Genomic DNA, 72,089 nt, shown 5'->3' with positions numbered 1-72,089 from the left:
GTCTGTGTTGAAACTTCCTGAATTAAAATGTTAGGAGGAAATGCCAAGGATCTGATTTTTCAGTGAGTCTGATTTTTCAGCGAATCTGATTTTTCAGCATATCTGCTTTCTGCGTTGTGTTTAGCCCTTTGCCCTCCCCATCTGTGAGATGCTGCAATGCTTTCTAAGGGGGCAGCTGTTTTACCTGCCACGCATCTGATATTGAAGGTCTTGTGTTGGCTCTGCAGTAGCCAGCAGGCTCTGTGGAGGGTCTTTGCTGTAGGACAACAGCCTTAAGTCTAGATTTTCTTGCTTTACAGGGAGTTTCAAATTTGTTTTTCTTGAAATAAGAAAATTATTTACTTTGTAACAGGTAGAATGGTTATGAAAAGAGGGAAGTAAAAAATAAAATCCATTAAAAATATGTAAAAGCTGTAACATCAGCCAGCCAAGGAAAGGAAGCTTCCTGAATCAGGCTATGTTTACTTTAAACAAAACTTACTGTGCCTTGCTATTTCAGTACATATTGTGTGTGGTATCCAGCTATTTTAAGGGTAAGATCAAATTCACAATTCAGATCAAAATGTCCCTCCCAACTGTGAACTTCTTAAGCATTCCTGAGAGTCACAATGGAAAACCGTGGTCTCTGTGGCATTGTATGTAATACCATGTCCAAGGGCAGTCTGAGTCCCCTAGAGGGCCCAAGAGAATTAATCTCTTCAGTTTGCCTGGCATCTTTTAGCTAGAAAACTTTTTCAGATGGACTGAATTTAATAAGCATTGGGGGATAAGCAGAGTAGGAAATAAGACTACTACAGCTCCTACCTGTATGAAGGGAAAGGAATCTTTTCAGGTATGTGCATGATAAGCCTCTCATATGCATGTACCACGCTGGTGCTATTGATATGGAGTGGAGATGGCAGAAGGGAAACCAAAGCCAACTTAACCTCCTTTCCTCTTCCACCCTTATTGCTGTTGCTGGCTGCTCTACTGAGAAAATGAGCTATAATGGCACTGGGAAACCCCTGCTCAGTAAGCTAGAGTCTTTAATATTCTTTGCAGGAGAAAGGTAGCTGTAAGTTTGTACTACACAGCAAACCAACTCAAAATGCGCACAGATTAACTATTTTGTTTTTAAAATGAAACAGATTCAATTTGAAGACATGTATATGTCAACAAGTACATGTTTGCAGTAAGTCCCATGAAAGTATTTTTTCAAAGACAAAACTGGATTTTCATCAGACCTGTTGCCCTGTGACAACTGCCATGAAGCAAGCCCCAGCACCAGCCCTGCTGGGCCAGCTGCTTACGGCATAGTAGCCCTACGAAGGTGCAGGTAAGATCTCGGGACTACCCATGTGTGCTACACTCTGGTGGACTTTCTAATGTGGTACCTGGCTGATGGTCTCTCTTGCACTTCCCAGCTATGGTGCTTCCTTCATCAGTGACAAGTGCAGACACTGATGCATGGCATTAGGTGCACCAGGGCAGAGAGGAAGTGTGAACTCCTGACCACCAGATATTTGGGTTAACATTAGCTTATTCACAGCAAACACATGTTCCCAGATGCTGACAGAAAGGTCTGGCTGTTTGATAGGTGGCCGTTGGAAGATTTTGCTTTTGGGGGCAAGTTGGGCATTTTGGGGGATTTTGGTTTTTGTTTTGATCAAAGGAAACAAACAAAACAACAACAAAACATAAAACTGAGACTGGGGAGGTTCCTCTCCTGGTTGTGTTCTCTAGGTGTCTGCCAGGTCTTTACTCTCTTGTGCATGAAATCTTGACTACATGTCTGGGATTTTATTTTATATATGTTTTTAGCTTACCTTGTGTTCACAAGTAAAGTGAGAGGCAGGCAGTATCTGCAGTCTGCTGTGGTGATGTTGCCAGGCTGGTAGTACAAGAAATGTCATGATGCACTACGGGCATGACATTAAGCACCTGTTCTTGCAGCTTGTTTGAGGAAGATGAGCTTTTTGTAGTTGTGTAATTACTGCTTACCCAGCCTCTTGTTGCAATGTGTTTGTATTCACATGGAGGGTTTTTACTGTAAAGCTTCACAATGCTGTTTCCAGGAAACACAGGTGTTTATGACTCAGGTGGGATGACACAAGCCTCAGGAGTCTGTGTATAAACTGCAGCATCAGTAGATGTCAATGTGCCATTGAATGAATGACATTAGCCATTGCACGTGAAGGGCAGTGCGGGTGGCAGGAGGGAATTGGATACCTGGAAACTTGGTGGAGCAGGGAGTCTGCCTAGATCTGTTCTATATGGTGTCAAGCTTACGACCAGTGCACAGGATGAGTAACTCCCGGAGTAGGTCTCCACACTGAGGGATTAAATAGGACCTGTACCTCCTATACCTGCCAAGCCCAGCACATCAGATATCAGGTAACTGAACTTTGATACCACAGACTTCTGTAAGTCTGGTCATTTTAGATTTTCTTCTCAATAATATAAAGATACCAACCAGCCACGGAGCAGACTGGTGATACCCACTGCACACACTGCAGTTACGCTTCCCTGAAACACACATGCTGTGATGTGCTGCTGACCACAAACGTGAGTGTGCGTGGCTGCCGGGGACCAGCTGTGAGGAAACAATGCAGAGTCAGATAAAAGGAGCACATTTTAACTTTGGCGCTTTATCTAGTCAGTGCAATTGTTATAATCACCTTAATAATTTATATAAATTTAGAAGTATTATGGAAGGGAAAAGGGAGATTGATACCCATTAACTTTGCTGTTCCTCTGAAACTTTTCTGTGCTTAACAGGGCTTGATGTTTCTGGCACTTGGGAAAGATGAAAAAAAGAAAAAGGCCACAAAAAGGGAAAACTGCAAGTTTTTTGGAGAGAGAAGGGCTATCCACAGAAAATGTTTGGCAGTCTTAAACGTGGGAACTGCAGTCACGACTGAGATGCCCAAGAGAAGTCACTCTTCCCACCAAAGGTGCCTGGGGAGCACGCCCTGCAGCTGGCAGCAGAGAGCAGGCAATGCCATCCAGGGTGGGTGGCAACAGCCATGTCGCTGCCGCTGCCTTAGTCTCAAAAGTCCTCCTGCAAATATGGGTCTTAGTGCCGCTTTGCAGGTATGTTTTAATACATCATGAATTGTGTTAAATTATGCAATGTCCTCTGTATACCATGACTGTATGCATTGTGCCAAACCACAGGGGTTTGTTGGAAAGAATCTCACACTTATATCCATGGAGCTGGTGACCACTTCCCATGGGGGTGATTAAATTGCCCAGTGGCACCATATTTCATTGCTTGTGTCTTTCAATATAGTGAGAATGGCAAAATTCATCCCTCTGCACTGCTAAGCAGCCAGCGAGTCCTGCTGTGGCTGTCATTGCAGCTGAGGTATTGCACTTTCCCTGTTAACTTCATTTAATTACACCCTACCAGTGCAACTTTTGTCTTATTTTCCCAGGCAGCAACTGGTGTGGAGCCAATTGCGATGCTCCCTCTGCAAAGAGGGTTCATTTATAAACCAACCTGAAAGAGAGATTGACAAGCTAAATGGTATATTGAAGCTTTGGAATCTTGAGACTGAGCTCCTGCCAGAGTACAATTTTCTTGTAAGATGAGGGAAATTATTTAATCCTCCTTGGATATCAATTCCCTGGCAATGAAATATAATACAGAACAGCCACGTTGCCAGGTTGATCTTTTTCAGTATAGAGCCACAGTCAAAATAGCATTCGAGATGTTAAGGTGCATGAAGTGGCCAATGTGAGAAGGTGTATGGTGCTTTCCTATAAAAGTACTGCTGCTGGGAGGAGTACTCAGATACTATTGCATGACTAACAGGACAGAAAACTGAGTGATCCTGCATCTGGATAAATGAATTTATGAAGGACAGAAAAATCATAGATAGCATCTACTCTTTACCATCTTGTAACACTGTATCAAGGAGACAGTCACTGGAATAGATCAAGGAGAATCAGAATTGGTACTTTTTAATACAGCATGATTAGACTGTGAAACACGCTGGTGCTGATGTTGATAATTTAGTGAGAAATAAAAGTTCATAGCTGGTAAGAACACCTATTATTCGTGAAAATGTGTCAGCAGGAGTTACTAAACATATTGTTCAGGAAGTAAACCAGTCTCTAATTATTAGAAATCCAGGGAGATATTTGGAAGGAGTGGGAGGATAATTAACATCTGTCTCCTGTGAAGTTCTTGCGTGTCTTTCTGAAACAGGAAATCCTGGCCGCTGACAGACAAGACAGACAACAGCTCTGATGCAGTCTGGGCATTTGTACTGCTCTGCATAGTACTGAGTGATGATCTGGGAAGCATTATAAGGTAGTTCATTACTATGGCTGGACTATGACTTGACAAAAAGAATTTATCAGAAAACAAGTTGTCTTTTGCCTTGACATTTTAACATATTCTCAAACAAATTATTTTCAATACCGCTTTAAAGCTGGGTTCATTCCACCTAACTTCGGGCACTGACCTAGGAAGATGTCAGCAGTGCACGAAAAGTATAAGCAGGTATGTTCATGCTTTCATTAGGGGACTGGAGTGCTTCCACTTCTTGTTGTGATCTTTCTCAGAAGTTTCCCTTTTTTTCATGTGACTTGATAAGATCCTAGTATCCTTCTCTTTCACTGAAAACATGATCTGTTTGGTGTTTGCTTACTGGAATATGCATCAACACCAGTGGCCAGCCCACTTGCAGAAATACTGTTTGAGATGTGCATAATATGACATCTGCAGTTTAGTAAGCTTTGAGCAGTCACCATTTCACAGTATGGGCCTTAAGAGTTCATCCACTTTTCCAGAAATCACACAGGACAGAATGAACTGTGCTGAAATGCATGTGGTTTATGAGACCACAATTTCTACTTGAACAGGTTCCCCACTTTGTATCACCAAGCTCTGTACAAAATCACACTGTTCTAGCCCAAGGGAAGCCTCAGAATTTCTAGAAAGGGAAAACCTTATATTTTTTGAAGGTTTTACATTAAAATGATCAGATGGTATTTACCAAAAGACAGCTAAAAATTCAGCCAAAGCAATTATAAGTGTCTAGACCACATGTGGCTACAGAAACAGTAGAATTCAAGTTATAGGTACATAGCAGGGTAGGTCAGTGAATTATAACCTTTGTATTGCTGTTGCAAAGTGGTTGCTCGTACCCAAACATACCAACTTAAAGGTAGTCTAGGAATCTGACCTCTACGCTGCAGCTATTTCTGGTACTGTCAGGCAAAGAGCAATCTAATCACAGGCTGAAAACTTTCCAGATAATTTGATGTGATCTGTGGAAATGACACCAAACAGCTGCAGTATTAATAGAAAATTAATAAACAACATCAGTCACAAAAGGCTAAAAACTGAAGAAATAGTATAGGTTCTGTAGATGGGCAGAACAAACAAAAGGCATTTGAACTATGCCAGCAGTGCTATTTTCACAATACAGAAACAGATTCCAATCTTAAAGCTATGTGGCTGACAATATGCACTCACGAAATCTGTGGATGTGGGCCAGCAGCAAGCATGCAAAAAACCCCTGCCCTATTTCAGGTATCTTTAATGCTGCTGTTCATCTGTATGTGTGTTTGTGTGGCTGTCCTGCACTGCAAAAATCCAACCTAGAAATGTGGAAGTTATTGTCAGGTTCCCATCAGGGTCGAAACTTCAGCCAAATATCCAAGTATGTTTCAACTCATTATTTTTCTAGATCCTTACATTGCTGTCAGAGAATCACCTTTATACTGAAATGACTCCAAATCTGAGGGCAAGATCCTGTTTATGGTTACATGGTTTATGCAGAGAAGGCATACCATTAAACAGGAAGATTTGGCCAACTGGGTTGTACTCATAAAGTGTTCTAGTTTTACTCATCTTCCAAGTGCAATTTTTGCCCACATTAGCCACTGTGCCTCACATAAGCCAAAGAAAGGAAAACAATGTTCTGTTGAGAAATCTGCTTCAACATTTTCTTCCTAAAGACAGGGACAGAACTGCTCAGCAGGAATACAATTCCAGAGGGCACTTCAACAGTTTTTGTCCAATGTTTAATTCTATAGGATGTTTTTGTCTAAGTATTTTATCTTTCTTGTTAATTTATGGAAATCCTAAATGTGTATGCAAATACAGGAGAACCCCAAAATTCATGGAGACTCCATAACTCCAGTCATATGAGAAGTGGGAAATGTACCAAAATTTCTCCTTAAGAGCTTGCTAGCCTGTCTGCTGTCAGAATATTTTGGTGTATTTTTCATTCTAATGCTAAAGCAAAAGTACACTGTGTGTCGTTAGACAGCGGATTGAAGATTTCCAGAGTGTTTCTTACTCCCTCAAATGGTTTACTCAAATAAATCAAACTAGAAAATGAACAACCATCAGATGTTTTCATGTATCCAGTGCATGCTATTAATGTATTAATATATTATAGTCTCCGTGCAACATCTGTAGAGATTACTGGGGATTTTGCTATTGATTTTAGGGGGAGGAGGATTTGACCTCGTGTTACTATATTAATCATCTGGTAAATATTTCTCTAAACGGTAGGAATATGGAAATTTCCAGGGGCAGAGTGATGGTCTAACATCCTGTTTTCAACAGTAGCAAATTCCCAGGGCCCCATAGGAAGGCAAATCCCCTCCTTTCTTTCCCCCCACAGCTAGTATCAGTTGTGTCACAGGAGCGACTCCTGTCAGTCCCTCTGATTGTTGCTGGTCATGGGGTAAACCTCACTGATAGCTCTGGCTGATGTCATGTTAGCTACCTCACCATTTTATCTGACCCAAACCTGATCCTGTATACATATCTGTATGTATGTCTTCTTTCAATGCTATAACTTCTTTGTTCAGTGACCTGCGGCAGCAATGGATCTCTAGGTTAATTACAAAAACCAATAGGATATTTCCTATGTACTACTTTAATTCTATTAACCCACATTAATATCCAGAGCACCTCCGTTTACTTCTCGGTTATTATCAGACAGACGCTAGAAAAATGAGAGCAGAAGTAGGGCAATTGTCTTTTAGTGATTTTTGTGTGTGTGTGTGTGTATGTGTGTGCGTGTCTTTCATTTCTTGTTCTGCACAAGAGAGTAGGTGTTCCAGACAGGTCTGTTCTAGGCATTCATTACTATCTGTACCAGACTTTCTCTGCTTACATTAGAACACTGCAGTTCTGAAATCAGAAAGATTAAGTTGTACTAACTAAAAGACATTGTTAATCAACTGTCATGTATGTGACTGTGTATGCATGCATTTAAAAAAAAGCTTTGAGAGTTATGCTAGACAAAACTAGTGGGAAAAGAACACTCCTTGCGGAAGCTGCATTTTGGAATAAATACAGTAGCCCTATAGTGCTCGCTTTCCATGCTGAAATACTTCTGCAAAAAAACAAACCTGCAACAGGGGAGAATTTAAATCTGTCTCTTGAGATATGTTATTTCTGTTTCCCCTGCCAGGTGAAGACGAGATTCGGCCCAAGCAAGCTGTAGGATATGTGACCTATTAAGCCAACTCAGAGAAGTCTAATGGAATCCCATGTGTTACTCAGTCCAGCCATTCCCATAGCTTTTCAAGCTTTTAGGTAACTCCTCTCAAAGATTTCCAGAGGTGGGAATGATGCTCTAATAACCTATAATAAATAAACTTCTCAAAGAAGTAGCATGGATAGGCTAGAAGAGCAGCAAAATGCCTAAGCATCGTGAAGTTTTGAGAAAGAATAGCAGTTAATTGTTCAGGGAAATTAGCTTTTCATGTTAATGCTAATGACACCTTTTAGAAACCTATATCTACAAAATTAAATATGTATTATTAAAATTAATATGGGCAACTAAAGACTTCGTCAACAGATGTGGCTTGAAATCTTTTTACAATGGCATGTCAGAAGCACTACAGACAAGGCCAGGCATCTGAATAGAAAGAGTAAGATACAATGGAGTAAGGAGCGGTACAAAAGAGAACCAGCCTTCCCCAGAGCCTGCAAAGAGCTTGTCATAATATAGTCACTGCGCATGGCTTTCTGTGTATTTTTTTCTGCATTTGACTTAGATTAAAGTAGTTATGTCAGGCACAGTAATTTTTAGGCACATTCTGAAATGCAGAGAAAGCAAAAGAATTTTATGGAGACTTCTGCCATCTAAATCTCATGATTGGAATAAATTTATGGGATAAGTCAAAACCCAACAGAAGTGAATGGGTCTTTCAAGTAATTTCAAAGGTCTTCTGATCAAGTACTCTCTACTTTTTGTTGTGGTTTTCTCTGGAGAGAGAAACCTGATGGCAATAGTTCCACTGCAGAAATAATTTAATTTCATAATAGAAACTTTAATTTATTAATTATGTGTGATCTTGCAAACTGCTTTATTTCCTTCTGTAGACTAGCCTTTGTCACCCAAAAATCACAGGTTTATTTGGATTTCACATTATCATCCAGCAGGCAGAATGCCAGGAAATCCTGCTCTACTGATCCAAGTCACTGATACCAGTTTGATCTGTTTCAAAGTCTAATTCTTTAAAATGCCGTCCTGGAATAACTCAAATCTCTTGCTCTGTGATCAGGAACCAGAACCATGTGACTCTCAGCTGCATTCTTGCTAACTGGATGATGCAGCATATGCAAGTGAAGGAAAAACATACTTCTCCTCCTGGGCTGAAGCAGCCTGAAGGATGACACACTGGAAATCTGGGGAGTGGCCAGCCAGACTCATAGATACAGCGTGTGACCCAATCTATAAGTAGTCAGGTGTGTGAATCCATTTCCTTCCTAGGACTGGGTATATTGTTAGAGGGCCATTTCCCTAAGTGATATTTAGTCATTGTGGTTGAGCTATTAGTAAGTACCCTTAACTATTTAGCCCTCCCTACAATCCCTCCTAATAACTTTAATTCAGTTAGGCCCAACAAAATCATCTGTATTTATTGTAACTTTACTTCTTTTTCTATTATTGTAATGACTTACACACAGAGAAAACTAGACAATTCTTGGTGACAGGATAATAAAATTTCATTATACTGTAGATACAGATAGGTCCACTAGAATGTTTTTTGGAGCTGGAGGGACCACAGCTTTCCTGATGAAAGTCCCTGATAAAGAGTCAGTATTATTTGATCGTTAAAATATCTCCCCTTCCACCTTATTTGCTTTTTATGTGACTTCTAATAAACTTCTTTTTAGTATGTAGAAAGAAAACAAATAATAGAACCAGATCTTCCACTTGTACTTCACAACTTTTATGCACAGTTCCCTGTCCTAGCGATGTGTGTGAAGAGGCAATGGGCTAGGAGAGTCACTGAGAACTGGTAAATTCCCATGTGTATCCTGAGGTGGGGAACGTGGAGGCCCTGAACTGGATCTAAAACAAGGGGGAAGCCAGACAATCAAGAACTTCTGTAGCATCTGTGCAGATGTTCTAGACAAAGGCCTGGTCATGTTATTGGTGAGAAAAATATTCCATCATCATCTGCCCTGAAGCAGGGCTGAAGTCCAACAAGACTTGCTATTCTGGCCTTCTATCATAAAATAGAGATGAAGCAGAATATAGTTTTTCCCCTTCTTCTGTGTTTCCATTCCTGTGGAGAAATAAAAGTGAAATGTGCTTCCTCTTTCCCTTTGTAAGTTAAAAGAAGTCAGTCAAATACTTCTAGTGTAGATTTCCTGTCCTTAATGCTCCTACTCCCTGAAATAAGTACATTCCTTATACTTCTAGAACAATTTGCATTACAGAATTTATTTCTGCCTCTAAAATTTCCTTATTTCCTGCCACAATGACAATACTGAAATCAGTCTTTTGGAAGAGATCTATCCTTTGATATTATCTCCAGGGAGTGGAATTTGATTTTAAATGCATCTACAGTATAACTGTAGTACTAATGGTGGGGCGTGCCTGTTTTCTACTCTCCTACCTACCTTAACCAGTTCAATTATGTGACCCAGCCAAGTCACACCCCAATGTGAACAATGCTACTGCTCCTGTGCTGCATTATTTTTACATGAGATTTATGCTGAACTGTCCTGCTTGTGTGGACTGACTAAACTAAAACCTACTGCTGAAGAATGAATGACAAGCTGCAAGCATTGCACGTGTGTCTTGCGCCACATTGCTATGGGCTGTGACCCACTTGTTGACTGAATGGGAGACCTACATGACAGAGGAAATGGTGAAGATGAATCAAGGGGTGGTACTTTTTCTGCTGAATCAGAACTGGATTGATGCCCTATATGCTTCAGCAAATTCTGAAGTGATGCTATCTAAATCTTTAAGAATTAGTGACTGAAAAAATGAGAGTGCTATTTTTTCATTCATGTGGCCGTGCATTCATGATAAATGAAACTGTCCTATATTTGTCTTGATACATTTCTTATCTGTTAAGTGATTTTAGTAAAGTCCAAGCTTTTATTTTTTACTTCATAAAATAGAAGCCATTACTATAGCTGTGTAAATATTATGACTCACAGACATGCTCAATCAACTGCTCCCCCCAAAAAAAAGCTAAAAATAATCTCTTTTTCCTGAAAAACATGCCCTTTTAGGACTTTCCAGCCTTCTTTAAAATCTTAGCAGTCATTTTTATTTCATTGTAAGTTGCTTTTTAACAGTCTGAGCCTGCAAATCATAGCTACCAGGTGTAAGCCTCATTTTTCTAACTGCCAAGTGCACAAATACACTGAAATACACTGACATGCATATATATGCATAAAGGTACATGGCAGAATCTTGTTACTATTATCATTACCTGATTGGCTTCGATGGACTTGGCCTATGTTCTTGCCCAGATACAGCTTTGAGTGACTAACCCATTCCCTTTTGTCCTTTCTGTCTCTTCCAGAGGAAATTATAGTGCACATTGCATTTTATTATTTGTTGAGCTATCTTGCATTTTGTGACTTTATTGATATATACTTTAAAAGTACTTTGAGAACCTCAACAGGAAGATGGACTTTAAGTAGGAAGTACGACAACAATTAAAAGCAGAAAACATTGAAAGAAGAATTTATTGTAATTATAGTATGTGACTCTACATTATCACTAAAGATGGAATCAAGCTGTTATTGCAGGTAACTCCAGGAATTTCTGTTTTTATCCAGTGCAACCATAACTGAAATAATCACATAAAATGAGTACTGAGGGCTTTGCAAAATAAAATGTATATTCTGCATTTCAAAATCCTGGTGTGGGAATTCCTAATCATAGATTTGTGAGATCAGCAAGGGAGGCTCTGAGTTTCTGTAGTAATCCTGTATTAGCCATGTACCAAGAGTGTTAGGTGACAGCAAACAGTTATATTGATAGGTTTGAGATGCTTGTAGCTAAAGCAAGCTGTAAAGATTGCTGTATGTGTTATGTCACTTCAAAAGGGTAGCTCTAAAGCACAGTAGCTCCAAATGTAGCAAAGATGTATTTGCCAGTAAAGATGAAATATTGCTCAAGACAAGAACTGTACAAATTATATATTGGTTTGTATATTGCATAGAAGGGGACCTATGACTACTGAATTTGGGGGCTCAGTTTCTGATATGCATGCCCTAACAAGCTGGTTTATGACTGTTAGCAGACTAAAATTTTCATAGTAGCTGTGATGCCTAAAAAAGAGAGCTTGAGAATTACATGATGCTGAGGTAAGTGTGTGTCTCTAGAATACAAGAGTGAGAGCTAGCAGAAAAAATAAACAGCTCTGAGGAAAAATAGGTAATCAAGCCCACAGGCCTTACTGAGTCTGGTTCTGAAGTATTTTACATGCATCTGTCCATTTGATAATCTCTGCTGTAAATGGGTTTTATGCCTTAGGGATGATGAAGGCAGAATAGATTTTAATCCCTCTGGAAAGTGAAGGCTATTAGAAGTTAATTATAACACCTCGTTTTTGTAACAATACAAATGGGACTTTATAACCTTCATGACCATAGGTGTGAGTTCGTGCTCAATTTCTAACTCTGCAATTATTCCCAAATCTCACAGGATTAATATTCCAGTTGATCAAGTGTTATTGGAACTTTCCTTCTTCCTCTGGATTCTGTCAGCAGTTAGCCTGAAGATGGAGAGGAGATTTTGATGAAAAAAATCAGCCTTTTATCATGCCCACATTTAGGCAATTTGTTAAGGTAAGACTAGGCTTCCCACTCCTGCAGGAATTCTTTTACGATCTGCTATTCTGTGAGGGCAGATCTACTTTCTGCTTAAGGTATTCTGTGCTCTCTTGCCCATCTTGTGACCAAGGGCTTATCATATAAAGGCCTGTTGATTCTGTGACATCCTGTTTCATTTTTCTCACAGCACAAAGATCTTTGGGCCTTCTGTGGGAAAAAACATTTCAGTAATGCTGGTGGTGCGGAACAAGGTAGTCTGCAAAAAAATGAAGGTGCCTACGCTTTAAATTTATTGTAGTTCCTGTGTAATTATATTAGCTGTTTCACAACTATAGCTCCAGATATTCATACTATAGTGTCATCCTGTAATTAACCTTTGGATCATTGCATTCACAAAGCGCCATCAGGTTTTGAACTGAAAGCTCAGTATCCTGGTCAGATTACCTTCTGCCACCACCTTGTATATTGTCTACGTGCCGTCTATATGACTGTATATACCTTTTGTGTAGTCTGACTGCAAAAATCAGTAGAATACTGTTGTCTTACTCAAACTAATTCCCAAGTAGTGATTTACTTTCCATTCCCCCATCCTGTTTCTGTAAGCTAGTGCCATGTTCAAACCACAGACAGCATGAAATGTTCAACACAGCATCCTATGACCCTTGCAGGTAAAAAGAACTGTAAAGTGTGGCAAATCTACTTCAGACCGTATCAGAACCAAGGAGGTAAAGTCCCTGACAAACAGGGACAAACTGAAACCAAGCAGACATTTCTCCCTGATCTCTCAGGGAGTGAAAGAGGGAGGGACTCTGTGGATTGTCTTCTTGGCTTAAGTCTCCATTGGGGGTGAGAGCAAATGGCAGATGTAGACTAATGAGCTGCAGCCAGAAATACGTGCAGAGCTTGCTCTAGACAAGGACAGATGCTGGGCAGAGAGCTCCTTTCAGAGCAGAGGAGAACGGTTGCTTGCTAGAAGCTTGTCACCTCTACCATTATTGGTGGGGAGTCTGTCATGTCAAGGCTGAAAAGATAGTGGTCAGAGGTCATGTCACAGGAGAGCTATCAAGAAAGCAAATCCACAATTCATAGACCTCCTGAATCAGAAGTTGTAGATGTATCTTTATGTTTTATAGCCCTCATAGCTTGTCTTCCATGAGTTTATCCAGCTGCTTTTTGAGAGCATTTATACTTTCCATAATCAGAGTATCCTCTGCTATAATTTAATTTCACACATAAATGTGGTGCCTGGTTTACTTCAATCCCTTGTTCCCAAGGGCAGGAAATAATTAATTACCCTTACCAATTCAATTTTGCATAGCAGTTATGGTTTTCTACACCTCTGTTGCCCATTCTCCACCACTGTCTTTTGTCCAAGATTACGATCCCAAATCTGTTTATCCTGTCTTCATCCAAAAATAATTTTATAATTGAGCTTTTTTGCAGCCCTTCTGTGTACATCTCATATTGCTGCAACATCTTCTCTTGAGCTTCCTTTTTCCTACCTGGGGGTACCAGGTGTTCACTCAATACTAGTGGCTGGCTCCATAATCCCTGTAATGCATCAGAGCTTTGGTGATGGAAAAGAAGTTACTTCAAGTGTTGCTTTCATACAAAGAGAGGTGTTTGTTGATTTGAGTCTCACTTATACACATTCATCTCAGCCTTGGCAGAGCTAAGAGATTATAAGGTATTTTTAAGTGTTTACTATGCACATAGGACCACACAGCCTAGACAAAGGCTGAAGAGGCTGCAGGTGGGTGTGTGGGACACACAGCCACTTAGTAAGGCAGAAAAAAAATTAAACTCCTTACTACACTTGTGCAGCTTGCTGACCAGGCGGAAGGCAAGGAGATGATTCATAAAGTGTCCAAAAAAACCAGACTACCAACTGTACTGGCCTGCTGCTGTTTTCCAGTCAATGGGAAGAGATGCTAGTAAAGTAGACAAAACAGAGAAAACTGTATTTGTGTTATCCGTCTTTGTATTATCCACGGACAAATCTTTTCCTCATCTGCACCAGTAAGATTTCCATCAAAATTATCAATATTCTCAAAGTTGATGCAGACCTTAAAAATTCTCCCAGAGATCTGATTATTGTGCCTTATTCTCTCACGCTCTAGTGTAGAGGAAGGGAGGTTCTTTTCCACAGTGTGGCACAAGTTTAGTCTCTGTGCTTGTTCTTAGAAAAGCAGTTCTCCTGTTTGTGCCTGGAAGTGACTAGACGGCTCTGCATACACACCTTTTCCCAGAGGGGAATGAAGTCCAGAAGGCATAACTTCTCACTAACCAGGAGAATCTCACAGGTATATGAACTCTTTCCCAGCTGAAATCACAACGGCCACTAGCTGTCTGCATACCAGCACTTAAATGGAGACTTTTCTGCTCACCAGAATGACCAGGAACAAGTAATGCCCACTGCTAAAGGGACAGCCCAGCAGGTAGGCAACATACTTGTGAAGGAATGTGTTCCTGTTGTTGAAGATAAACCTCTCCATCTGCTAACCCACTCTGAATGCAGCATTACAACCAGGAGTTAAGACAGTGGATGATTCATAAGGAAATGCAATTGTGCGATCGTTGTAGGCACAAGCCACCTTTGCACAGAAGTCGTGTAGCTGATCTTGCATTGAAAGAAACCCAAATACAAGTGGTGGTTCTATCTCATTTGCCTTGGGCTATATTACCTTCCTCAGGTGGGGAAGAGAATTGTAGCTGGAAAAACAACACAAAAGATGCTGAATACTAAGTGCAGACCTTTCATTCTTTCTGCTGGGCCTGGGGAATGTTTCTTCCTCTCTTCCTCAGATCGTTGTATGTTGATAGCTCAGTATCTTGTCCTGGGGACAGGGAACTGAGAGGCAGAAGAGAACAGATATATTGTTTGCAGAGGGTGAGGCACTGGTAGTACAGTGCAGTTTCCATTTTTCCAGTGCAAATTACTTCCCTCCCTTCAGCATTCTCCAAATCAGGAACAAGCATATAGCCACAGCAGTATGATCGTAACGTCATAACAGGCAAGGACATCGCATAGCCATAACTGTGTTCTCTCATGGTTTTAATTATTTCAAGGTAATGATGTGGAGACAGGGGATAATGTATTTCAAAAATGTTGTTATAGGTATTTATTCTGCAACTTCTTTCAAACAAAAGCATCTCATTTGGTTTTAAGTCCTTTGATTACCAAGGAATGTACTGCTCATGACAGATGCACAAGGTTGCAGATGAAGGTGTGTGTGCGCCTAGGCCTGTCTACCGCAGTGTAGGGTTACGGTGTTCCCTTGCCCAAGTCCCGGAAGAGCTGAGCATCTGAAATGCTGAAGTCCACACCTGCAGTCTGGCTCAGGGCCAACTGACTTCAGCGCACCAGACTAACCTCCTCCTTGGACCTTTGGCACCAAGGCTGACGGTGTCACTCATGCACTGAGCTGCACTGGGTTTGTGCCTCTCACTCAAGGCAGTTTGGGTGCTTTCGGATCATTCTGGTAGTTGTTCGCAGAGCACGGCTGACAAACTGACAAGCCTGGGTAGCTCTGGAATTGCAGCTATAGGAAGGAGGAGAGGACAGCGTCTAGTTTTCATGTAGAACTCTGGCTGGAGCACTCAGAGGTGGGTACTGGAAGATGGGATGGAGTAGCCTCCAGTGGCTTCTGTGATCTCTAACTCCCATTTTCCACTGTCTGGGACGTGGCTGAATGAAACATGGACCTGTCTGGGTCTCCTCTCAAAGCCCCCCCCTCCCCATGCTGCACCCCCCAACAACCAAAATTCCCAGGAGCAGAGGGAATGCCACCCTGCATCGGGACCCCAGCGTCCCAAGGACAAATTTCCCTGGGATGGTGTTCCACAGCGACCTTCCCCGGTTTCACCCCACGCGAAGAAATCGGGCACTTTCGTGGCACAAGATCCAGTGCGGAGACGTAAGTTCCGCGGCGGGGGGAAGCGGAGCCGCGCAAGCCCCTTCCGCGGAGCCGCGCAAGCCCCTTCCGCGGAGCCGCGCAAGCCCCTTCCGCGGAGCCGCGCTTCCCTCCTCGGCCCGCCCCGCTGGGGCGGCCCGGCCCCTGCGGCCGCCCGCGGCCATGTGCGCGGGGGCGGAGCGGCGCCGCCGGCCAAAGGCAGCCGCAGTCCGCGCCAGCGCGGCGGCCGCGGAGATGCTGCGCTACAGCTCGGGGCTGACGGTCACCGCCACCACCCCTCGGAGGCCGCCCGGCGACGGCGGCCGTGCCCGGCGGAAGGTGCGCGGGGCAGCGCGGGGGGGGGGCGGCGGGGAGGGAGGTCCCGCGGGCGGTGTCGTGGGGCGAAGCGGCAGTTTGACAGCCCCCCCGTAGTTTACCTGTGGGGCTTTTTCTTTTTCTTTTTATTTTTTTTTTCCCTTTTCTTGCATATTTTCGGTGCTTTCAGGTGAAGCTTGCAGAGTGTGAGAACAGTTTCGTGCGCGTTCGTAGTAGGTGCTGGGAAATGAAGAGCTGCTGGAGTGTCCCGCAAGGCTTTTTGTAGTGCTAGTCCCGGGCCATCCTTCTGGAAACCTGTGAGGAAGGTGTGCTTGTGCTGGAGACTTTCCTCTCCACCTTGAAATGTACCTTGATATTTACAACTGAGAACTTTTCTATCGAGGCACAATCTATCATGAGGAAGCTCACTGTAGTTATTTCGATGGCAATAGTAATTTATTTTTATAAACAGTTCCTCCAATACAGAAATATGACTTACTGATGTGGTTTTTTGTAATTTTCATAAATGCGATAAATAATAAAGACATATTAATCTGTTAGTAAATGCTTCTAAAAAGTCGTTAAAATGCTGGCAGATATGACAGGAGCGTCTCTACAGCCACCCTGCTTTGAACAGCCCTTTTTTGCTGCTGTAACCACACTGCTGCCGTTGTGAGTGCACATTCCATGTGTGAAGAATTAAATCAAAATAAGCGATAAGCAAGTCCTTAAAAAGAAAGACAACTATGTGATCGTGATACTTCTTGAATTACTTAGTGATTGTTTGCACACTCTAAAAACATGAGCTTATAATTGAAACAATGAAGAATATCATGTTGCTGTGTTCTACGTGATAAGGTGAGGGTTGGGCTCTTCCACAGAAAAGATCCCTATCCTTCATAAAAATCAAATTGCTCACGTATGTGGAAAAATTAAGATGGGTTGGAAATCATAGTTCTGTTCCCTACATGTCTTTTACATTCTAATTGAGTTTTCCTGGTTTAGTATTTCTTAAAGAAGGTAGAGCTAAGAGAGTTTGTGTTTAAGTGATTATTTTCTTATTTTCAGGCCCATGATATACTTGCCAGGGATGATGTAAAATGAACTGTATTTGATACAGTCTCTTAAGGAAATGGGTAAAAACCTAATTTGCAAATAAAACCAACTGGGAAGCTGCTGGTTTTTTGTTGGTTTTGGGGTTTTGTTTTGTTTTGTGAAAAGTGACTCTCTTACTATGAGTTGTCAGAAGAGAAGAAGACAGTTAGAATGACTGCTGAATAAATGAAAGATGTGTGTTACATTCCTGTGTGCCTGTGGTCACAGGAAAAGTGCCCTTTAATTGTGTGGGGAATCTCACAGCAGAGATTTCATAAATGGAGCAGGCTAATCAACAGATAAATGACCAAAGTACTTTCTTCTTTGCTTTTTAGGACCAAATGAAATTAAACAGCCACTTCTTTTCTACTTTCACCTTCAAATGTCTAAAACTAGCATTGGGGCTTAGGCAATGGGGGTTATTTTTGACCATTGAGTTGGTAGGTTAGCAGATAGTTACTCAACAAATGTGTTATCCCCAAACCATTTTATTATCAGACATTAGAAAGATCAACAATGTTAAATTCTGGTGATGTTAACTCTAAAGTTGATTTGAAGCTAGATCAATATTGAACCACACCTTCCCTGTGGGATACTGTAAAAATCTTAGAACGGGGCTGGTTGTTAGAACAGCTTGTATTTTTCTGTTGCTGTACTAGTAGCTTTGGTTGTTCTATGAAATCATTGTTTGCTCTTTTAATGATAGCTCTGCAATTATTTCAGTACATAGTTAACTTTCATCAATGCCTTTCGGGGTGCTTTGTTATTTAGAAGAGAGGAAGAAGAGGCTGAAGAACATCACTCAAACTGAATCTGTCATCTGTATTTGTTTTAAGTTGCACCCTAGTGATTTGAGTAGGATGGTAAACATGAATGTGGATTGTGGATCTGGGCCATGAATTCTTAACATTTATAACTAACCTAGATTGTTTTTTTTCTTAACTGCCATATTGCAGTAGCCGTCATCTATGCTGTCCCACTAACCTCTTAGAAATTTGATAAAAGAGGCTGTCTTCATCTATTAATTTCCATTGCACTCAGCAAACTTTTGCTGTCCAGTGTTGTGCTGGGCTGAACCTGTCCGTCTTTGTTTTCCTGTCTGCATATGTGTTTCACAAATGATGTCAGATGAGCTTTGGAAATACTGCTCATGGGTTGTTGGTGTCAAAAAGCCAGGAGCAAACATAAAATGTTGGCACTTACATTGTTGGCTTACCAAAGCTACAGATGCTGCAAATCAGACTGAAATAGTCTAGAAAACCTGATACCTGGTTCTTCTACCCAGTTTTTTTTGGTAAAAATTATGCTCACAAAGTTACAGTGTCAATGACAAAGGTAGGGTGGAAGACATGTCCGTCCCTGTTTCTCCTCACTTGTTCTTACTGTCAGTCAGCAGTTGAAGGAAATTGAATCACAGCATTTTCCCTGCAAGGGGAGTTCTCTTTCATTCTCCTCCCCGCTTTCTCTCTGCATAACCTTCTTTGTTTCTGGAAATTACTCCTTCACCCTCAATTGCACGTTATTCTGCCGCAGTTTGGCACTAAGTTGAGGCTTTTCCTGTCATGATTTCATTTCCATTTTAAGGCATCACTACAGCAGTGGTTTGCCATTGGAGGAGGGCTTGCCGCGACTCCCATGTGAGCCTGCCCATTCATTTGGTCAAGTAAACTTGCCGACAAATGTACAGTGTGTCGTTTTTTCAGGAAGCATTGCACAGCAAGAACAGTATAGGTACAGCGCCCGTAATTGCTTCTGGAGGTTAGATGAAAAAGCAGCGCCTGTTATTTTTCCCTTCCAATCTTGATAGTTTCTTGAATTTTAACAAATCAGTCTCTAGTTCTGTCCTTAAGTGGAGTGCATCATCTGTGGAGGAGCCGGAGTGAATGTCTACTTTATACATTTACGGCTGTTTCCCCTGGGTGCCAAGGAAGTCCTGTTGTTGTAAACAATAGCAAGAGTACAGCCTAAGTTTGTCCCAGTGAGGAATTGGGTGGTGCCTTGCCGCTGCCGTACAAGCCTCACTGGGCATGACTTCAAGGCTGGAATCCTTAGATGATTGCCAATGCCACCCTCTGTTTGGCATTTACATGCAACAGGCTGCAAAGTAAAGCATTAAAACTTATTTTATATCAGAAATACTGCCAAAAATATGATACTGATTTGAGGTGTTATTAAAGTAAGGAACTACTGTGGAAATAAGGAAGTGGGGAAAAAAAAGTGATTTTGGGAGTAACAGAGAAGGCAATGTGAAAAGGGCAAGAAAAACAGCTTAAACAATAGTAGTCCTTTGATTGTGTAGTGGGTTTAGGCTCAATGAATTCTTGTTATTGATTTATATTTCCAGTCTAGTAATTAGGATTTGACTGCCATCTGTACTGGACTTCTGTGACTTCCTTCATAGGAACCCTGTAACATATCAGTTGCTGTAATGTGACAGGCAGTCATGACTCACTAACTGGTGTACAGGTACAGAGATAAGTACTTGTTTACAATCACCGCACTGTAAATCTATAAGTATGTTGGCTATAATTAGTCCCATACTGACTAACAGGGAAGCCATTTGCCAGCTTCAGAGAATCATACACAACTTCTTTTTCTCCTAACTTTGAGTTGCCAGTCATTATCTGTTTCTGTTTATTTGAGCTATTTTTCATGTTGTCTCCTAACAATCCTTTCATTCCTTTTAGTCCAGTTTTCCTTCATTTGAAATCACTATAAGAAAAATTTTGCCTATCACTTCCCACACAGCACAAATTCAGTTCTATTTCCTATTTATGGGCCTGGTCTTTCATTGTTTGTCTACATGGAGGAGCGCCAGACTCCATTTCCCTTCTTGTTTTAAAAGGGCATGTTTTAAGACGAAAGAGCCTTGCTAAGTTAATGGGAAGAAAGAGCAGAAGGAAATGGAAATTAAATAGGTGAGAAAAGGTGATAGTAATTACCTTAAAAATCAACGAGCTCCAAAGTTGACGTTATTATTAATATATCTTGATAACTAACTTGTAAGCAGGAAGCACCTCCAGCTTCTGCAGTGTGTGAGAAGGGTCTGGTGTTCTCAGAACAAACATAGCTGGCATGCAGTGTCAAAAGCCAATGTGCAAGGATTCATCATTTTTAAATGCATTTAATTGTTTCAGAATACTTAGCAAATACTGCTTTTATACTAAGTTTGGGGGGTTTTATTTCATGTCCTCTGTGGCTTCTTGTTCTAGATTTGCTAGTATATGGCTGAGTGAGGAATTGATGGTGAGAAGCCCACTGCACAAAAAGTAGCCTCCACAGATGTGTCTTAAGAGTAGGTTATATTTCACCTTGATCTTACTATAGACAGCTGCTTTTTTTTCTTTATAATACAGACACAGCTCACATATTTTATGGGAACTTTATCTCAGGACATGTTCCTTATTGGTAGAAGGCCTTACAGACCTTAAAGACCAAACTGAGAGAGGAAGACGGAAGGCAATATAAAGTAGCATTTTTTAATATAGTTGACAGCATACTAGTAGTCTAAACACTGTTGATTTGTTATCTCAACAGATTTAAAGCAAGGCTGGAAGAAAAGTAGGGAAGTTGCTGCAGATACTTGCAGATAGTTCTTTCAATTGCTTTTGTTTGAGAAGAAGAAGGACTTGAGGCTTATTTGAAAAGTTGAAAAAGGTCCATTGTTTGGAAACAGGGAAAATGGGAATCCTTGTCATGATGCTGAATAGTGGCGCTCTGAGGAGGTTGTACTGTAAAGAGCCTTGAAAGTGAAGTCAAGTTAGCTTAACTGGTATGGGAGACAGTTGGAAGAAGTGAATTATAAAATGATAACATTTGAGGTTATGAAAAAGACTTTGCTGCTGTGCTCTGAATGCCTGTGAGCAGAACGTGATTGCCATTTTCAAGGCAAAAGGACATGCTGTAGTGACCAAGACATGAACTGTGAACCTGGGCAGGTGTAATGGAAAGGTGGATTTCAGAGAGAAGGTACACATCCAGCATGGCTGGAGTAAAGTACAATAGTTAGGAGAAACTAGAGAGATCTAGATCAGATGAGATGCTGGGCTATAGAACCATGGTGATGGCCCACAATAATCATGAAAGAAATATTTTAGACATTTTGAGGAAGAGCTTTAAGAGCCCTGTTTGTTGTAAATAGCTGGGATTTCATGGGAAGGTATTGTGCAGTTTCAAATTTGGACACACAGGCTTCTCATTTCATTATTTGTGATGCTCTGTTTAGGGCTTACAGCTGTTTTCTACAAAATTGTTGCTTTAAAAATATAATTTCACCAAAGATCTCTCAGCCAAAAACTAGGCAAGCAACAATTTGGAATAGAAAGGTGTCAACCCTATTGGCCTGTTTCCTCAGCAAGAGAATGGTTATTCTGAAATCAGATAGGAAACAATATCTCTTAAATTTTCTCTGAAGCACTTTGAAGCTTACTTTTTAAGAACAACTTGTATGTATCAGATTTCAATAATATTCCTGTTCACATTCAGTGGAACTGCAGTACTTGGGTATCCTTGGATCAAATACTTGAATATATACTGAACAGATAAGAGGCCTTCACTCCAGAATACATTTTGTTTCTAAATAATCTCTTTTGAAGATTAAAAGTATGCCAAATCTGCAAACAAAACTGAGTTCTGTTCACTGTTCTGTTATCTTAGCTCTCAATGTCATCTATGAGTACACAAAAACATGTTGTTGATTGAAATGGATTTTTGCTATTTCAGGTATGTAATTATGGGGATGCCCTTGAATTATTTCATGCCAGTTAAAAACCCCTCCAACCTTTAAAAAATTATCTTCTGTCAGCTATGTGGCAGAAGGCAGAAAAGGGTAAATTAAAACTCGAGTATATGAACTAGTATAGTTCATTCCATACAGCAAGTCATTAAAGTATTTTTTTGTAACACTTAAATCTAAAAGCAAACCTTTGTTTTTCTTTCAGATGAATGTCTGTAGGTTACGCTTAACAGTACCACCTGATGAAGGCTCACAGCCTGAACAGGGAGCAAAGGAACTGGAAAGAAAGAAAAATGTAAGTTTTAAGAAACAAAGCTAAGTTCTATGTAAACATGGAGTAAATGTTGCTGTCCACAGAAGCTGATATTAGTTGTTTTGGGAGTCCAAAGCCCAGTCATCTGAGAAGAACAAATTAGGAACCTGAGCAAATCAGCTGTGAGCTTTGAGCCTGAGCCTTAGAGTCGGGATAGCGAAACTGCATGTAAAAAAGGGCAGTAGTAGAGGAACAGCACAGAGATTGTAGGTGATTTGTGACTAGAGTTACCTCTAAGACTTGATTATTTAACATTTATGCATTAAGGAGTAGGAAACTGCTGTCAAGAGCAGGGTCTTGCATTAAACAGGATCTCGATCCTCACCTGAAGGGGATTTGAGCATTCATGTGTGTGGGAGCTGGCTTGCCTGAGACTTAGATGTTTCACTGTGTCGGCTAATTTTGGGAAAGGGGGATGTACTAATAAGAAATAGAAAACAAAGAATTCGAGGTTGTTCTGGAGTGAAAGTGATTTGAAGGTCATGTGTGTGAAGGGTACAGAAAGGCAATTTTTTGGTAGAACCAAGTAGTGTGCACACCAAAAAATCTTAAAGCTGCTTTGGTGGAGAACTTGTTCTTTAAGAGCTGTTTCAGAGTGATAGATGATGTTTATTTGTCTTAAGGATGGAGACTAAAAAGGGAAGCTGGACAACTTTACCACATTTACACTTTGATAAACCAAAATTAAACAAGAAGCTGGCTCAGTTTACCAGACCAAATGGCTGAATAGCAATAGGACATACATACTCAGCTTTTCATACTCTGCTCTGGCAGAGTAATAGGTCCTTGAGGATCCATAAATGTTACTTACAGAATGGATTAAAGAGGCATTAATGCAAACTAAATTTGGGCCACCATTCCATAGTAATAATTCACTTTGTACAGAGGTGTTCAGCTGTAGCACTTAGAGTAGCATCCCCCACCACTGACTCTGTCAGTCTCTGTCAGTTTGTATCTGCCTGCAGAAACCCTCAGACTGGCCTAAGCGTTGCCCGAAGAGTAACATCAGTTTGTTTCTGAGGAGGATAGATATTGACTCATGTCTTACTCACTTTGCTGAGCAGTATAATAATAAGAATGAAGTGTGAATGATTAGGGCTTGGGCAATTTGTAGTGACTTTCTTATGTGACCAGTTTTTTTCTCTGTGAGACCTTATATTTAATGAGAGCTGTATTTCCCCCATAATACAAGCAAAGGCATGTGGGTTTTATATCAGAGAACATTAAGCAGAGGATATGGAAGATAATAAATATATTATTGGGCTCACCGTCTATTCCAGTATATTGCACAGTGATTTTTAAGAGATGGGTCCTGTTTAGTTGAGACCAAAAAAAAGTATGTTATCTAATTATTTTGTATTCTAAGTACTTTTCTAAAGTTCAGCACTTTTACACAATGTAAGGAGTTTTAGAAAGCATACATGTGGCCTTCAGAGCTAGATGGGATCTAATTAGTCAGTTTTATAGCAATTAAAAACATTGAGTAATCATGCCATCTACTTGCGTTTTATGGTCTTTGTGTAATTTAAAAAATATCTCTACAGATTGTATAGTCAGTGTACGGAAGCGGCTACAAAAAAATCGCTGATTATGAACTTTTTTTTCCTCATGTCTCTAAAACAATGTATTACCTGTACATTTTTATTGTCTGTGGAATGTATTGCTTTCTGTATTTGACTTAGTTACACAGTAACTTACAGTGCACACAGGGCTCTTGACTATTAATGCTGTGATACTTGTATCTAACTGCAAAATTTAATTTTAAAAAAAAGGGCATATCCTAAAAGCAGTGATCAGATATCTCTGCTGAATCACCCATATTCAACTGACTTAATGAAATTGCTTAAAGCAAATATTAGATAATCCACACACAGTCCTATGAGAACTGTGCCCTCTTCTTGGGAATAGGGATAACAGACAGAAATTAGGGAACTGCTCAGTTTTCTGCCTTGCACTTTACAATTTAAGGTCAAAAAATACAGCTTCACCAAGAACGAAATTTGACAGTAGGTCTCTTGTTGGAATCTAGAGTTCTGTGTTGTCTTTAAATGCTGAGAAAATGGGAACATGGAAAATGTTTTTGGTATTTAATATGTATTAGTGTGACTTACAGAAACTAGCTGCAGGGGTGATTTGTGGGACTGTACATTTTTTGCTGGCGTGCTCAGGCAGATGGGCAGTGTGAGCCTGGCTGCCAGGCACTCTCTTGTTTGGGCAGGACAAGTGCTGAAGAGAGACAGACGTCCCTGCGCTGCCTGCTGCTGCTGAGAGTGCTGAGACCTTGCTGTGTCAAAGGCAATGCCAGAAAACTAAAAATACACCATGGCGTGACATTTGGTTGTAATCTCCTCTTTCAAATCTTTCATTAGAAGGCGGTGCTTTTGAGCTGCCCTAATGTGACACAGTGGTGGCTTACTGACTATTTGTTACTTTTCTGTGTCTTTCTGGGGCTCAGTACTGTTAAGAAATGTTTCAATTGTAAAATCAGCCAGTGAACTGCACAGAAGCTCTTGCTAACACTGATCCTCCCAATAACTTCTTTTGGAGCTTGATGTCTGATCAGAACTGATTCTTTGTTGATTATATTAGTAGCTGCTAGCGTAGCCTTTTCCATTGTAGTCCAAGTTCATCAGGAAATGTACACTGTATTTTATTAAGTCTGTATCAGTGCATTAAGTTTCTAGATTGACTTTTTTATTGATATACATCCATGAAAGAAAAATGAGCCAGTGTAAGAGATTAAAACAAAGCGATGGATCTGGGCAGTTTTGTTGCAACAAAAATGCTGCAGGCATTACTATACTAGGATGGCCTCTCTCCATTTTTTGTGAAAGGCTGGCAGATGGTACACAGTTAGAAGTTGATCTCAAAACTGAAGAGGGACTGAGCTTTTGCTCCAGTGTGTTAGGCTGGATTTTTATATTCATATATAGGCTATGATACCTTTAAAGAAGTAATTGAGACCTGAAGTCACAAGCAGAGGCTGGCTGATTTGATTGTTTGCTTTCTACAGGCTAAAATCCTACTGCTAAATGTCTTGAATTGTTAGCATGTTAGGTAGAGAGAATCTGAAACTACCCAGATTTTGTTCCATTACTTCTGTTAATGATAGACAATGGATGACAGTAGTGTGAGGCTGTTTACTTCGCCATGAAGTACAAAGGAATATTGTGCTTGTCAGATTGTATGCAAAATCTGCATGTCCTGAAGCCTGCCTTGTCTTGCATAATAAAGGGCTACCAGACAATTGTATTGTCCCTATTTGGGACTGGGCTTATTTTTATCTATTGGTCTCTTTCTTCACTGTCATGGCTAAATTTGGAAGTGTCATTGGAATCTGCAGCTAGGCATTTGAGGGCAGAATATGGAGATATGTATAGACAGATTTTTGTTTTTCGTTTGGTCACATGGACGAGAATGAAAATGAGATAACACTAGAAATTTGTGTCATGTTCCTGTCTTTGTGGCTTTCAACAGATTTTGAGCAGTGTTTAGTCTTAAACTCTAATTGGTACTTTGGTTGTGTATATCCTCAAACTCTTTAATTTTGTTGTGTTTTTAAAGCAACACAGCCAAAAGTTTAAATGCGTTTTTGCTTCCTAAGCAGGAATACAGAAGAAAACTTTTTTCCTCAGCAAAAAAGTAGGCTGTAAGGAAGCCAGAAGGGGAATTTGCTCCTGTATGTGATCGAGAGAATCAAGCAGAATCTTGCGTCAGGGCTGGATCAAAGAATAGGAGTGCAACAATCATGGGGCTGTTGTGCACGCTGAATCTAGGACAGTGCCTGTTTTCTCTGCTGACCTGCTGCTGCTAGCCCACTCCCATCAGCATAGCAGAAGTTGTGTCATTACGAATGTGGTTCACATGCTACAGATGGCTGATGTTACTGTTTCTCAGCCTCTCCAGCACTGATTACTTGATTTTTTTGATGTATACTAATTAAGCAACACCTTCATTTGAAACAGCACTACATCAAAACCACAGAAAGGATCCCATTGACTTCTGTAGTTACTGCTGCATTCGTTATGTCTTATTTTCTTAGTGTATAAATATTGGTATTCTGTGTACGGATTTCATTGATTAGATATGACGTTGTATAATGCCTGTCATTTCTATTTTTTGAGATAGGCACCTAAATTCTAGAGTTCAAGGAGCTTAAAAGATGGAATGTGTTAAACGATGCTTCTTATTTAGCGTCATGAATTTAAGAGCACTCATGTCTATGTTTTGGCATATTTTCCCTATTTTAATACTATTTGTGTATGAAGCATCCCTAAATGTAACATGAGTTTAATGGGCTGTGGAAGAATATGAAAAAACAAAAAACCATAGATACCTGTTGTCAGAGCACAGTAGCTGTCCTTGGTGAGCTCAATATTATAAATTTGTCATTTCACTGAACAAAAAATATGTAACCTAAGTAGCAATATGAATGTTCTTGTTCTTTGTATAACTAGTGAACAAGCAAAAGATAACTGGATATTTCAGAAACCTCTGGAATGTGGCAGTTGAGGAATAGATAAAGCCTTGGTTAACTGGTACAGTTTTGGTTAAAAGAAGAGCTTGTAGATGGTGTAGGTGAACACAAGATCATGATTTAGCAAAATTTTATGGCCATATGAGTACTAAACACAGAATTGTGTTAATCGTTACATTAGATGGTTTTTTTCCCTCAAAATGAGATACCTCTTTTGTTCTTGTGCTTCCAGTTTTGGGGCAGGGAGAAAGTATAAAGTATGGGGGTATCTGACTTTCAAAAACTGATGGAGATAGATTAGGAGGCAAATGATCTCACGTAATGCCAATAAAACCATGGGCAATACTAGAAGCATCCAACAACTCATATTTAGGCGTTGTTTTCATAGTGTCTTTGCTTCACCTGTTTCATACTAATTGTGCTACTTCCTTGGACAGAGACATAAACAGGATGCATGGCAATTATCAAGACTTTTGCAACCTTGGGGTGTAGGCTTCTGTTCTAAATGTTTATTAATTAAGTAAACACAGTCTGTGTTTCTTTAGTACATGCTGTGTGATCACACCAAGTGCAACATGACTGTTGCTGCAACTTAGACAAAGCATGTTCCTGGAGGCTGATGTTGTATTTGTGTGCATCACCATAATACTTTCTTGCTGTTACCTTGCACTGTCATATAACTGGCTGTAGGTACAAATAAACATTCTCAAATTGCTTAAGCTAATTCTGCTTTTTCAGATCAGCAGCTCACATTAGAAAGGATTTTGAGGTCAATTTGGGCAACAACTGCACTGGTTCCAGTGCAGCAAGTGCATAGGCAGGTAGGGAGCTGGCTGATATTTTGACCTTCGACAGCAATGCTTAACTAATCTAACTAAACCATCCATCTTCAAGCGCTTTTCTGGTTAGATTTAAAGTATTTATTTCCTCCTAAATACTTGCATGTATTTACTTATTCTGTTATTGTCACTGACTTAACCTCACTGCAGATCAGAGTGGAGACAGGCAAGGACCTTCTCAGAAATCTGAGTTCTGACAATAGATACATATGAGACATAGAGGAAAACAATGAGAAGTATGTGACTTTAAAAACATTCTGTAGTCCTTGGGGATGTGGAAAATCCAACATTTGTGGAAGAGGAAACATGGGAGAGAGGGGATGTGATAGAGGAAGAACAGAGTACAAGGCTGAAGGAAAAAAACACTGAAGGGAGAAAAATAAACAAGGGTGGGTGGAAGTAGCTTAAGAGAGGAGACGAACTGGCAGAAAGTCTACTCAATGCATACTTAGCAATGCAGTTCTGTGGAGCAGTTTGAGAACTGAGCCATTCAGCAAGGCCTCCTTTGGAGGTAAAAGTGTATTAAAAAAAGTCAACAAGCAAAGTAACCCATCCACCTCTCAGCCCTGCACTGAACAAATTTTTCTTATTGTAACCCTTCCCTTAAAGGGAGGCTGCATCAGGTTTAGCCCTTTTTTGTCAGGGCGTATGCTGAACCCTGAAACAAGTGGTCATTGAGTAGAAATTAAGATTTACCAACCAGAGAAAAGGGAGAGTAGGAGGTAAGCATAACTGGAACAGAACAGCAAGGTAAAAGACTAAAGAGATATGAGAGCAGTTGTTTGTATAGCTGTTGTTCACACAGGTTTAAATAAAGCAAGAACCATACTGAAATTTTAACAGGTGCTTGCCTGAGGATTGTGATGCGAAGGAAGAATAAGGAGGGGGTAAAAGCAACATCCTGCATTTTAAGTAGAACACAGTAGACCTGTAGCACTCAACAGATGATGGAGATTCTTTTAATCTTCTGAAAGAGAAGTGACAAAGGCATCTTGGGAGGCTTGTGCAAATGTAGACAACAAGCAAGTTTGGCATTGTTGCAGGAGACATGTATCCAGTCTGGCTGTGTGCATACTTAATCTTTTATGTACTCTCCATTACGATGTAAATTTAAGTCTGTTCACCTGTGAAATATGTAAGTGCCATGGGTGATTCTCCAGCTGCAAAACCATTGGTCTGAATTTATAGGCCTTTCTTAGAGGGGAAAAAAATATCCTTCAAAACATTCCTTAGGAATGTGTTTATAATATTGTAAAAATAAGGAACTTGGTCATAATTTTCGTACAGAACTCCGAAAACAGCACTTTAAACAATTCAGCTAATGTTGTGGAGGCACAAAGTATCTGGCAGTTGCTCGTATTCAGCTGTTTGCCTCATAAAAAAGGAGTGATCAAGGGTAAAGGGTTTGGATTTATGAATTCAGTGTCTGGCGCCTTAGTAACCTTTAAACAATCAAAATGATGATTCATTTGGTTGTCAGGAAGATGGAAACTTGTATGTAATCCCTTTATCCAGATGCAGGGGAGAAGCTGCAATGAAACTGTCAAAGGAACTTAACAACCCTGGAAGCAAACAAACACAAAAAAGCTTTGAGTCCTGTCCCCATCCAGTTTCTGTATTTACTCAAAAAAATCACGTGTGGGATTTTGTTTGTACACATCCAAAGAGCGAAACAAACAACCCAATAATATATAATTATGAAACTTCTTATTATCAGGATATGAAGCTTTGCATATAATGTTTTCATAGTGCAAAATAATTTCATGTGTAGGTAGAGCTGGTTGCCTGATGTTTTTCCATTAAGGGGTTTTAAGGCTTTCTTTTGAATGACTGCCTATACCTTTGTTGTTTGTTGCCTCAAATATTGTTTATCAGGTGTCTGCTCTGTGATGTTCCCCTTCCGGCCCTGCACATGCACACCCAGAGTTTCAGCAAAATAGTTAAGCCATGAATGATACGGTAAAGGAAAATGTGTAGGATTTACAATGTTGAGAAAATGTGTCAGTGCCATGAGGGAGGGACACAATGTAAAACAAATGTCTATCTTTACCTATTCTTCTTAATGCACGTAGATTATCCTGTTCTTTTTTCCCTTACCCAAGGAAGTATTTATTCTTACATTGCCACCACAGTTGTGTTAGTTTGGCTGCTGAAAACTGGAAGTGGTACTGCTTTAGAGTGCAGATGCTGTCGTCACTGTCTGTCATGGTGAGGACTGGCAACTCTCTAGGATGCAGCTGCAGATGGATATAAGATGCTGAGCATCTCTTCCAGCCTCTATTTGGTGTCAAAGAGAATATTTAGACTCTGCTTTGACTCTTAATTTAGTAAAGAATCTCAAAGTTTGTCGGTTTTCATACAGCATCATTACTGAAGAACAAAACAAAACCAGACAAGTTCTAAGGTCAACGTAGTAAATATTCTCAAATTTACCCATAACCTGGTATATTTAGCATGAGAAGGTTCAGTAAAATTATCTCTAACTGATTTGTCCCCAGCACTGAGCTTTCAAAGACAACGTGCAAAGCTAAGCAGTAACAGCTGTGTTTCCAAGGTTGTGTTTAACTTTGAATTCAGAAATGATCACTAACTTTAGGTTCCTAGTTTGCAAATATTCAAAGTTAGGTATATTTTCCCCTTCTTTTTAAAAAGCCATATTGTGGATATCTTCATCTAAGCTAGTTGTTTAGATTCTTTGTAATCAAGAAGATAAATTATTAATAGTACTTCTGAAGACTGACTCGTTTCAGATGATTGCTATGGAAGGCTGTTTCTCTGGGTTGATGAGAAGGGAAGCTAGGTGAGTAGCCAGGTCAAATGGTTACATCTGACGTTGCAGATATTTATTTACATACTGAGGGAAATGATTTCTACTGTTTGCATTAATATTTTTCTTACTGAGATGAATAGGAGGAGTCTTGCAAATAATGCCTTAAAGTAAGACATACAATTATTACTTTCTAAAATTCTTGATTAAACTTGTGAATTTTTATATTTCCCACAGCAGGGAGTTTGGGGAATGAAAGGTGATTCTGTGGTTGCAAGAGTTTAAAGGGAACTGTGAGAACTGACATGCTCTGGAAGAATGCAGAAAAGTAGCGTATGTTGGTGAATGAAAACAAGGCAGAATAACTTTTTCTCTCACATGCCTCTACCTCTCCTTGCACAAATCTCATCTATTGTCTCTAGTTGCACCTATATCACTTCCACTAAAGCCAGTGGAAATTAGACATCTCTATCATCTCTATCAGTTATAAGCTGGTCATTGGTCTTCCCAAAAATATGAAGGATGACAGTTTGGCCCCAAAACATTTGGGAGCTAGTGTTCTTAGGTACTGTTGTGCTTTCCCTGTGGTTGGCTCTCTCTCCTGACCCTATGTTACTGTATTTTTGTTTGCTATTTTTTTAAATTCTAGTACTGATTTTAAAATAACTTTTTCCCTTTTTACTTTTAAGGAGCTCTACCATGTACCAAACGGCATGCCTCCAGGGAAGCTCTCTCATGGGATGGTGTATGGCGTCGTACATCGAACTGACAACAACCATAAGAGAGAAATGGTGGTTTATGGCTGGTCAGCTGATCAGCTGAAAGAGGAGATGAATTACATTAAAGAAGTGAGTTATGCTTTCAGCTTCAAAATTTGTCAAATATCCTTTCTATATATTTGTGTAGAGCTGTGAGTTTGTATGGGATGGCTGATGTCTAACCCAGCACCTTAATTTGAAGTGAGAACCTACTCTGAAGTTAAAGGCTTGTCGTGTTAGTATTAAAGCTGGAAAAAAACATGCTGTGTACCTGGGAACTGTGCAGTCCAGACTCAAGGCCTCTGTGCCAATTGATGCTTGTTAATACTTGCTGACTAGGCTACGGCTGGGCAAGCAAACTACCACAGATCTTGGGGTTCCTGTCCTGAAGCCTTCATAACTTAAAATCTGATACAGAAGAAACTATGTAAGCAGACACCCGAAAGGATAAACTCTCCTTTCTTCCTCTGCTTCCCTGTCCCCAAACCCCCAGTTTTGAAAAGCCTCCTAAATTAGGTGACATAGTAAAATCACTTGGGTATATTTTGGGGCAGCCTTAAAATAGCCACACTAATAAGGATGACTTTGTACTACTTTCTCTGTGCGTGCTCATTTATCATAATTGGCAGAAGCTGTCCTAAAAGAAAAAAAAAAAGCATTTCTGCTGCTGCTGGTTTCTGTGCTTGAAACTCAGCATCTCTTTGCCTGTCAGCCCTTGGCTCTCTGGCTTTGGCAATAACCCCCTAATTAGCCCAGGGCAAATAATTTGACCTTCTCTTCCCATCCACCTTCGCCACCCAGGGAGCTATTGGTCAACGGTTATTGTGTTATACTGATTCAAGTGCAAACTGAGTTGATATAAAAGGGAGGAACACTGAGTCAAGCCAGCAGTGCAAAAGACTGTAATTATGTGTGGTTTTAGCATCTGCCTGGTCTCTAGCTATCAGCACTTGCTTCTCTCCCGCATCACTCCCAGTTAGTTAGCTCCCAGCATTCACCACTGTCACCTGTGCTCGCAGTCAGGGTTTGTCAGTGCTGCAGCAGGCAAGGCACAGGAGCTGCCCTGGCTGCCAATTTCCCGCCTGGGTGGTGTATCTGACCTCCTGAGGAGTGTCCAGGGATAAGTGAGCTGCCACACAGCAGGTCCAGCTCCCCTGGCTGCGCCGTTCTGGTGCCTGGTGCAGATTGCTGGGACTGAGACCATCTCCCTGCCCTTTCCAGCTCACAGCTGGCTTGTGGCATGGAGGGATGTGTCAGGTGAACTGCATGTCTTGCGTGTGTGTTCAGGATACTGAACCTTTCAGTAAAAAGTGGGAAGGACATGGGAAGAGATGTGCTGGCCCTTGCTCTCCTGACTTCTGGAAGCTGTGTTCAGTTATACAAATTTGTGAACTTTGATTTGCCAGATAAGTTTTGTCTTTAACAGTAGAGTCCCGAAGGGAGCAGGTAGTTTGGAGTGGGTTCATGCCTACTCCTTGCATAGATTTGGTGGCCAACGCCCCTCTTTCTGGGAGGGAGTGGGTATTCTGCAGAGCTGCTGGAAACATCCTCTCTTGTATAAGGTCCTACTAATGTTTTCCCCTCGCTCCTGCCCCAAGCCCATGCGGAGATGAGGTAAACTCACTGCCCTAGATTATCTGCAGTCAGTTGGTCTTTGATAGAGGTGAAGGGGGGAGGCAGGAAAGGAGGTCGAATGTGTGTAGCTGGGAGGTGGACTGTAGGCAAACATTTAACTAGTGTTTACAATATGTGCTCTTGGTTCTGTGCATGATCGCAATGGCATTTAAACCCAAGCTGACTTCCAGCATGCTTTCTTTTTCTTTGCAAGGTATGATTCACATCCATAGTTCTTAAATAAAATCAAGTTGAGTACTCTGTTCTTCAGATTTGAAATTACATTAGTAAATTTATGCTAGTATATTGTTTAGCTAGCCTAAAATTCTGAAATTAAAGGGTTTATCTTCAAAGGACACTCAGGGAAAACTAATTAAGCACTTTAAAAAGTATGCAAGTGTATTAAATCCATGTGGGGATGCTTTTTTTGAGAAGGAAAACATTATATGCTCAAATTAGTTTTAATTCCTTCGGTAATCAGGTTAGAAGGAGTTATGGATAATTAAATCGAAATCATGATCTAAATTATTAATTTACAAGTGTTAAAGGTGTACAGAGAAGTTTAGAATTACTTGGAGACATTTATTCATATTATCCTTATGTAGATAAGTCTTGAGATGTAAGTTTTTGTCTTGTTCTTAAGAGTAAATTGTTATTGATGGAAAGTAACAATGAAGGATGTAGAAAAAAACCAATTATGTCCTAGTATAAACAGTATAATCAATAAGTTTGATAAAGGCATTTGATTTTTCTGACACCAGGTGAGAGCAACTCTGGAAAAAGTAAGAAAGAAAATGTATGGTGAATATGATGAAATGAAACGAAAAATACAGCAGCTTACAAATGAACTGAAAGTGAGTATATGTTCATTTGTAGGGAAAGCATATGAGAGTAACTGCCCCAGTGTTATCCAGAAACTTTTTTTTTCTTCAGCAGAACAGAAATAATTTCTCAAACCACTCCATTGTTTTATGTGATATCTATACTTCTCTTTATTCATTTATTTTTCCCTCCAGGAAGGTAAAGTAAAACAGTAATGCTTTTGTGTATGGAATTACTAATTGCCTGCTTCTTGGAAATAAAAGAATAGCGTTGTCTGTGTATATTGTTACTTAGTGGAGATGTTTGTACCAGTAAGCTGCCAGGTGAATTGAATGAATACCTTATATAATTAGGAGTAACATGCAACTTGGTGTCATTTCAACAGACTTTGCTCTGTTTTACTGACTGTATTGTTTAAACATTGTAGTAAAAGAAGTAGAAATATTCTTTAGTATTAAAGTACATGACAGTTCTAAAAGGTACTTACTTTTTGGTTCTTAACTGAACCTTTCAATGGTCATTTGATGACCTCTTTCTTCTGACATGCTGCTTTAGCAATAAAAGTTGCTGCAGTCTGTAGAAGTATCCTTCATACTAAACTGCTGAGGTCTTTGGTCCACAAAATCTCCCTGAAAACTTGCTGTGGATTTTAGATTCAACATTGATTTTCGCAGCCCTGGTTCAGATGAATCTTTGGCAATTAAACGTATGCTGACTTGAAGGGACTGGGCCCCTGGTTTGTGCCCTTCTGCCATCCTCATTTGGAGACTGTCCTCTGCATGCTGTGTTATGTATAAAGATCAGAACTTGATGTTAAACTGCTATTTTTACCCTCCAGCAATTAGTCTCAAAAAAAAAAAATCACCCTGACTTAAGAGGAGGAGGAAGAGAAAACTGAATTTCTGTAAACTGTGTTAAAATAGTCTTAATGATGCCAACAAGGTGAGTCCCCCACCCAGTATGCATGTAGGCACGTGCTGATTCAGATGCAGTTTTGTTGTCTTCGCTGCTGATACCGAATAGTAGTGGTGATACTCTGTACTTCCAGACCTTCAGCAGAAATCCTGCATGAGTCTGAACATCTCAATTAAGGATTTCTGACTGGCTCTGACAGAATCTCTAGTTCTGAAGCAAATTAGCAGTTTATGAAGCACTCCTGACATAAATGGCACATTATGTGACACCCTCCCCTCTTTTTCAGTAGATAGCCTGAAGGAAAGCACAAATGTTGTTCTACCTAATAATATATGCTTGGTTGGTTGGTTTTGGTTTTACGTGACTGCATCTTTCATGCTATTTGGGGATCCTGTTTAAAATCCTTTATATACTCTTTGCTTCAGCTTTGAATCACTATACTTCTTCCCCATCAATTTCCAGGACTACTTTTTGTTTATGAAGTTTGTTTGAAGTTTGTACTTCCGATATCCTGCCCTGGGCAGTGTGCTTCTTCACATGAGTTCTTATCTTGTAACTTAATCTTTCCAAAGCATTTCTGCTTTTGTTCGTTTCTTTCTTTGTTTTCACATGAGCACACCTTTATACAGGGTTCACAATAACTACTTGGCTTCTGCTCACTGTGCTGACCTAATCTGTGTATGACTCTGTTACTAAACACTAACTGTTCACTGTATCAGTCCCTAGTGTTCTCATGTTTTTATAAAGAAACAAATCTGGTCTATGTAAGAATCTGAGTTGGGCTGGCCTCCCTTTGTAACATTTTTTTTTTTCTCTTTATTATTGGATGGTTCGTCATCATTTACGCTGTTTGTGTTTTGGTCTCTTCTTAACTAATGTCATTTTGTGCCTTTTTTTTTCCATCCAGTTTTTAGGCATGTGTGTGTCCATAACAGAAGATGACAAATTTTTGTACTACAAAGCTCTCTGCCGACTTCGCCTACCTGCTTTGTGTTGTTTCATCCTTAAATCTTCTTGATGTTGCTTCTTTACATACCTGATTAGTCAGTTCCTTCCTAAGTAAGGCTATTCCAGAGTTCATCCATACCTTTCTAGATTTCCTCATTTCTTGCATTCTTCTGCTTTTCACTCTGACTTTTTATAATCTGCCTGCTCTGTGTATATAAACTTTATGAATAGACATCTGCCAAGGGTCCTCTTGTCCTTTCAGAAAGAACAGCTTTTACAGTGATTACAGACTAGCAATAAATGTAGGTACTTGTGCCTTATTTCTGTTAGCATATTTGGATTCTAAGTTCTGTTTGTTTGTCTCTGAGGTGCAAGAGTATGGTTTGAGGCCTGTATATTTTAAGCATCCTAGCACTGTGAAAATTGAACATGGGGTCTTTTTCTTCTGTAGCTCCCTTTGAAAGAACAGCTAAACTTGATCATTATTCTATATAAAACTTTTTTTTTTTTTTTTTCCTGCTCAGGTGACAAATGCTCATCAGGAATCCTTAGAGAATCATGTGCGAGTGCAGGCTGCAGCCTTAGATAGCTTTAGTGAAATGAACAGCTCCTTGACATCAGCATCAATAGACTTGCAGGTACATTTTAATAGATGTTTCACGGCTCACAATTGCCTTTTCTGACATGGATTTGAAAGCATACATAGGACATGGATGACAAATATAGATTCTAACACTAAACAAGCCCGTAAAATACTGTCTTGGATATCTAAAGCAGCTAATGTAGGAAACTAATTAAAAAAATTCTCCAACACCTCTGTTTTCTAAAAACCTGTTAAAAATAGTGTACAATAAAGAGGAACTGATGTGCAGCAGACTAATGCCACTAATCATGTCTCTATGAAATACCTAAGCTGAAATGTGATTTGTTTTGTATTGTGCAAAACAGTACATCTCCTGGCTTATTCCTGCCTTCGCTGGTCAACGGAAGTGGAAGTGGCATGTTTGGATGCTAAACACTTGTGGGAATTTACATACCCGTGAAATGTAGGGGGAGGGAGAAGGTGGGAATGAATTTTCTGTTTTAATAACTTCCCACATATCTGAGCTGAACAACTTACCTTCCTGCTTTCTTGTATGTCACAGTTTTTCTCAGTCTAGTACATTTAATATGTATAGCATGGCCTTTGGAGAGAAGCAAGGAAGATTGTTGGGAGTAGCATTCATATTGAAATGTATCCATCTTCCTTTGTTTTTTTCGTAGTGTTCCAGGACTTGATTTCACTGAGCATGTTCCTCATGGAAATACTGGCTAGCGAACTAAGTACAACAAAAGCAATAATTTTAAGTGTTACATCTTGCAAAACTGTTCGCACTGCATTGACACATCAGGAAACTCTTAAATTTTGTGTCTGTTCCATAATCTGTTGATCATATTAGTTCACGAAATTATTTGTGCTTTTAAAATGTGATTTGCCTCTTTCTTCTAGAAAACTCTAGTGGATGTTACATTGGAGAACACTGATATAAGGGAACAAATAAGGAATTTAAAACATACACATGAGCAATCTATGGAAAAGCTGAGAGAGAAGCAAAAGCAACTGGAAACAGCACAAATTGAAAATCAGTTACTGAAATTAAAGGTGTGGTATATAAACTCTCCTAAAAATATAGCCCAGTAAGAGCATTAGGAGTATGTTAAATTAATTCCTTGGTCTTATTTGTGAAGGGTTCTTCATTCTTCATGCCTTCATCATTCCCTAGAGCTGAAATATTCCTGTGAATCAATACTGTTTTAATAACAAAGAATCTCAGCCGGCACCAGTCAGTCTTTCTGTAACATGGGATTACCATTCGGGAATGTTGGCAGGTGAAAATTCAAACCATAAAATGGTGTCCATTGCTGTAAGTAAAGGAATATTATAGCTCTACACTGTGCCGTAAGGGGTTTTTATGTTGAATTTGTTTATTTGGTATTGCACAATTTTTTAATAGGTAGTCTGTTAAGTCTTATAAGCATATGGTGAGCAGATATATACTGTAACAGCAGGTATCTTGGAAAGAGAATTAAGCTATTTCTTACAGAGAAATGCAAGGGAATAAAATGTGGACTGGAAGGTTTTATACACCAGAAAGCTTGACCGTTTTCTCCCTTCCTCTGCCAAATGTATTCCTTTAATTTAAAACCACAGAACACTACTGTCCTCTGGAAACGTTTGTCTTTCTTAAAATTGCTCAAAATAGACTAATTTGTGTAGAGTACTGTATCAGAATTTGTGAAATTAAGGTGACTGCTGGTTTATTCATGTTGATTTTTGTCAGATCATGTTTCTTTTTGGCTCTCTAGTGACTTGCGTTCGTGCTTAATGATGAATAGTTACAAAAGAAAACATTAGCATAAGTGCATTTCTACTTAGAACTCATGTTCTAGTTTCCTCTCATGGTGAAACTTGACAGGCTATAAAAGTATCTGTATTTTGTACCTGCTGTTGTCAGCAGGAAATAAAAAAAGGGGAAAAAATTAAGAAAGCAAAGCTGATGCAATTAAGATTTCAGAACAGAAATTTGGACTTTAATCTTAAGGACATATACCAACAAGCCCAGGAAAGGTGCAGAGAATCCCAGGTTAAGTCCCAGTTCAACAGGACGCTTAAGGATTTGTTTATCTTGAACCTTGTCAAGGTCTGCAGAATACACACTCTGACTTAACTAGGAAACAGTACAAATTTTGCCCTAAAAGTTGCAGCTTTGTTACAAAGCTAATGGATAAAATACCTCATTGCTGTCTTTGATAGTTAAACATAAAATTGTGTATCAAAGAAGCAAAGCCATCTGGGATTTAATTCGAGGGGTGAATGTAAGAGCATGGTGTGGAATCTGGGAGGTAATCGGTTGAAAAGCAGTAACTGCAGTATGCCGTGGTTATCTTCTGGCTAGGGGAACACACCCATGTAGCTTATTAAGTAGTTTGGGTTTATTTATACAGTCATAACAATAACTGAGGTTGGAGACCTTGCTTAAGAGTACCGTAACAGATGCCCTGATGAGTCTACCTTTTTGTGCTTGTTTTTACTTTCCTCATTGCTCAAGCCATAAGCAAAGGAATGATGGAGAGATAGTGCCAGAGATCGTATTCCTAGTTCAGTGTATCTTTAGGACCCTGGGTTTTGATTATTGTTTTTTTCTGAATGATACGATTCTTTCAGGCTTCCTGAAATGTGCAAGGTTTTGTGTTGTACTGAAACTGAATTTTACTCCAGTGCATCTCACAAAGTGCAGGTTACTGCTTCTGCCTCAGTATTGGTCTACGTGAGATGCCAAAGGGGGCAATTGCAGTACAAGTGAAGTCCTTCAAAGCTCAGTCCCCTTTCAAAGGATGAAGTACGTTGTTATCCTACAGGGTAGTAAAACAGCTTGTTCCCACCATGCAAGACAAACACAAGGGTTTAATAAATCCTTCAGTCCTTGGGGGGTGTGGGGAGGAAACAACAACAACAAAAACCAAACCCACACACAAACATCTTAATCATCTGAACTGGGGATTTTGTAGCTGTGTAAACTGTAGTGATCAGCAGGGAACACTCTATTCTTCTCCCAGATGACAGTATGTTCCTCTTCTTCCTGACGTTTTTGTGGCACCCACAGCATTTCATTATAACTTTATAGCATCTCTAGTAAGAGAACCAAGTCCTGGACTACCTATTTTACTTTGCTTGTATTGTGGTTTTTTTACAGGGTAGGTGGGTTTAAGCTGTGTATATCCTATCTGGTGTGTAATCACTAAGGGTGTGGTTCAGTCAGTGTTTTTAGCCAACATAAGGGGGAAATCCTGTCTTTGAATTACTATTCCTGCCCTCTTCCCTGTAGCAGTAGCAAAGTTTCTGGTCCTGCGGTTAAAAATTAACCCTTCCATGCCCTGAGTATATTAATTTGAAGTCTGATTGTTCCATGATCTGCTTTGCTCCATGGTCGCCCCAGTTCTTGTGCCTACACAAAGAGCAAGAGAGAGGAAGGAGAGTACAGCTGTGTCTTCTAGTTAATAACACGGAGCTACAGCTTAAAGTAATTATTGCTTTCAGTGCTCATGGTCATTTAGGAGCAGGAGATCAATCTAGACCATCTCTATGCTTCTGTAAAATGGGGGGAGACAATATCTTTTCAATGGAGAAACAAACCAAGTGACTCGGAGGCTGTTATGGCAGGGCTCACTGAAGACGCATAGCCTGGTCTTGGATAAGCAATGACTGGTTAAATTCAGACAACACAAAACTTGCTGAATTAGTAGCTTCTACAAGTTCGAATGACTTGTATACTGGCAGAGTGTTGTAACTGTTCTTGATACAAATGACAATCTGCTTCAGCAGCGTCAAATTTATAACAAGGTAGAGATGAAGTTCAAAGTGTTATTCTCGCATCATGTGAACTCCATTTCTCCTGCTGCCAGCAGTGTTATAGTGACTGATGGGTCAACTTTCCCCTCTCACAGGTGGAATCGTCGCAGGAAGCCAATGCTGAAGTCATGAGGGAAATGACAAGAAAACTCTATAGTCAATATGAGGAAAAAATGCGAGAAGAGGAGCAGAAACATAAAGCTGAGAAAGAAATCCTCCTAGTATGTATAGCCAGTCTGTAAGAGCATTGCTCAACTTGGGAGTCATTTCTCAATCACTTAATACCCCAGGGTCAACACGTGTTCCTTCAGTCTTGCCTCTGTGACTAATCATGCCACAGTTACTAAGTTTTCCAAGCTTTTGGAGTTGTAGGGCTGAGAAAAGAATGTGTTCAAACACAGTAACAGTAGTGATAATGTAGATTTCAAAATTTGAAATAGACTAAGTTGTTCTTTTTAACTTCCGATTCTCTAAAAAAAAGAAAATTTTAATGTCCAAATTTAGTGACAGTTTAAGAAGGGGAGGGAGAAGAACTTCACCAGACGCCCTGGTTTCCCTCCATCCCCAAGTAAAACCTTTCTATGAGCAGTTTGTCGTTGCATTTTTCTAACTGATAAAAATAAATAATGCCTGAGATTGAAGGTAGATTCCCCAGTCTGTTTATATTAATATTTTTTTATATACGAGGAAAGTACAAAGTTGAACATGGCAAGCTTTGCTGTTTAAATTTCTATCTTCTGCAACCACATTTTTTTCTTATGCTGTTACTTCATGGCTTCCTCAGAAGGGAAAACAAGTATCTAAGAAATGGGTAAAAGGTTTTCTCAGATTTTCATAATGATGCTTTATAAATACCTATGCAGTTCGAAGTGCCACAAATCTTTTGTTCTATACAATTCATGTTTAGGCTCACAAGTCTTCCTGACTTCACGGCTGGTGTAGTGAAAAGCTTTGAGCTCTGCTTAAAAGCAATTAGACTGGCTCTATGGCCTAAACAAACAAACAAACAAAATCCTCATTAATATATTGTATGTTAATGTGACTGTAAATGTTCTTATTTGAAGGAGGAAACAAATCGGCTTCTGAAGGCTATTGAAGAGGCAAATAAGAAGATGCAGATTACAGAAACAAGTATACAGGAAAAAGACCAGAGAATTGGTGAGCTGGACCGGTTGATTGAACGCATGGAAGAGGTATGAGAGCTAGTTGACCGCCGTCTTTAAAGGAAATGCAGAAGTGCGTGGAGGAAACTTGATTTTTTTTTTTTTTTTTTTCCTTTCGTCTGCTGCTCAGCACCTGCTCAGTGACAGGACATTGCTGCATTGCTGTTCACATCTTATTTAGCTATTGTATCCATATAAGTTAACGGACCTGCACTACCATAGAGACACTGTTATTAAGTGGTGGTTCTATCTTTCTAGTGGTCTTCTCAGTCAGAGTTGCCTAAGGTGTCAACATTTATTTAGTGAATTAACCATTATTTTAAAGAAACAGTTTTAAAAGACCCATCAGTCTTCCTTCAGTATGCAAGATCTCCTAAGCCTAAGGAAGCAGTAACTGTAAACGATCCAAAGTAATCACCGATGCTGTTAGTAGGTCCATTAAAATGTGTTTTAGCTAGAAACTTACTATTAGCTAACAGTCATTACTATTTAGCTATTTATAGTCCTGATTGGAATTGTATCTACAAATTTTTACACGTGGATGAAATGCTAAACTGAAAGCTTCAGACTAAAATGTTTTGAGGGTTTTTGTGGGTATGTAGCAGCCACTTAATCTTCTGTGCAGACAACTATCTTATTTAGATTATGGCTCAAAATATTTTGTGAGAAGAAAAAAATCACTTTTACTGCCTTTTGATCCAAAACTTAGGTTCTTCCTTCCGTGCTAGCATTAAAAAACTTTTAATTGTTCCTCTCCCTGGCTAAATGTTCCCTTTACTTTTAAAGCTCTGAAAGCAGAAATGCTTTGAAACACTTACCTCTTGTGACACTGGCACCACTACTGTAAAACTAATTGTAGCAGGTTTTGCATTGCTTTCTCTATTTCCTGCTTTTCCCTCTTCTCTTTTATGGACTTTGCTCCAGGGCAAAACTCAGACTAGTAGTCAGATTATGATTGTTTTAATGTATTATTGCATTTAAGAGTATCATAGTACCTCTCCTCGCATATTACACTGCATCTGAATCTCATTTGTTGGACCTTTTCAGGTATCTGAAAAAGCTTTATATCTTCTGTCCTGAACAGTTACAGTGAAATTTCCTCTTCATTTTCTGGTATCATTCACCTGAGAATGGATGTTATTGTTTAGTCCTTAGACTGAATAGAGTCATTCTAAATGGTACAAGAGCAGCCCTTCCAAAAGACTCCAATGCTCTTGGATGTGCTTTGGCATTTCTCATTTCTTTCAATAGCAGGCATCTCATTATCTTTAAAAATCTGTGCCTTGCTATCCAAAATACAGAAGAAGAAAGCATTCCAGTAAGTGGAGGGAATACAATCTTCTGTTCTTACAAGTTTAGTGTTTTTTCACCAACTTTAGTTTAGTATAGTATATATTTGTTGCTGAGAAATAGACTTTTATAAGCCAGTCTTGTTGGCTTGACTGGTTAGTCTAATGTGCATTTGTATTGAGTCGCTTTTGTCTGATGCTTGCAAATCTATTAGTACAATTAGCGATGACACTGACAACTCATTCGCCTTTATATGCCCCTTTAGTAGCTCCATTAGCTTCATCTGGGCTTCAGCCTACAACTTGTAAGAGAAATGCAGTAAATAAAGGATTGAAATGTAGTTCTTAAGTACAGATGAGTTTCTTCATATCACTTATTTAGTTTGCTTTTATTTGGCTGATACTTGCAGGGTAAACTGAATGCCTCTGTTAAATTCCCATTAAAGTGGATAGCAGACTCGTGTGTTAATTTGTGTTTACTCAGTGCCCAAGTCCTCATAGATCTTCATGAGCACTGTGCTGGGGGACACCTGGAAAACAAAGAGGAATATTTTGGGGAAGAAAATAGAGCAATACCTTTTATCTCAGTCTTGGATTGAGAGATTGTTTTGGAAGGATAACATGGAAAATTTGACACTTATGTAGTTAAAGATCATGATGACTCATATTTTTATTAAAAAAATCAGTTTCAAGTATAACGGTACATCTTCAAGTAGGAAATTGAAAACTCTGATCTTATTTCCATGCATAGCTGGGAATTTGGTTTTGTTATGCATTCTGTGCTCCTTGGCTATAGGAAGTGCGTGAATTTTGTTTAATCAGTTTCTATTTTAATTTCAAAAATGGTCTTTTGAATTGCAATGAAATATGCTTTGTGAAGCCTTTACATTTTGACGCATGGAGAACTGAAGGATAACATTTCTTCTTTAGGAACGTCACCAGCTGCAAAAACAACTTGAACTAAATGAAATACAAATATCTGGAGCAAAATCTGAAAACAATTCTGACAGTGAAAGGTGAGATATTCTTGTCTGTGGAACTTCTAGTATTGCTAGGAAACTTTAGGGGTGGGTTTGTTTGTTTCTGAAGATACCTGAATTTTACTTTTTCTGACTTGAAACTGCAGTCTGGTAGAGATTATCCATCTGAATGTAAGTTAATTCCATATAAAATGTCAACAGGATTAATTTTTGCAACAAAAACCACTTTCATGTGCCTTTCTTGAAAAGTTGTATGCAAACATGCAGAGTACGTCTTAGATGGAACAAGTCGTGACCTATTTGTGGATTGCATTTTTCTTAAATCGGTATTCCCAAATTCAGCAGGTCTACACATGCAGTGGACATTAACATATGAACATGAAGAAAATGAAGATGTGGAAGAAATCAGACATGTAGCATCACAGTGCAGAAATAAGCTGTGAAGTTATTTGGGGAGAGTGAGGTTGATGTTTATTGCAGTGAGACCTCTGTGAATGCTTGTTCTTGGAATCATGAGGCTTATTAATAGAAGAAAGATCTAGTGGTGTGGTAGCACTTAGATGTGCTGTTTCTGCCCACAGGTGGCATGTACATCCATTACTACTTCTTTGACACTGGCGGAGCATCATGACCATGCAAAAGAAAGCTTCAAGCAAAGCCAGAGGCAAAGTTTCAGGAGAAATATATCCAGCACTGAAATGGCATAACTGCCATTGGAGTGAAAATTGCATCTGCCACTCAAAGGTTTATATGAGACTACCTGAGTGGGTAAAGATGAATTATAAGCAGAGACGGAATAATTGTACTTGATTATTAGTTATATTTCTATGGCACCCAGAAATTCAGTTTTAAGGTTTTGGCATCCCATGGTTCTGTAGGAAGCATAAACATAAAAGGAGGTCCCTGCCGAGAGCATCTCACTGCCTAGTTGTATTGGTCTGTGACCAGCTTATCTTGTTTCAGGGTAATAACAGCTTTTCACAGCAGCCTGTTAAGATAATAATTTAAAGTGAACAGACGTCAAATACAACATAGAATATGGAGATGAAATATAATGTCTTTATTCCTTTACCTCTGGATAGCAGGTACTCTTCTCACCTCAGTGAATCCTGCTCTGTCCACTCAGCATGAAGTTATGCTGCAGTAAAAAGGGTAAAGGCAATATTCAGACAGGAATTTGAGCAATGCAAGGAGGCACGCAGTTGCAGTCTCTGCGATGCAAGCAATTAATCTGTGTTCAGAGGCTGAAGTCTGTTCTTAAGCTCTTTTTACCTGTCTGTACCGGACCAGACTCTTGAGCTCCACCTGAGGAAGGACCTCTGTTCCATTGCTCTGCTTCTGTCACTGCTTAAAATTCTGCATCTTTCAATGAGAGGCCAAATATGTGCTACAATTGCAATCAAAATGTAAATTGCTGTTCCTGTGAGACCTTAATATGCAGGATTGAAAAACCTGCGCAATGCCTTGATTTTTCTTGAGTCATTGTCAAAGTGCCGCAGTTACAGTTCTGTAGAGTACTTCACTTAATGGAGACTCTTTCTGGGAGGAAGCAGCATACAATTCAGTCATTGATTGGAGTCATGGCATACAGTTTGCCATCTGCTGCTTTGCCTTAGAATGGTTATTCTGTTTGCAGCTTTAACAGTTTCTTCTGCTGTTCACAGACAGAACAAGTAAAAAAAGACTTTTTGTTTTTGATTCCCCTCCTCCACTTCTCAAATTCTGTCCGCTCCTGAAGCTAGGAGTACAGAAGTTTATTTTGTAAGCAAGCAATTGCATTCTTTGAAGAATTTAAAGAATTGTACATTCAGATAAAAATGAAGACTTCCATGGCCAGCATGCTGCAAACTTATTAAAAAGTTTCCCCCCTGTTTCTTTGCATATTCTAAAACTACTTTTCTGGCAAGCTGTCAAACCAACTTGTAGCAGGAGTTCTGTGAGCATTCAATTTCTGTGTTAAACAGATTTGAAGAAATGCAGAATGTATCTAAAGTCGTACATACAAACATCTACGACAATTCCTGCTGTTGATGAGTCAATACTACTGCAGTGTGCTGCTGTTGGAAACCATGACAAATCCTTGACTCGAGGCTTCCCTGTAGTAGGAGAGCTTTTAAAAGGATGCCAGCAGATGTGCTTCCTGGCTTTTATTTAGTATATATTTCTAAAAAGTTTGCAGGTGGTAATAAGTCAGGATAAATGTGTCTTTCTGATGATAAAGATCTAGTTGTCTAAGTACCTTTCACTTCAAGGAAAAACAGACATCTTAAGGAGATAAGCTTTGTCACGTTGTTTAATTGTCAGCACTTCAGGCTCTGAGTAAGCACACCAGTATGCAAGACAAAGGTGAGTTAACTTGGGTGGAGACAGCCATTTTGACTAAGAGACTACCACTAAAATGTACTTTGGACAAATTGACATCTCTCAGTGGAATTTGACTTACCTACCTCTTGACTTAGTCTTCCTGATTTATGGTGTGATTGTGAGGGTTGTTCTTGTTTTGTTTATACTGCATAGGTCCCCACTGATATGCCTAAATCTTCCATGTTCTTCTAGGTCACAGCATTTGGAGGAGGTAGCAGCTAACCTAAGAGAGCGAATCAAACATCTGGATGATATGGTCCACTGCCAACAGAAGAAAGTCAAGCACATGGTTGAGGAGGTGAGATCTAGTAAAACAACTCAGAGTCTTTGGGGAACACTGGTTCTTCTAGTACATAATCCACAGAGAGCTCTGGTCTGTGTGCAATTTCCTTATGCCTCTTTGGTGACAACCACAGTGGAATGTGAGTTAAGCATCTGGAGCTAGTGAAGCAGGAAGACCAGGTGAAAGCAGTTTAATCTGTGGCTGTGGGTTATATACTGTGATCTTTAGGCTGACCCTAATTCTGGAACTCTTTGTGGTAGTCCCGGAAATACAACATACAACTTGCAACTTAAGTTGAAGCATTCAGAGGGTAATTGCAGAAACAGTGCAGACTAGTCATTGAGCGTCTCCTTCCTGTACAGGAGGAGAAGGCAATAACTGCCCTTTATTTTTTTTTTATGTGGTTCCTCACAGAAACAGGGGGGCAAATACAGCTTTTCACCACTCATCTTTTTTACCCTGGTCTTGGGACATCATCTTGGCTGAAATAATTTCCTGTAAAATTTTAAGTGGCTTTCTGCTGGACAGCTGCTTTAAGTTACAGGCCACATACATGCCAAGAAACTGTTTTGCAGCCAGAAGGCTGCGATTGCAAACATTTCTGTTTCTCTAAGTGGATGAATGAATGACATGGGAAATAGGTAAATTAAGTTTAAATTGGAGCTTTACAAAGCAGACTGACAGCAGTATTACACTGAGCCCTGCTATTGCACAGAGGATAGACATTCATGAAATACCTTTTATTTATATTTGGACATCACACATTCAGAAAACCAAATGTTTGGAAACCATTCTAACCAAAAGCATTCTTTCTGCATTCACAATGTGCTATTAAGAGGATTTCTGATTAGACATGGAGTTTTTCCATTTTTATCGAAGTGGTGTATTTTATATATATAGATATTTATTTACCTATATCTATTTTCTTTTGTAAGATTCTGAGGTAGTCCTGCTGTATGATCAGATGTGTGATACTAAGTGTCTTTTACACAGAGAGATGCAAAAGTATCTAACTCTGCATTAAAGTTCTTCTGTCATATCATCATTCTAGAAGACTGGTATAAAGTCTTGAGGTTTTGTTTCTAATGCAGCTTTCCATTTTCACTATTTTCAAGCATTACAGCAGGTAATCTAAAACTGAGATAACAATCTTTATACCATGGTATTCTATTTAAGGAAAACTTCTCCAATCTAATAATCTGATCCATGGAATTAATGGATTATAGGAACAATTCTTCAATCTGTTTTTTATCTCTGTAAACCAGCCATCATACTATGAGCTTTTTTTGGTCTTACCAAAAGTTCTAAAGGACTTGTCAGTTTGTTATACATGTGGCAACCGAGGTGATTCTAGTAATATATGAGACGAAGGTGGCCTAAACTTTGCCCTTTATTACTAAATATATTTTAAACTGCTTGATGTAACTTGATCTCTAGTGGGCTGCACTGGTGTAACAAATACTTTCGGTTCCATGAGGTGTTTTGGCAAAAACATGTATAAAGCTTGGGCCAGTGATTATTATTTCATAAATATTAGGTTTAATGGGTGAGTTTAGCTTGGTGATTCCTTATAATGTATCTGCTGGTGTTTTATATACACAGAAAGCCCTTCTAGACTTTCTGGTTACTCTATTTAACAAATAGAACGTCAGATAACCAAGTCACTATTTAGCAGTCAAATATGCCTACTTTTAATTGATGTCTGACCACCTGCATTTCAAAATCAATTAAATCTCTGTACAAATCCTTGACTGCCATGTAGCCACAGGGAGTATATTTTTGTTCTCTCCTTTAGTCCTTTTGTGATTCAGTTTTTCTTTTAATTCACTTTCCTGGAGTGAACTAAAGACTCCTGTAACAGAGGTTTAATAGGCCACATGGTACCAAATACATTAGGCACTTCAAGTTTTTTGAATTCTGTGCTATCCATGGTTTGTGTTTGTACTGTGTTTGAGGAAACATCTACAATATAGTTGGCATGCACTGTTTTAAACTGGACTCTTTTAATTAAAGGAGAGTTTTAATTAAAGGCGGTTTAACAGTACAGAGAAGAGTAGCTGTCCACCGTGGAGGCAGATAAAAAGCATTTCAGATATGTATGCCCTGAGCTATCCACAGATGTCATATTTTTCATGATTTTGTGCTCTACTCTACATAATTATTAGAAAAGCAATAATACTAGGAAAGTATTTTTAGGCTCACTTTAAGCAACGCTTACTAACAATGCTGTAGAAGCTGAGAAAGCAGCAACAAAAATACTTAAAAGGTAGGCTGTGGAAAAGGAATGCTATCTGAAGAGCCTGTTCTGGAGTTAAGCTAAAGACTAGTGAGCAGCAGCACTAAACATACTTTCTAGAGTAAGCAGGGAACATGTTCTAATTGTGCTACTATTTAAGTCCCAGAAAAAGTGTTCTTCAGGGTATCTATGAATGCATGTCCTCCCTGTATTAAATTTGACCGAATGCAGAGTGTAATGGCTAGGAATATCTCTGAAAGTGTCACGAAAACCTGCCATGTTATGTGTTATTGCAATACTTTCATGGCTGGTATCTGTAAATGAACATTCCATCTTAGAGTTTATGAGGGTATTATAATAATCAATAACTTGCATTTAAATAACACAATTGAGAGAGAAAGAATGATCAAAGCAGCTAGAGAGCCTGCTTTCTGAAAAGCTTAGCTTCTCTGTTGCCTGAGAATAAATGAGAACAGGCTAACATGGGAAACTCAGAAGAGAAGTCGAAAGAAAGTAAATATTCAAAATTATCAGCAGTGCTTTTGTCAGAAGCTGAAACAAAGCTACTGCATGAACTAGGTGAGAATGATGGCTAAGCCTATGCTTGCTTGACTACAGGGTGACCTTTATTTAGTGTTAGTTTTGGAATATTTAAACATAGATCTGAAGTATAAATGAGGGGTTTATTCTTTCAGTGTAAACCACAACGGGTTTATGCTGTTATCAACTCCAATTAAGACAAAGTGCAACTACAGAAATGAATGTTATTTCAAAGGGATGCTGAACAAACAAGAGATGCTGCTTCAAACTCATATGGAGAACTTTCAAAATTGGATGAGTACAGAGATGAATCTGCTGGATGAAAAATCAGAAAACAGATTGCTCTTCAGGCCTTTTTAGGGAAAGATGATGGCTCATCAAGTGACATATGCAAGACATTCTGTAAAAGAACAGCAAGCAGTCAGGAAGACGTGAAAGAGAATCTTTATAGTCAAGTTTTGTGATGCAGTAGGCAGCTCCAACACCTCCAGTGCTGTTTTGGTGGCATTCAAAAATTTGTTAGGAGGCTGTGGTCAATCCTAATCTAGGCATGCATGAAAGGAGATGCTGGCAGAGAAGCACCAAATGTAGGAGGCCATGGAGGAAAAGAGTATTAAAGCCTTCCTTTTCACAGGACCCATCCTGTTGGTACTGAATGCAGTAGATATGTGACCTGTGGAATTGAGCCCAGGCAGAGAACGAAAATCACAGTTCAGTGTGCTTATATCCTTAGCAAAGGAATAATTTGCTCCTAATTTTTCCTCTGAAAATAAATCCTTCCATCTCAGGCATCAATAGAAACTTTTCCAACCTGACCTAGTCAGACCAGTCATAAATTAAACAGGAGAAAAGTACATGGAAAGTAACTTTCAGAAGAAAATAAATTGAAGAAATAAAATGAAGTTTCCTGGAGTTGGACCTTCAACATCTCTGTGTGTTAGATCCCACACATGCCCATTTTTCAGCCTCATAGGGCTTCTCTGCTGTGAGAGCCAAGATTGCAGCCCAGTAGAGCACCAGCTGAGCAGAAAGTTATCCTGCATACTCCTAAAGTCTCATGTTCTTGTTAGAGACAGATTGCAGATGATTTAAGGCTAACAGATTTATCCCTGTGTTGAACTTGTTTGTTAAATAAATCTATTTGTTCCCATCTCAGTGCAGTACATATTACATGTAGGGCTGGCAGTTGGAAGTGCGGGACCTGCATTTGGCAGGTGTGTAGAAACCCAGCCCTTTTGTCACACTATTTGTACACAGCAAGCTTTCAAAAAAAGGAGTAAGAGACAGATGGCCAGAGTGGGTCGCCCAGAGCTCAGTGGTGAAATCAGTGAACATCAATATTGGTAGATTAAACTGGCGTGTGCGTGTGTTTTGGGTTGTGTGTGGTGGTTTTTGTGTGTACATTTGTTTGTTTGGGGTTTTTGTTTGTTCTTTGTTTGTTTTAACCCTTACCTTTGTAGCCATCTTAAAGTATGGCTGGCCAGAGAGAGACTTTAAAAGACAAGCCAGGAAAAAGCCAGTTCGATGAGAGGAAGGATTTGCAGAGACACTCACAGTGTGAAAGGTGGAAGCATGCGAACTTCAGGCCCTTCCACTAAGGAGTTTCCAATGCAGAGATGGAACTGGGCAGGCAGATGCAGGCACAGAGGTGCTATGGGAGGGCATGGGAAGCTGCTACCACATTGTTTCTTTCAGGGTTGAAATTACTGTTGTTCTGCGAGAGGAGTGAAAGATTGTTTTTTAATTTAGCCATTTAATATGGTCAGTGAGTTTATCCTGTCTGTGACAGTGTACAAGATAAGAGAGAGTTTAGTGTAAGATACAGCTAAAAGTCTTCAAATGAAACACAAAACATTGATTTTTAAATCAGTGACAAAAGTATTTCCTGGCTTGATCTCAATTTCAAACGTGGAGAGATTTAAGAGAGCTTTAGTTTTGAGATTTGTGCGATTGGTATTGAAATGGTTTGCAGTTTCATGGCACAATAAGCTTATTTTATATGTAATATTGTTTCATTGTTGAGAAGCAGGAGAAGGAAGGAAATAGGCATGTACATTTTATAAGCATGGCAAGTGAGTCAATGCAGATTTAGGGAGCTGTTCTGAAGGGGGACTGAGAAGAGAAAAGGATATGTGATTCCATGCCAAGAAATTATCTACAGAACTCAGATTTCACATGAAATTCCCCTAACTACTGAATTGAACTGTCTCTAGGTCATGGCCCATGAGCTGTTCTCCAGCTTTAGTCTCAGATTCGTTGGATAATAAATGGTGACCAGACACAAGGGAGAAGCTGTATCCTGTTCTGTTGTGGAAGATGCTTGCATGAAAGGACAAAGTGCAAATGAGCAAATGATATCCCAAATACAGAAGATGCTTTGTATTGCATGAATGGGGAATAAAGAAGAAATTTTCCCACCAAAGACTTACTAATCATCTGAAAACCTCTGTATCAAGATACTCTAACTCCAGATATATAGCAAAATATCTCAGTTGTAGTATGGAAGCACAGTTTCAATTTTAGATCAAGTTAAAGAAGACACACAGAAGCATAGAGGATGAGAAGATGGAATTACCAGCCACAGACAGAAGCCAAATTTTTACTTACCAAAATCTGCATTGCCTAGTACCTACAGTAAAAACAAAACAACAACAACAACAACAAACTAGCAAATGTAGAAAGAGAGCGCCACCTTGGGAGCTTGTAGGAGGAAGATAAACGGCAGCACATAAATAACTCACCAACGCCCATTGGAGCATTTGGTGTGCCTCAGTGGACTTGAGCAATGCCGTACATTGCTTATCTATTGGCACAAGTAGAATTGCTGCTGCTGTTTGGTACGAGTGTTTGTACGTGCATAGCATCAGCTCTTTCAGCTGGGAATTGCCTGGCCAAGTCATTAATTAGCAAACTCGCACATTACTAAGGTCTTAATAAGGTGGGTTGAACTGTTAGACAATATGCCAAATTTTATAACTCATTAGGACATCTAGGCACTGCGAGCCTGCATTACCAATACACGTACATCAAAGAGTGGTGTAATGTAGTCATACAACTCGTTAGTTTAGGAAGGTCTCTAAGTTGCTATATTAACTTAATCAGTTCTTACTTTTTCTTTAAATACAATATGAGTTTTAAAATATAAAAAGCATTGAGGGTTGCTCAAGTGATTTAAGGAGGACTAAAAGGCGAAGGTACTCGCTCCTACTTACTGTATTATGTTCCCTGAAAAAATGTCAGCACTCTTGTCTACCCTCTGATAAATACCACTTAAGGTCCAGTGAAATATTGGACTGAGCAAAATCTTGTTCTCCTTGTACAGCAAGTACCTCTGAGAGTTCAGGCTGCTGTTGCAACGTCTTGTCTGTCTTGTTTTGTATCATATAGGATGTGTTTGTCCTGTGTTTAGTCATACTAATGACCAGTTTGTTCATGTCTCTATATCAGTGTTACAGATGCCCAATTTATTACTGGTAGATGAATAAGATTGAATAATATATAATACTTAAATATATTAACACTGTCATGCTCTGATAAATATTTTAAACTAATGGATTATAATATCAAGTGGTAAATTTTGACTGAGTTTACCTAACAGCCGGATCTGTTCCCATCCAATAGATCACTGTATTTTTCAAGCCTTCAGAACTGTGTCTGAGTACACAGAATAAAATAAAGTTTGCTGTTTCAGACTTTCTTTATAAAGGCTCTACATTTGAAAACAACTTTAATTCTCTCTTAAGATGCTTTTTCCTTCTGATTTAATAGCTTTGCAATTCTGTTGACTTTCCTTCAAATATCACTACTCGCATCTCTTTGTTTAGAGACTCATTCTTTTAGATCTCTCAGTTCTCCTCTTGGCTGTTCTTAGGTGTTCTACCCATGAGATCAATTTAATGCTGTTGACTCAAAGATCTAGCTTTCTGTCTTACTGAAGCAAAGTTTAGTTGTGTGGTGGAGCAAGAGAAATTCAGAAGTGCAGCTCTTCCTAGAATTTATTTACACAGTCCATTCAAGTATAATAGCATGACAATTTTGTTTGGTATTTAAGGAGATGTATTGGAGACTCTGTGAAAGTGCAATAGTGAGAAAGAAACAGATCTTCATTGACGGAATGGACAAGAAGAACTGCATTTTCTGGGGGTTGCTACAAGATAAGGTGACAATCTGGAAGCTAAGGGAATTTGAGAGAAATGACCTCAAGGTTTCGGAAGGAGGCAAAAGCATAGAGGTGGTAACAGCAAGAGGACTGACTCAAGGAGGAGAGACCTTGAAAAGAAGTGCTGTGGCCATATTCATGCTGAGCCACTGGAGAAATTCAGGGTGATTCACTTTGCATGTGGGGCCTTATGTGCTGGTGCAGATCATTAGAAATTGCAATGTGCACGTGAAACGCAAGCTGCACACCCAACACAATCTGCAGGGAAATTCATGGATCCTGCCATAATGGGGAGAGATCAGGTGCCCTTCCTGTGCCCAACAGCCAGATTCTAGGGATTGCAGTGGGGTGGCCAAAGGGCTGAGCTCGCATGCACTCCCCGCTTTGGCCTGTCACCAGGCACAGAGCTCCTGAGCAGCGTGTGTGTGCTGAGTGACTGGGCCAGGGAGTTCACCTCTCCTTGTGACAGCGCTGCAGGGAACACGCTCTGCTCCCCAGCCCCTGGGGTGGCCTAAGAGCACATGATGCCCCCTCAGTTGCTGGCAGACCAGATAAATTACAAACTGTAGCCTGGGCCTTGTAGCTCTTCCCTTCTGGATTTTGGAATAGTGAGATGTCTTCCAGTAGGAGAAGGGAAAGCAGGAGCAATGAATACAGTGGGGTGGGAGAGGTAAGAGAGAATGAAATTATAGGAAAAAGGGTGATGATGTGGCCCAGGGTTGCTAAATTCACATTTTTACTATTAGCAGAGCTGTTCTGAAAGGAATGAGTGGGTCATTGCTAAGTAGGTTGCTAGTTTTGTTTGACTGCATAATGTGGATGTGAAGGTTGTAGAAATACTGGTAGAAACATGGAGGGAAAAGAATGGCTAATCAGTCTAACAGTGTAAGTCAGGTCAAGAGGTAAGTGCTAGGGAAATTCTATCTAGGCACCTCAGACATGAGGCTGAAGGATGTACCTGAATAGTGCTTGTAGAAAATGATGGAGAAATCTGAGAGAGTAGTTGTGCAAAAGCCAGATTTGGGAGCAAGTTGCTGAGTTTGCAGTGAGCTGAAATGCTGAAGTCTGCAGACACAGCAAGGATGAGGTGGATTATAGGCCTTGTGCACTGAGCAAAGAAAACGTAGGAACATGTTGGTGATAATTTTGTCCTGGAGTCAGTCCTGAAGTGACTCAGATCCAAGAACCACTCCATGGAAGCTGAGAGTCTTTGGCTTGCACTGATTCCTTCTTGACCCTAAATGCTTCTGGCCACAACTTGGGCCCTCAGTTCAGTATTGTGTTTGACCTGCCTTGCTTCTTCTTTCCTTCTCTATGCCTTATATTCAACCAAAAGTCAAAATCTATTGCCCTGTCACCTGCTAGTTGTCCTCTTGCTTTATGCAGCTCCTTGAAACAAAGACACTCTCAAGACTTGGATTTGTGCAATACAGGTTTGTGGTGCTGTGTTATAATCTTATTTTAGTTTGCCATAACTAAAATTTTATGGAAAAATCAAAGTGACGTTAAGTAGCAAGGCATGAATTGTATTTTTAAGGACTTTCACCCAAGTATCAGCAGTATGATCCAGTGTTCTCGTTACATTCCTCTCTCAAAGGAAACTGTCACTTCTGCTTTCTGCAGTTGGACTTTTATAAATGTATTGAATTAAGGTTGCATTTTATTTAATATAGTAATACATTAATATAATCCCCTAAAGTTGTCCCTGTTTTTCCTGGTTTCCTGTGACATATCCCCTCAAGGGTTAATCAAATCAGTTTTGCTGACTGCTGGTGCTAGTGGCATAAAGTGATGTGTACTCAAGTCCTTACTCAGTAAATAAACTTTTTTGTAGTAAACTGCTGTGGTGGGATGTGTCATGTATGTCAGGCCTGTGGGGAGGTTTAAAGGTGTGTCACAACTTCGGAGGTTGTTTCAGCCCTTGGACTGCAGTAGCTGCTGAGACAACTAGTTGGCCACGTGTCTGGGGTGCAGCACGGGGAGTCACACGGGTGCCCTGCTACGTTCTGGCCCTGCTGTCCTTCTGCAGCGGCCTCAAAGGGTCACTGCTGCGCCTGGGAAGCATGGACCACAGGACTCCTTTCCTGGCGCTGAAACAGCCTCTCGTTTTAGCCACTGCTGAATTTATTTCTCCTGGAATGTATTTGGCCTGTGTGGCTGTGTCTTTGAGTTCACAGTGTTCTGAAGATCCACCAAAGGTTTTATGCTACCCAATTCACAGCCTTACTGTATCTGTAATCTGCATGGTCTAATCATTCCATCCTGTCATTCTGTTTTACTGCTAGACTAAGACTTCATGTGTGTGGTGATACAGTACCACATTTTCTCTTCTCCATACTGTAGAAGTGAAGGTGTATTTTAAAATTCTGGCATAATTTTTCAGAGGGACAAAGTAGATTGTTTTAATGGGTTCTGAATGATACTATGTAAACATGTTAGAAGGAGGCAGGGAGTAATGTCATGTATGCTTCAGTCTGCCAGTCCTCAGAAGATTCTCACAAAAAAACCCCAATCCAAACCAAACCAAAACCCACACCAAAAAAAGCCCACCACACACAAAAAAACCCAACCAAACAAAAAACCAAACCAAACCAAAACAGAAGCAGTTACATTCCTGCCAAATTACAAAATGTCTTTTTGGAGTTCAGGTTTGTGTTTGGGAAGGGGAGGAAGCTGTTTGTCAAGGTCCTTTTCATTGTTTTCTCTGTTAGATTTTAAGGCGTCCATGGTGTTATTTTTGCCTTCAACTATTCTAGTTAAAATAACTCAAAAACATACTTAGGGAGCTTGTGTCTCTTCTGTAGCCAATGTGAACAATAAGCAAATATAAGTTTAATTTTTAACTTACACTAAATCTATTTGTACATGATACTGGTAAACATAATGGTTACCATCACAGTTTAATTCACATCTTAAAACATTTGTATAATAGAGTGAATATAATTTAAGGTAAATGGCTTTGAAACACAAGAGTTTGGTCTTGCTTTTGGATAATAGATCATTCAGTTGCTTATTTGGAAACAGAAATATTTCGTGTTTGATGTAAAAACCAGAATAGGCAGCTGATGAGGCATATTATCTTCAATAACAAGAATGGGTATTTGTCAGGGCAAAACCCTCCCCTGATCAGATTCTTGGCTTCAGTCATCTTGTTTCATACTGATTACTGGTGTTAAAGTTATTTCCTTGTATGCATAGTAGGAGAACAGAATCTTAATAGAGAAGACCCACTTGAAAGTCCTAAAAGAACAGTTTATCTTTCCTGAAGCTTAACTTATTGGCAGGACTGAAGCTGTTGAACCAGTGAAGATAGACCTGACTTAATTTAGTTGCACTATTAAACAAAATTGGAATTAAATATGAAGATCAAAATGTGTTCTATGATTTTCTGAAAATGCTACAACATTTGTGTTTCTGTGATTTGAAAACTGAAATTATAATAGCTTTAGATGGCATGAATAGTTTTTACATGCACTTTAAAAGAAACAAGGAAAAAGGAAATAACCTTATTTTAAGAAAGGTGGATGATAGCACTCACATTCTGTAACCGCTCAGCTCAAAATGCTGTATAGATTTTACGTTTTAGCTTTTCCAAGTAATAACTGATCGTTCTGTCAATGTGATGTAATAACGGAAGATCATGGAGGCTAAATTAAAATTGAGTTAGTTTTATAACTTTTCATTTTTTTTGTTTAAATTATGTATTTGTTTTCCTTCATTTTTTTCATAGTTCTGTATGTTTTAGTTGAAACTATTTAGTTTCCTAATACCAAGTAGTAAACTTTTGGAAGAGTGATTGTACTGCTGTTGTTTTGATTATTGTACCTCTGAGTATTTGATCATTCTCTTTCAGCAGGTTGTGAATATTTGTACTAATAATTGTTTCCAGACATGCTGAATAGTTTTACAATGGTGGTTTTGAGTTTTTATTTTTCACAAAATTAATTTTAAGATATCGAGTTGAAAAGTGACAGGTGAGAGGGCATGGGAAATGTGACTCAAGTATTTAGAAATAGTCTTTCTTGCATATCAATGTAACATAATGACTGCCAGGAAAATTAATTTATCCCAAGTTTTCCTTGATTTCAGTTTGGCTGTTCTACAGAATGAATTCACTTTAGTAAAAGTCCACTGAATTTTTTACTAATAAATAGGTTTTACTTTTTTCCTTAAAATTGTATCAGTGAAGCCCACAGCCAATCAATAACCTGACAAAATAAAGCTACCGCACTTAATGTGCAGTTTTATAGAAAATACCTATTTTTTTATTATACCTAGGTATTTTTATAGTTTTCTCGTGATAAAAAAGCTATAGGCATAAATCCATTTTTTGTTTTCACTGTTGACATATTGCCCAAGAATGTGAAGGAATGCGCAGGATACACACTTTTCTAGTGCTGTAATGGCAGTTTGAATATCTTTCTTGCTTCATCTACCATAGCTGGAAGGGGTGCACTTTTTTATATATACAGTAATAAAGACTTTACTAGAAGCAGAGCATGGCAGACTCAGGCATTACATTTGTGACATGGCCGATCCATTTACTAGCTTGGTTTACTTCTGATTCTGCTTTCATGCATAAGATCAGAAACTTTTTAGATCTTTAATGAATTGTGGAGATAATTGCCTTAGAGAACGCACTGTTTAGTTTTTCACTTTCTTGTTGTCTGACCTAAAATGGCTTGTTCAAGAAAGGTGAATTGAAATTTAATTGGAAAAATTACTGACCTGACACCATTTAACACTAAGAGCAAAAAGATTATCTGCTGCTATCAGCTTTCATTGCTGTTGCTGGAGGACAAGAATCACCAGAGGACACAGTGGGAAATCCTTCCCCTCCCATTTTCTACATGCAAACATGATGCAGAATCCCTTTTCTCCCTCAAACTGGTCTCTCGAAGTACTTCTGATTATTCTCCTTAGAAATATTTGTAACGCTGCTTTCTGTATCTGAAGTAGACTGTAACTGCACGTATAGGAAGCGCCTTGTCTTCTGTGCCTGTGACGTGTGCGTCTGCAGCTGTCTGTGAGTAATGACCTGGACTGCCTCCAGGGGAACCAGGAACAATTATATTTGTTATTAAGCTGCTGTTTTGTTTTGCTCTTTTTGTTAGCCACTATTTTAGTAGGTGTGGTCAGCAGGGGTTCAGAGAGAATAACAAGTCACTTTACCTTTGGTTCGAGGAGAAAATTCGGTTTGTTTGCACAAGGTGCTCCTGCGTCCTAAATGCAGTCAGCCAAAAGGAACTCACCTCTGTGCCAAGCAATGAGTCTCTTAGACTATTGCTGATAACACTGTGAGCCTCACACAGCAAATCTTGCTGTAAGCAAAGGGTTCAGAAGAATGGAAGAGGAAAACTGTAGCTTTAGGAGGTTTAGAAAGACATTTCCACACAATCAGAACAGCTTTGGGCCAGCAGCAAGGGATTGGTATAAAATTGCAGGTTTTCTGGTCATACTTGCTTGTGCTGGTAGCAGGGAAGGATTTAATGCAAAAGTTCCTGTATGGCTCTATAAGCAGCAGAAATCCCAGAATATGAGGAAGATGGTCGTCTGTTCCATGTACAACAGTATGAAGATGCAATGCTTCTGGTGCAGCTAACTTTGTTTTAATTTTCATGGAGGTTTGTAAATAACTTCTTTTCATTCTCTAGGTATAAAATGAAAATGCACTTTTTTTTCAAAGAGTCTAGTATGCCAGGAAATAACTGAACAAATAAGACCTTCAAGAAACTAGCAAATGTGCAACATGTTTTTGGGGGTAGTTAAAATTGACTACAGCAAAAGGCCTTTGAATCAGAGATGGAGTTTTCCATAGGTTGCTCTGTTACGTGACAATGTTTGTATTCTTTTGGAAAGAGAACTGAAATTCAAATTCTTAAAAGCCATGTTAGTATACGTGTATCGTCTTTATATAGAAGATCCTAATTGTATGGGATGGTAGCTAATCCATGGATTAAAGTATTTTATGAATATGTATAGGTATTCAATTGTTGCTGAACAATAAAATTAAACATGTTTTCTTCCTGTGGTATCTAGGTCTTTTTCCTCCTCTTCCCATCCCCATTAGACTAAATGTCTTTATTTTTCTTCACAGATTGAAATGCTAAAGAAGAAAGTAAAAGAAAAGGAATTATTTATAATACAGCTTTTAGAAAAAATCTCCTTCTTAGAATGCGAGGTAAGGTATTACCTTTTGAGTTTATATTATTGTGATTATTTTATGAAACCAAAAAAAATTTGAACCGATGTCACCTGATGTTATCTGGATGCATATTTACTACATGTATTTGCTGTTCTTCAGTATGGTAATCAAAGTTATGACACTAGTCACATGAGGAATGTATGTAATACAAAGTCTCAATATTCATGCTAACTGTCTTAACATACAATTTTATAACAGTACTATAAGTATCTAAAACAGAAGCTTCTGAATAAAACTGTTGGTTTTTTTTTTTTTTCCCAAAACTAAGGATACCTTTATTTTCTCAATAAACACTTTTACATAATTTCTTGTGGGGATAAGCCAATGTGCACTTTTATTTCCTTGTTTAATTAACATAACTTAAATAAAGTAAGCTTGTGATGAAAACTACTGTTTTCCAGAATAAAGAATTACAAGATAAATTGGACTACTTAATGGAAAGCCAACCTAAGACCAATGTAGAAACCAGAGATACTGGTGTAGGATGTGATCTTCCATACAGGTATTTACTTTTTATGCTTGTTCATAGGAAACTTTTTCATAATGTCCCTTATTGGTGCTGTATTAGTAAACCATTGTGCTGATAAACTGTTGAAGTGGATTGTGGACTTTTGCTAAGTTTTCCGAAGTTTAAAAGAGCACATCTACTAGATGGAGTGTACTTCAATTACTTATGGAGTAGTTTGTTTGCTAGTTTGTTTAATTGGTTTTTGAAGATGCAAATGTATTGCAAACCCTTGGCAAATACTTATTTACAGTAACATGATTTAAGCAGGGAGTAAAGAAGTCAAGAGATCTGACTTTGTGAAATATGGGAAATATTGATGAAAGGTGACTGCTGGCAGTGCAGCAGAAGACAACGGACAGCTCTGCCCTAAGGCTGGGGCATCAAGCAGGATTTATCCTTTGTGTCCTGGGAGATGCGTCCTGGACCAATTTAAAGGGCAGGTAACACCAACAGTAACGGTTCAGGGCTGCAGCAATTTCTGGAGATATCCTAGCCCTAGATGGAAGATTGCCAAGAAAACAGTGCAGCATCATTACCACATCTGCAGTGGAGTGGTTGTCTCTGATCTGTGGTGGCCAGCGGCTCTGTAGCCTGGCGTTGTAAACATTTGGACATCGGGCCTTCCCTCCTGCCTGATCTGTGCCCTGAACGCTGCAACAGGCTTGCACTGGGCCCTGGAAGGAAGGCTGTGGACTTGCACTTCAGTCTTCCCCCCAGGTCACAACAGCAGAGGGCAAAACAGAAACCAAAATAGTAAGGTAAGGAGGACCATTGCACATTACTTTTATTACCAACAAGTAAACTTGTTCATCTTAACTGCCCTGCAAAGGGAATAATTTAGTTTGAGGAATGTAAATTAGCATATGAAATCAGCAAGCTGCAATGCAAACTAAAATTTTGTTCCCAATTTAAAAATAAAAATACACTCATTTCAGCATTCAGCCTAGAGCATATTTTAATGGCATGAGTTTTGAAACCTCAAGACCAGTGTTCTTCACCCAGGGTGCCAACAGAAACCTATCTTTGTTCTCTCTGGGGACCCTCTGTATATTACCACAGCCCCTACTCATCTGATAGTTTTCCTATTTTTGAGGTTTATCTCCCTGCAGAAAATTACTCCTATACAGTTTGGATCTTATGGAATTACTCTTCACAATTAATTGTGTCCTTAAATATAATACTTCTGTCTTTATTGTTGCAGGATCCTTAGTCCTAGCAGCTGTATTGCTGGACATTCCAATATGAGCTCCAGCAGACGCCTGCCTGTAAACTTGTCAGTATCTGTCAGAGTTTTTATGCAATATTATTTGCAGCATTAGAAAAGAAATATGGAACATATCAAGCACACTAAATAGTTTAATTTTAGCCTGCCAATATAACTAACAAGGCACAAGTTCATTGCTGTGGCATTTCCAGGCTAGCTGTCTGATACTCTGACATTAACTCTGTAAGCTTTTTCTTGTCTCCTTAACAGTACAAGTACTGAGAACAGAAGATCTCCTGAAAGTGCACGGCCGGTGAGGACATACACCCCATTCAAGAGAGTGTTGGAATTTAACACAAAGAACAGTACATCTTGAGCATTCAAGTCAATGTGCTTTCTAAATACAAGCAAATATCTTGCGCCTTTGCAGCTTGATTAGATAAATTTTTATCAAGTCATAGAGAAGAACAGCAGCATGGAGTCTTGCTAAATTTATCCTGAAAGCAGCTTTTTAGTAACTTCATATCTGAAGTTACTACTGATGTAAACTGTGAGGGGGATATGGAAGAAGCGGGATGAGTGAAACAGCAGTCAACATTGCTTCTTTAGAAGTTCTCCAGTGCAATGTGTCATTTCAAATGCCTGTAAGGAAGGAGTTGTGTAGCTGTACAGTTGTTTTCTTCAATTGTGTTGCAATTCTGTTTGTGCAATGAAGCTCTAATATATTTCATTTTCAATACTACTAGAAGCAGCATCTGAAACGATACTGGTAGAGGGCATTAGTCTGAAAGCTCTCCCTATGTCTGGGTACAAAGTGTGAGTGCTATTCACACCTGTCGTAGAGACCTGGTATAGTTGTGGGCTCTGTTCACCTGGAAAAAGTTCACTTGTAAACAGCACTCTTTGCTGGGAGGGAGAGATGCAACTGGGCTGTTTCAAACAATTCCCTCAACACATGCAGATGAATGTTGTGTTTGTTGCTGAAGACAGTAAGCAATAGAGCAGATTATAATGGATTTTGCTTTGTTGGACTGAGGCACTGGTTTGCACTTCCTCAGTCATGGGATAGAGTGACTATTGGTGATACATTCGATAGTAATTGTGTAGAAAAATCCCTGTCGCTTTTTAAAATTTACTTTTCCATTAGAGGAAGGAATTTTCATTAAACACAATTTTCCCTCTAGCAACCTAAAGCAGTTCCTGCAATTCCTACAGCAATAGCAATCCTGAATCAGGATTTTAATTTTTGAGTACTCTTCCCTACCAACCCCCTGCGCCCCCCCAAGCACTTAAAATCTTCTCTTTGACTTCAAAGTACCAGCAGGAATGACTGCATCTAGTACTGAACTTATTTAAATATATATATAGGGTATTTTTTTACATCTTGTTTTGATCTCCAAGTCTCAGTGAACTAAAATGAATTACAAATAGTTTCTTGTAGTTCTGTTAACATGAATGAAGGGCATTGTTTTAATTACAGTAACTGCTATAGAAAACAAACAACTTATGTTTTGTATGATTAATATTGTTCTTGCATTGAATGTCAATCCCAGGAGGTACTCACCTTGCCACAGAGCTTCACAAAGTGATTGCTTTTATCTCTGGTCTAATGCAAGTTCTGAAGTTCAGTACTGTCTGTTCAAATTAAGTATACGCAGTAGAGTTGTATTTAAAATTATAATATTGACCTCATAATCCAAATCTTGTTCCTGTGTTATTTCATGGGTTTCTGAATTTGTTAGAGAACTTTGGTGACTCTGCAGCTCTGCCATTTAACTACTATATATGTATATATATACTATATATGTATTGGAGGATGGACTGAAGGATATTTTTATGTGGTACCAGTATCTTGCAGGAGCCTGAATTGCTATATATAATCAAAGCAAATACAAAATCAAATGGGAAAGCTCAAGCTTCTCCAGCTTTTGTGCTCAGATCATCCTCTGTTTGTGCATAAGCTATTTTTTTTTCCTCATTACATGTTCAACTCCTGAGAACTTAAAATGGTCATTCTTTCTAAAAAGTCAAGGACAATATTATGGATTGTATTATGCATAAAAATCAAGAAATAATTGCAGTCAAAGCCTTTAACAAAAAGGTAAATTATCTATTGTGTGAAGGAAGCCTGTAGTCTTCACTGGTATAGTAGTCGCAAACATTAACAGCTGCTCAGTGTTTCTTTTCAAAATAATAAATACATTTGCGTAAATACCTTCTCCCAGAGAAGAGGTGCAAAACCTCTGGAGTGGGAAAGGGCTTGAAGAGAAGGTCCCTGAGGATTAAGTCTGCTCACTATAGAAACAGTCCTCAGACAAAGCTTCTTCTCATTATGCAAAGTAGAGGAATTGTCTTGTACCTGAATACCAAAGACATGGAAGCAGCTGACAGAGCAAGAAGCTGTAGCCTTAACAGAGAAGGGGGAATTTGTGATTGAATGGTTTTTGTGCTTGAGTGAATTTGGGAGAATGAGTTTGCTGAGCCAAGTTCCCAAATAATGATTAATTCGATCAATAGCTAAATGAATTGTGGTTATGAACAACTAAGATCATGAAGTGAAACTCTTAAGTGGGAAAACATTTAAATTGGAAGTGTATGTTGATGAACACGAAAGATGACTCAAATTTCAGGGATGAGCTTTGTACTTGTGTAATCCCGTCTCCCTCTAGTGGTTGATAACAGCAAATGTTTGGACAGTATCTGTTTTTGACAAGAAAGACGCTAAAAACTAATCCCAATGGGCCATATTAATGCCCATTACGGATACAACTTCAGTTCATTTCATGCTTTTGAGCATTTTTTTGTGCCCAAATACTCCCTCTATATTTCAGGAATTTAATTCTGAACCCTGGTTTGTGAAAGTTACCTTCAAACTTAAGATGATTGGATGAAGGTGTTATTTATATATAAAAAGAAATGCATGTTGTTGTAAAAGATATAAACTGACAAATTTGAATAAGTAAAAATACTTATTTCCTCTGGTTTTGGCCAGAATTCAGAAAACAGAACCTGATGACTGTGAGGTGTTCAGTGAATGATAGGAGAGGGACAGATGAAGTATAAAAATGTTGATTTGACATAGGCTTCAAAAGAAAATTCATTCTACTTCTTATACACTCCTGAGGATCTTCTCTGAAAATACTGCAAGCTGTTTAACCCCGAGACTTGCAAAATGGTGATCATCTGCTCAAGACTTCACCAAGACTGCAGGCAGGTGTTGAATTTTTCTGTCTAAATTCTGTCTTGACTATTTGATGTTTTTTTCCAACCCAAATAAGGATTGACATCTGCACTATATTTTAAGAGCATTTTGACATGTAATGAGACAGATGACCATCATTTGATTGGACTACTGGTCTAAATTTGATAAGTGTGAAGAACAGGAGAGGAACAGTATTTATATAATTGTGTTACATGAAAATGTAGAGCTTTCCAGTCAAATCAGCAGCAACATGAATTAGCATAGATAGTAACAAATCTGACTGAAAAGACGGTAAAACTTCAGTATAAATTTTGTCAATTTGAGTTAATTAGTACTATAACATTAGAAACTAGTAAAATTTCTGTAAACATCAATGAAAGCCATATAGATAGGTCCCAGAAAGTGCATTAAATGTAAGTCAATTGTATGACTACATTTGTACCATGATAAGTATTCTTTTGTGATTTATTCCAGATACTCTGGAAAGTATTTTGGGATACAGTTTTCATACATACTGTATAAACAATGCAGTTACATTGTATGCTTTTCATACATCCTGTATGTAGGACTTGAAAAGGATAAATTGCAACAAATACTGTATTTAAACTTTCTATTCTGTTATGCCAACATTTATTTAGAAATAAATTTACCTTAAAACCTTGTAAACTCTTACACTACAGAATCTTGTTTATTCAAAACATGTGTGAATGCACAAGCAGTTCCTGTGGAGCCTTGATGTTCTTGTCAGTGTTTCCTTTGGCAGACGGGCTCTTGAGAACAGGAAGACACTCCCTTGCTAAAGACTCTTCTCAAAGCCAAGTAACAGAAGTAGATGAACTCTTTTATGAAACAGAACTATTGATTTGCACAGGACAAGCAAGAACTAGGAAGTGCAGCTCTTGAAAAACCCAGCAGCTTCAGATCCCACAGATAACATCTGAATACCTCTGGGATGATGGTCTCCAGGCTTCAGCACAATGAGATTGGGATGACCATGGCCCATCTATTTTTTAACAGTTTATATCCACTCACTGATAATAGAGATTTATCTTCAAGACTGTCACAATGAAGCAATCGACATGTCAACTAAATAAGAAGAGGTCATGCAAACATGACAATCACAGTGTTAACTGGTTTGCAATGCTCAGCTGAAGAAGGTGAAGTTTTTCACTTGAGTAACGCTTCTGTATGTATATTCAGTACAGATTCCCAAAGGGACCTCATAAAATCTTGTCGAGATCAGCAGTGCTCAGTGCTGAACCTACAACATAGGATTCTGGGAGATGGATACTAATGCTTTTCAGAGAGGCTTTAAGTCCTTGTTTTGACATCTGAAGAATTTCAGACATGGACAGATGAGCAAATTAGGTAAGAAGTAAGATCTCTCCACATTGTTAAGTCTGTAATTCTGTGCAGGAAGTCCTTACTCCACAGAATGGAGATGCCTGTGCTGAGAGTTTCATTCCACTTTTATTTTATTCCATTGTATTTAATTCCCATTCAGCACCTGGGGCTATTTGCATGTGTGAAAGAAGAAATGTGCTTCAGAGACCTAATGAGTTAAGGCCTTTCCAGCCCTCCATGAAGCACTAGAACATGGAAGAAGCACAAAAAACCAAGGTGAAAGCAGCCATCTACAACTAAAGGTATGTGAAAATTTTCAAAAGAAAAAGGGACTTAGTGGATTAAAAAGAAAATATGTAGAAGTGACCATCTATGAGGTGACAATATTCTGTACAGGTGTGTGTGGTGAGTAGGCATACTGCCATAATCTGACAGTTGCTTTTCATATATAAACCAGTATGTTGATCAATATAAGCATATATAGGATTGCTTTTAAAGTGTTTGGGGCTTTTTTAAAGAAATAAAGTTAAGGGAGGAGTTATTTTCTTTGAATTAAAGAAAATAAAAGGAATTATTACAAAGATGCATCATGCCAATTTAAAAAGTTTTCTTTAAAAAAAAAAAAAAAGAAAAGTTAAAATTATTCATTTTCTTTCCAACTGTTGATACTTTTTTTTCTGTTATTTTGGGGATGGTTTATTTTGTGCATGTGGCTTGATTCCTCTCCTGCCCCACAATATTTCCACCTAGAAGCAGGGAAACTGTAAAAGTAGGTTTTTTCCCCTCAAAACCTACTTTCTAAAGTCTCTTTTGCACCTTTTCCAAGTGAAAAGAAGAACGAGGAAATGGGAAAAGGGCAACACAAATGATACCTGTAACAGAAAAGCAGCAAGGATGTTAGTTTTAATGCAAATATTGGGCAGACTCGGATATTTCTGACAGGAAATTTTTTCACCTGAAAAAATGTAGCCAGTTGTACTTCATGGCCATCTCCCCTGAAATGTCATGTGACTAGAATACATCAGCTGAGTTGCAACTGGCATTGATAAAACAGAAACACTAAAAATTCAGACATAAATGTCTGTTGCAATGTTCCTTGTAATGGGTGTGATCTATTTAAAAAATCTGTATTAGAATAAGTTACTTAGTTATTTGAATACCTTTCTTTTTTGCTACACTATATACGAAGGTGAATACTCCAGGGTCACATCTTTGTGATGTTTGTTTTTTAATGTGGTTTATTCTTTTTTTGTTAGAATACCTGATTTTTTTCCTTCATTGTCATTCTAATAATTTAATTGCCTTTTAGAAATAATACTAAATTACTTAGTAATTCCAGTCATGCTATTGCAGAATAAATTAATATTTAACTCTAGATATCTAGTGACAAAAAACAGACTGACTGAAAACTGTATCTTATAATAGCCCTTGAGATAATATCCTAAGTGAGGAAGTTATGTAAGAAATCATTAAAAAACCCCAAACCAACCAACCAACCAAAACCACAAACCAAATCACAGTTTTGTTATATGCTTAACTCACATTAATATTGATCAAAATATTAAAGAAAGTGATACAAAATAAATCCTCTAATCAAAAAGGCCAAGCACGCTCTGAGGAAAATGCTGAAAACATGGCTGTGTGCCACAAAAAATGACAGTGTATCAGTCTCCCAAGAGAAGCACCAGCGAAGTCCTAAGGCTGAACTTGCAGTGGGTATTGCTGATTACTCATGTTCAGAGTGTGGCTAGTGGGGATTTTTCCACACACCTGCATTTTGCCCCAGGGCAAGCAATGCCTAAGTATGCAATTGTCCTCGGTCCCACAAGTGTTCCATATACTTCTGCTCCTAGACTTAGAAAGCTTAAATCTATTTTTCCTTCTTCACATTTGTATCTAAATTGATACAATTTAGATTGAATTTTATCTAGGTGCTGCCCATCTCTCCATAAACAAGAATTTATTTGTTCTGGCACCTTCCAAATTTCAGCTATGTGTTCATAATTCTGGAGCTGTGTGTTACCTGTAAAGACTCTGGTATTCCAGAACCTAACACTCCCAAACTGTAAAGATGAACAATATTCCTTCCCAGTGCCCCTGGAAAAATACAGACTTGGTGAACAGTGTCCCATCCAGGCTACAGAATGGTCAGTCATGATTCCCAGAAGCCATGTTATTAGGACTTTATTCTCTTTGGGTTTTTTTCCTCTATTTTTATGTGTTCATGCAGTTTAGCACATAAGCTGAAACCCACTGCAAACACCAGTATTACTCTTCTGTACATGTAATAACAGCAGTTGAACTGTAAGTGCGGAGCAATGGTCTGATGAGATGGTTCCTTCCAGACTCTGGGTTACAGGCAGGTAGGAGCGGTGCTGTTTCCATGCCCAGCCTTCCCAATTTCCCCAACCTGCACAAGAGGAAGAGCCTAAAAGCAAGATAAAGTGTTCCTTCTGCAAGATGCAGAAATGTTACATGGATGGCATTACTCAGGCCTGCATTACAGAGGCAGCAGTTCAGAGAACTTGTGTCCCCTAACAGTGAATGATCTCCTGGTGAGAACTCCCTGACTGATCTTCCACAGGAGGTGATCCAGGTTGTATGTAACAGACAGTGAAGTGGTCTCTTCAGCTAGTCCCTTAACTTGGCTTTTCTCACCCTGGTCGTGGTATTTATTCCATGGGTAGCTGCCTATTTGATTAATCTAATTTCCCCTGGCCCTCGGCCTTTCCAGCCACCTTCCAGCTGAGCAAACAAGGGGCGGGCAGCCAGCTTAAAACGCTTCCCACTCCGGTCCCTCTGGGGTACCCCTCTGTTGATATAACAATCTCTGAGAAATGGGCCTCTTCAGTCTTACTTGCATCAAGAAACCTCCCCTGGGATCAGCTTTAAAAGGCGGACATCTGCCACCTGGGAACTACCTTATTCCTATGAGATGGACTCACTAAAGCTCATGGCGCTTAGGAGAGTTTAGAGTAAGCAGGCCAATGTTATATTACAGCCTGAATTTTTAGCTTCAGTCTCTGTATCACATGTAAACGCGTTAAAAATAAACACCATGTAAAGAAAACTTTAACAGTTCTCTAAAAGTTAAACCCTGAGTCCTAAATAGAAAGTGATACCCTGCTAAAAGCTGCTCAAACACACGGAAATGGCATGGCTTTCATCTCTGAAATTGCAAAATAGTTAACGTTAGCAACATGTAAGCTTTTGCTGCTTTTTGAACATAGGGTCGGACAGCAACGTGCCTCTGCCCCGCGCAGCTTCTTATGGCCAGCCGAGTGTGAAGATGTTTCTTGAATCAAACTCAATTTCTATAGCAAGGATTTTGTGATGTGGGGATTACGCTGCACGTAACGCACCCACTGCCCTTTGCAACAGCTGCCTGAGCCCACAGAAAACAAATGCCTGACGTTATTTTAGACGCGCGTGTCGCTATCGAGGCCCTTCCCTTGGGGTGACTCCCCGTCCCGCTCCCTCCCGTCACTCGGGCGTTCCTCCCGTTCGCCCAGCCCGGCCGGGGGTGGCTCCCCGCTCAGGAGCGGCCGTGTCGGCTTCGCGTTCCGACCCAGTCGGGCCCTGCCGGCTGCCGTCGCTTCCGGCAAGATGGCGGCCTCCGGGTTGCTGCGGAAGCGGCGCCGCCGGCCCCGGGCGGCTGCCCCGCTGACAGGCGGCGCGGGGCGCCATGGCCGCGGCGGGCGGCGGCGGCCTGCGGGGCCGGAGCCTCCCCGAGCTGCGGGAGATGCTGCGGCGGCAGGAGCGGCTGCTGGCGGACCGGTGAGGAGAGGCGGGCGCCGAGGAGCGGGTCGGGCCTGCCGCCCGTTTCGCCGTCCCGGCGGCGGTGGCAGCGGCTGCCCCGCTTCCCCTTGTTCAGCGCCTTTGGGGGCTCATGGAGCTGCGCGGACCGCCGGGGCCTCCCGGCTTCTGCCACAGCAGCGGCGGAGCGGGAGGTGCGGGGCTGCCGGCTCTGGCGCGGCCCCTGGACGGCGGACCCGCCTGGACGCCTTCCTGTGTAACCTCGTCTGGGTGTTCCTGCTCCGGCGGGGGGCTGGACTGGATGAGCTTGCGAGGCCCCTTCCAACTCCTGACATTCTGTGATTCTGTGACCGGTCACAGCCGCGGGACAGCGCTCAGACGATGCACCGTGTGGGTTCACAGGCTGCGGGCTGTCGTCGCTGGGCGGCTATTTCTGGGAATGCGGACAGAAAAATCAGTGAAAATACTAAATATTTACACATTGCACTTTTCAGAGCAGCAGTTACATCTTTGAGCAATAAGAACATAATAGTTGCTTTATCACAATATACATCTGAAGCTGCAGGCCCTTTGCATCTTAACACTTTTCAGAGATCTAGGATGTAAATAAGAAACAACGTTAGAATGAGACACCTACTACATTAGCTATTCTAATAAAATAGTTCTGTACATCAGATTGAAATAGGATTGTTTATACCCTCTTTTGTTTTGGTTTTCTGTCCTAGGAAATTCATTGCTAGGCTTCCAGATAAGGGTAAGATCTCTGATTTTGCTGAAAAGCTGACGCTTGCCGTTTTACAAGAGGAAGAACTAGCAAGGATGGCTGAGCTGTTATCTGCTGTCAGGTTGGAGTTTCAGGTGAAACAGGAGGAGATTAATACAAGCAAACATCAAGTTATTCTAAATGAGGACACACGAAACTGTGAAAAATCCTCAGTCTTTAATGGAAACTCCAACATTAAAGAAGCTTCTTTGATTGTGTCCCAAGGGCAGGAGGCAGAATGTATTGAGCAAGATGTTACAAGTACAACTCTGAAAAATCAAAGGACTCGGGAAAAACAGTAAAGACAAGACTGTTACAAAATATCAGAATCTTTTTTGAGAAGTTGTCTCCAATTCAGCCATGAGCAGTTGTCTGGAAAATGATCGGCAGGTATCTCAGAGCAATCCTGGGGATGGTACAGAAAGTACAGCTGCTTCGGACAACAGTAAAGACACACTGGTTGATGCCTTTCAAGAAGTTACAGTTGTAGATGGGAATAGTGGTGAAAAAGTATCAAAACAAGAGCAGAATGTGGCTAAACAACGCAAGGGCCGTATTTTTGGAAGCTTGCACCCCAAGACACCACATTATTTTGAAGTTCTAGAGTCTAGAGCCAAGAACCCAGTCATTAAAAAAAGCAAATTTAAACCAAATGTGTAAGTATTATGGGATAGAAAAACCTTTTGTGAAATAATTGATTTGTATGAAATTGGAAATGGTACAGAACAAGCATGGTGGGTTTATTTTCTTGTGGTGATTAAAGACATTTAAAGTCATATGACATTTGAGGTTAACGTATTGGCTCTTTAGCATTAACTGTTAGAGAATCTCAATATTGAGCGGTGAAACAATTGCCGTGAATCTTCATAGAGTTTTGTAGCTTAGGTTACAAAACTATTAAGCCATTAGCAAAAGTTGCTTGTGGATTGATTCTAGAGCTTGTAGAACTTTAATAGCAGGTAGCCTTTTGCTTTTCCTGCATCTCTAGAGAAGTTACAATTCACTGTACTGGTAGGAGTAGCATTTTATACTTTGCATGACTCCCAAAGCATTGCTGTTTCATGCTTGCTAATTAATGGGCATACCTTTTTTGTTTACTATCATGAGTAACTTGCAATACTGTCTCTCTGCAGAGAAATATTTTTAGTTTTTCTGAGCGCCGCTTATTTTTTATTTGTTTACGGTGTCATAACACTTCAGATTTCTTTTCAACTCTTACGTGTTTAAAATTGCAGGTTTTGGAACTGAAGTTGTTCAACCTTGTGCTGCAAATTTGGGTCACAACTTCTATGTTTTATCTCTTCCATATTATCAGGAGAGCAAAGTGGATCATCGCATGGTTCCTCATCCAGTCAATCGCCTGGAGGATTTGGCTCTCCAATTACTACTGAAGAAAGATGACTTAGAGATAAGAAACATTTGAATGACATCATAGCAGCTCAGCTGCCACCACTTCACCATTCCTCTGCTAAGATATTATCCATAGAGGAATCCATAGCAATTCAAATACAGCAAAAAGAAGCTTATGAGGTATGAATTCAAGATTTGGTCTGGGAAGTAATTATGTATTTGGGATCACTCCTTAAAAAAAAGAAAGCATAAAGGGATCTTTTCATACTGATGAATTTGAGGATGAAATTGAGATGGGCAGGCTTTGAGGAGAGGTACTTTTTCTTGTATATGATTCTTCTAATGATATAATGAAAGAATGGATTAATCGCTTTTGAAACTGTTATTCCTGCATGGGATAGAATGCAGTGTTACTCTTTGTGTGGTGTTACACTAATCTCATTGCACTCACTTCACCTCTGACTAGAAATGTAAACGTAAACCTTGCCTGTTAGTCTTTAAAGACTTTTTGGCCCTTGCATAAGTGAAGGCCTAGCAGTATTTGTTATTCTTAAAATATGCAAATATCAGTATTTGCCTTTATTTATGCTGTGCCTGAAGAATCTTAGTTCTGAGGTTCTTCAAATTCTGTTGTAATGGATTCTGATTTTGACTTTCCAGGTAGTACCAAGCTAATGTTTCAATTAGACACTATTGTAAAAGTGCTTTTAAAAGCACTTTCTACTTCAGTCATCTTGGCACTTTAAAGGAGGTAATTTATTTGGAAAATGGAGACAGTTTTTTTGTGGAGGCTGCTGAATGACAAGCGTTGCT

The 72,089-nt window shown here is 39.5% G+C and overlaps 2 protein-coding genes across 2 annotated transcripts; both read left to right on the top strand.

Annotated features, from left to right (window-relative positions):
• Nucleotides 1–16,125: 16,125 nt before the first annotated feature.
• On the top strand, nt 16,126–64,684 carry MYZAP (myocardial zonula adherens protein). The gene is made up of 13 exons (XM_065641965.1): nt 16,126–16,281; nt 22,293–22,382; nt 31,173–31,331; nt 33,617–33,709; nt 36,065–36,178; nt 37,030–37,182; nt 40,026–40,151; nt 40,995–41,123; nt 43,313–43,398; nt 45,919–46,024; nt 59,042–59,125; nt 59,551–59,651; nt 61,132–64,684. Exons 1-13 carry the CDS (start codon nt 16,126–16,128, stop codon nt 61,235–61,237), a joined length of 1,503 nt encoding a protein of 500 aa, XP_065498037.1. The 3' UTR covers nt 61,238–64,684.
• Nucleotides 64,685–69,048: 4,364 nt separating this feature from the next.
• On the top strand, nt 69,049–70,321 carry POLR2M (RNA polymerase II subunit M). Its single transcript, XM_065641966.1, has 2 exons — nt 69,049–69,184; nt 69,889–70,321. The coding sequence occupies exons 1-2, from the start codon at nt 69,093–69,095 to the stop codon at nt 70,226–70,228; spliced, it is 432 nt and encodes a 143-aa protein (XP_065498038.1). The 5' UTR covers nt 69,049–69,092; the 3' UTR covers nt 70,229–70,321.
• Nucleotides 70,322–72,089: the final 1,768 nt, after the last annotated feature.

The sequence above is a fragment of the Caloenas nicobarica genome, chromosome 10 (genome assembly GCF_036013445.1).
Source record: "Caloenas nicobarica isolate bCalNic1 chromosome 10, bCalNic1.hap1, whole genome shotgun sequence".
NCBI lineage: Eukaryota > Metazoa > Chordata > Aves > Columbiformes > Columbidae > Caloenas > Caloenas nicobarica.
The sequence above is the reverse complement of the archived record's forward strand: the minus strand, read 5'-3'. Positions and strand labels throughout refer to the sequence as shown.

Bases quoted from the DNA above. Each gene is read 5' to 3' on its own strand.
- POLR2M (XM_065641966.1), top strand. From the start codon at position 69,093: ATGGCCGCGGCGGGCGGCGGCGGCCTGCGGGGCCGGAGCCTCCCCGAG. The intron at 69,185-69,888 runs GTGAGGAGAGGC...TTTCTGTCCTAG, and splicing joins GAGCGGCTGCTGGCGGACCG to GAAATTCATTGCTAGGCTTC.
- MYZAP (XM_065641965.1), top strand. From the start codon at position 16,126: ATGTGCGCGGGGGCGGAGCGGCGCCGCCGGCCAAAGGCAGCCGCAGTC. The intron at 31,332-33,616 runs GTGAGTTATGCT...TTCTGACACCAG, and splicing joins AGATGAATTACATTAAAGAA to GTGAGAGCAACTCTGGAAAA. The intron at 40,152-40,994 runs GTATGTATAGCC...TCTTATTTGAAG, and splicing joins CTGAGAAAGAAATCCTCCTA to GAGGAAACAAATCGGCTTCT.